Here is a 68,766-nt window from a genome sequence, read left to right as displayed (position 1 = left end):
GCTTCTAGGCTTCTCTAGTGTTAGATTTGTTAGGCTGTTGTGTTTTGTTTGCTTTTTTAAGAGCCTGTTCATACAACGCTCTAGGCAATTTAATCACCTGTTCTACAGTGGAATTGCAGTTGACGTAGGGAAACTCGTCAAATGTATAAATATTGTACAGTTCTATGAAGCCTTATCTTATCAAATGTAAAAAATAAGGGTAGTGTTAGTGCTTGAGAAAAGATCTTGGGAAATAAAGACACATTACTTGTGCAGTAACCTTCCTCTCTCCAATCGGAATACAAAATTGATTGGCTTGTTTGAGAAGTCCAATGTGATGTTGTTTGCCTCCTGTTTTTCTCTAGACTTCACACTGAAGTAGAGCACTGACAAAGACTGAGACTGAATGCTAGACTGGCTTTCCTATAAAGTAGGATTATTAAGAAAATAAAAGCTGTTTTTCCATGAAAATACGTTCTGAAGTGACATTACACTCAAACTGGTATTTTTCTTTGCCTTTTTCTGTTATTCCCCAGTAAAAAGTAAAAATATATTTTTCTAAATTGTTTGTTGAGTTATGGAGGCATTTGATAGTTCACAGAGGGGCTGATGCAGCTGTGACTTTCTTTTTAGCATTAAGATTGCTTGGTTTTGGTACTTTCCTAAATGATGCAGGTTTTTATAAATGAGTGAACGCAGAGTTTTCTCACATCAGTTCAAACTTTCATTTTCCAAGTACAATTATGAAAATGATTGTGTAGAACAGTGATGTTTAACAGCGTATTTTAGCAAATCAGAAGCAGAACAAACTGAGTTGCTTTAAAATCTTGATTTATTTTTTTTTCTGAGCATCATCAGTGGGTTGATGAGGGTTTGAAGTGCCCAACGCAATCCTCTCTGCTTTTGTTCTTTAATGAAAAATGCTTTGATGACCACTAAAATGAGTCTTTCCTGGGAACGCAGGGTTGATTTGGTAATCAGTCTTGCTCATTAGAAGCAACAATTTTTGCTCAATTTCTAATGTTCCCTTGTTTCCATTTGTGTGTACTGTGTTTCTTCCTTCATGGCCTTTTAGGGAGAGGTTCATCTCCAGAAAAGTTGTCTTCTTCCCTCTGTATTGTATGAAAACTGCCTGGCAGCAGACTGACACGCTTTATTGGTAGTCATTGCTGCTTTGAACTAAAGAAAGATTTTTCTGCTAATTCACACAGTGTGACAAATGCAATGTGAAGCCACTTAAAGCTACCAGCAGGGAAAGAATACTAATAAATTGTTACTCCTTTGCAGTTGGGCATAGGTGATCACTTCCTTGACCATGGAACAGCAAATCAATGGCTTAGCTTTGAGGTATGTCGGTAGTTTGCTTTACAATCAAATGCTATTTAATGGCTTGCTGTCAAGGTAACTGTACAGTTATCAGCATTTGTCAGAGATGAGGCGCTCCAAGCAGCGTGGCCAAGGTGGGCGCCTGGGAGCAAGGAGCCCAAGCAGAGCAGGCATGTAAGTTGCAGCAGGTTCTCGAATGTTCACATACAGCTGGAAAGAGTGAGTTTCATTTTGCATCAAAATGTTTATCTGTTTCTCCTGCTGACTTTTTTTTATTACTTCTTTTAATTGAATTTCAGTCCCTGGTACAACTCGCGCTTTGTATAAGGATTGCAATTCACTTAAAATCATTGGTGTGGTAAATGCAGTGCATTTTAGCTAACACGTGTCCTAGACATTGTTACCGTTAATCTGTTCACAACTTCAAATATTCAGCTTAAGAAAACTCAGAAGTATCGGATACTTCTTAGAAACCCAGATTTGCCTTAAACTTCCCAGTAAAAATCAGCATCAATACCCTGAATTCTGTGTCATTTAAGCAAACTTTAATAATAACAACAAAACAACCCACAAAACATACCTACAGGTTTTAATCAGATTCTGAAACTACTTTTGTCTGAATTTGAGAAACCCTACAGCAGTACAATGATGTAAGTTGTGTACTTGTATTGATTTGGCTTGTGTGTTTTTCAGTGCTCATTATACAGGGCTTGCAGTCTTACTGTCACAACACTCTGAACGTTCTGTAAAATACTGATGGAAGTATAAAATCTTTTGCAGCAAATTGTTTTTTTGGGTGTTTTTTTTTTTTTTTTTTTTTTTTTTGCTCCTTCTGTAATTTTGAAGTAAACTGTTAGATTAAACTTTTCGGTAAGCTGACTTGGAATTTTCCTTCGAGGTTGTTTTATTTGACAAGTTCAATTGATGGTTTTCAGTTACCTTTCAGAAAATAAACACTTCAAGACATTATGTTGGAATAACTTCTAGGCCTGTGGCAGCGTCTGGTAATCCCTTGATTTGTCTTCACTTTTGTTTCTTAAAGGGGTTGTGTTTTATACTACCTTTTTAATAAACAAACTCATGAACAAAAAAGTCTTTTCTATGAGTTCTTAGAGAATGTCTTTGTCTCTTTTTTTGTTTTCCCCTCAGTAAAAAAGTCCTGTAGCATTTGCTGGGCAGTGACTGCAGTTAATGCTGCTAGAACTGTTAGTATTTAGCTGGGATCGGTTTTTTGTTCCACCTCTGTGGGCTTTGCTCAGTGCATGTGCAAATCAGGGACATGATTTAGCAGAGGGCTGTTAGGGTTGTATGGGCAGCTTGAGGTTGGACTTGATGACCTTTAAGGTCTTTTCCAACCTGAGCAATTCTATGATTCTGAGTCTTGCATGAAGGCAGAAGGATCAGGAGAACTAACTATGGAAACCATTGGTCATAACTGAGAAGGCGTGGGGGCAGGAGGTACTGCAGGACAACAAGAATTACACTTTTTATTCTCACAGTTGAGAATTATTTTATTAGAAACTTGACATTTTGAATGCTAAAACCAAAAAGCATTGGAAATGTCTTGATCCCAACGCTAGAAAGGAACAGGAATGGCAATTGCATTTCTACCTAATGTTCTTCAGGTTGCTCACTGAGTGGCTTTAAACTGATGCAGTCTGACAGTGGTGTGAGCCCTTTTTGCAGCCCTCATAGGAAATTCATGACTGACATCTTGAAAAGCTTTAGCAGGAGAAATGTGCTGTACTGTAAAATGAAGTCTAGAAAGAGGGATCCAGGAGTGATTGGGGAGCTGGACCTGCTGAGACGTTGGAAGTCCAGTCTGTCTTGCTGTTAAAACTTGTCTGTTGTCAAGGCTGTGTTGGCTACAAAACTAAGCGCAGCCTTGGAAAGTCCTCCAGGCTGATAGCTGTTCTGGGACATAGCACAGAAACAGGTTCATACGTATTGATGCAGAGGGAATCCTAGGGTGCTGTCCTGCCTTCCTCCTGCCTGAGTGAATGACCTCTTAAGGCTCTGAATAAAAGGCAGAAAGTTTTGTTACCTCTTGGATGATTAGTTTGTCAATGCCTTTTTCTAGCAGGAACTAGTATATTTGTCTTTAATACAGCATTTCTGGAGTGACTGCAATTTGGTAATTTTAATAAACTTACTAAAAAAAAAAGAAACAACACACCAACAAACCCACTTGTTTCTCACATGTACAGAATACCAATGTTTTCACTTCAGCAGATCCAGGAGGAAAAAAATAAGGATTGGTCACCCAGTTTATCCAGCATGCTGATGGCTGATCTCTTCCTCCTTGCCGATATTCCCAGTTACACGCTTAATGCCATATGTGTAACAGGAAGTCCTTTCTGACCCTGGCCAAGGCAGCAGGTTGGCTCTTGGCCGTAACTTGTTCATCACTTTATTCTGAACTCCTCTGAAGCCCAGACACTGTCTTCTTGACTGTGTACACATTGTCATTGGGGAAAAAAAAAAAAAAAAAACCTATTTACAATCCTATTTTCCTCATTCCTGAAACCTCCTAACCCGGTTGACTTGTTGGAGTGCATTTCATGCATTCTTAGTAGATAGGCTGAAGGAAACGCCTAGTTCAGTCACTGCTAGAGGCTAGAAAGCGTGCGGGGAGTTCATGAACGCCGCTCTCTCCTGCAGTCACAGTGCTGCGCATGTAGCTGTCGGGGGGAAGGACTGCACACCACTGGGCACAGCATGACCACCCCACCTGCAGGACACCTCACCTGTGTGCCACAGCTCGTCACAGTGAGTTAAGGTACGAGAATTTAATTATTTCAATGTATCTTTGCTGCCTTTCTCAAGTGCTCCTTTATTTGGAAGGCACTTAGTGAAGGATGATGACTGCTTGCTGGGTTGTTGCTCAACGCTTGGGAAGTTGGAAATCTTTTGGGTTTTATTTTTAAGACTGGTTTAAGTGGCATGAAAAAGAGAATAAGGAGTTCCTTATCTAAAGCTACAGTGATGGGAAATCAATAGTACAAGCAAGGACTTGGAAATGTGGAAAACAAAGTTGGCACCTGTGGTGAGCAGTCAACAATTGCATCTCTTAAGCCTGTTTACCTTGTCTACTGAAGGGCAAATAACTTTGACAATTATTTGCACTGTTAGCCATAATCCACCCCTTCTGAGAGCAGCATAGGGTTGGCTGAGTCTGTTTCGTCCCACCTATATTCTGACAGCACTTTGTGGCAGGCAGAAAGGAAGGATTTCTGCTTTTTTTTTTTTTCAGACTTCCTGCTATGGAAGACAAGAATGGGAAGTTCAGGTAACTAGCTCAGCTGAGTTATATCCAGCTTTCTTATGACTACTTGTTGGAAAGCACAAGAGGTTTTAACATTCTAGTTAAATCTAGTTGATTTAGTAGGGAATTACTGGTGGTAGTTGGGCAGTTGGACTAGATAAACTTGGAGATCTTTTCCAACCTTGGTGATTCTATGATTAAGGGCAATGAGAAATAAACTGATGTTCTTGCTTCAACAGACTACTATTTTTCTAGCGTTGTAACTGTACTGCTGTCAGAATTCAGAAAAGTGTAAGCTGCTACACACCAATAAATGGTGCTAAAGGACCTTACAATTAACATCATAAGCTGGTTAACATGTTAATAAAGTGGTACGAAGACAAAATGGCTGTCTTGCCGTGAGCAAGGAACAGGAGAAATGGTCCTCTGGGCCAGAGCTAATGCTTTTTAAATTGTATGTTGAAGGATGCATCATGGAGCAGTGTAGGAGGAACTGGTTTGGTGCTTGCTGTTGAGATCATCTGATCTTTCTTGGTCCTTTCTCAAGCTGTGTGGCAGCTGATGACTTTGCCAAACTTTCACCACTTGGGTTGGAATTTTCCATGGCAAGCGTTGGCCTCCAGATAAACAGCCAGAAAGTTTTGTAACCTAAATTGTGTATTGCTTTCTAGAACCAGGCTGGGACAAAAGTAGTGTCCTTTTGCTTAAAGTTCTTCCAGTTATTTGTCTGGAATGTGCTAGCTCCTTGCTCTCCTCATATGCCTTGGGAAGGTAGCTATAAACCAGGAGGAAGGTTTTGGTTTGAACTTTGCTCCCTTTGGGAAGATTTGGTCAATGGCAAAGTTCTGAAAGACTGATATCCCAATCAGATGGCTGGGGGTGGGTGTTGGGAGTAGGATCTCCATGCATTTCCAAACTGGTACTCAACCTGTGTGTGTTGTGATCAGATGGGGTAGAGGCTGGAGCTGGGAAAAGGATGCAGGAGTAAAAAAATAGTAAAAATCTGAAGAGGCCTGAGGAACTCGGGGGTTTCATCATGAATCAATAGTTGATGAGAGAGAATAAGGACTAGAAGATGATTGGAAGGAGCAGAAACCCGGATAAAGAATCTCATCTCATTGGCAACAATTCCTTTGGCACCACTAATTTCAGGAAGACAGGCTCACCGCTGGCTGTGCCATTAAAGACGAAGAGTTCTTCCTGTACCGATCTGTTTCTTTTGGCAGGGGCTGCTGCTTATTGAAAATGGAGGAAACAAGGAAGCTTTCTCCAAAGCCGTGTAAGAGCAAAGAGCCTGTGAAAACAGAATGGGGAGCTCAGAGCGTCGTCTTTACGTATTTCCAAGGAGATATTAATAGTGTGGTGGATGAACATTTCTCTAGAGCTCTGAGCAATGCCAGGAACCCACAAGACCTGAGCACAAAGCACAAGAGCGAGGTTGTCGTCCCAAAGCATGGTGAGCTGGGTGCTGAGCTTTTGCTAAGAAATAGAAGATGAAACGTGCTGTGTTTTCTCACATATACTTATACAGCCTTGTTTACAAATAGTTTGGAACTATGTGCAAACAAAGCAGCAAAGTCATGCTTGCAGAGCCCTGATTTATATCACTGGGACATCCGCAGTAACTCCCTGTTTGCTGGGCTGCTTCCCAAACTCTGCATGGGTCCATTGGCAGGCCCAGGTCCTCATTTTCCAGCCAAGAGCCTCCATCGCAGTCAGGTGCATTGAGTGCATTATGACTTAATTTGTTATTTCTGCAAAGAGCTATTTGTCTAAGCTTGCAAGTGTTAAAACTCTGCTTATGCCTGCAAGGAGTGGAGGGGAAGTACTGGTGGTGGTGATTTACCTGCTGTTAGTATGAACTGATGTTAAGATAAGCGACACTAAAGTGAATATATGTTTATGTGCAAATGAATATGCAGTACTGTAGTGTTCCCTTAAAAATGCACTGGAATTTGCCTCTGGGGTGGGGGAGGAAGATGAAAATTAATGGCACTTCAGATGTTTTCTTTCTCTCTTTGAGCAGATAGCATGTCTCCTCACCAGTGGAATTTCTCCTCGCATTGCTCCAAACCATATCCATCATCCTCCTCTACCAGCATGTCCAACTCTGCTCTGAATTTCCCTGCTGTTGCTATGGCAGGGCAGTACCAGCCAGCAGCTCTGCGTACTCACCCAGCACCGCCTGCAGACCTCTGGCCCTTCCCTTCCCTTGGCACTCCCAGTCTCACCAGCCCTGTGTATCATCATGCCGTGCCCGACCTGCACGTGGTGGATGAATCCATCTCCGACAGGAAATACGGTTCCCTTCTTGGTCTTCTACAACAGGAACGGTGCCTGATGTCCATGCAGGAATGTGCTGTGAAGCAACACTCGAGTTCTACTTGTATGACTGGACCTGCTAGATTACAAAATATAAGCCAAAGTTCAGTTCCTGGGGGAGGTAAGGAAATACTATCACTTTATTCTTTGATGGCATCTCATGGAAGGAGACAAAAAGGTAGAGTCTGTCCCGAGTGTGCTAGAATCTGAGCCATCTTCAGCCCAGCTCATAGAAATGGTTTTCAGCAGATATCCAAAGCTGGAATACTCAGGACTGATTAAGAACAACCATCATGCATTGCCCACTTGCATCCTTATTTTTTTTTATTTTATTTTAATTTTAAACATTTTGACTTGCTTTAAGGAATCATTTGAAGTGAATTTCAATAACATCCATGTGCTGTCAAGACCTATTGCCTATAGGTATCAGGATGGTGGCACCAGTGCTCCCACTTAGGATTAAAAAAGGGTCACTCATGTAAGAGCCCTGAGCCGCCAGGCTGACTGTTTAGAGCACAGATGATGCTGTGAACCAAAGGTGTGAAGCTGCAGTCCTTATCAGGAAGGCCAAGGGGTTCTCTGCCTGCTCAGCTATGGTCAGTACCATAGGAGGTAGGTGGATGGCAGAGGAGATGGGCAGAGGACTGGTGGCCAGCCTCACCTTGCCCCACAGCTAATTGCTGTCCTTACCCTGTGTGTCAGAGACTGTGACTTCTCTCTGCAGCACATTCCCCAGCCCTAATGCAATTCATGTAAGAGTTGTGAAGACAGTGTTCTCTGCCTTTGGGAAGCTGTCAGTGACCAGACTCCTGCCCATTGCCGGGGTATCCTGTGAGGTCCCGATGCATTTCCCTGCTGGGCTTTCCCATTTGGTAGCTTGATGCTGGGTTCCAAGAAAAAGGGTTGTGAAATTGCTGAGGGGGTCTGCGGGAGGCACACAGCATGTCCTACCTGGAGTTTACTTATTCCTAAGGTCTAGCTGCCCATGCATGGAAAGGGGAGAGTCTCCATCTGGATTGCGTGTTTTCTGTTCGTGGTGCATACCTAGATAGGTTTAGCTGAGGCTGTGTTTGAGGAAGTGAAATGATAGCTGAATTGCTTTAAGGAAGCTGAAATTTAAGGATTCAATTTTAGAACAGAGCAAGGTGCCCTCTTCCCCCCAGGGGGCAATGTAAGCCCAAGGAGGCTTGGCAGCCCAGTGCACCAGCTGCTCTGAAACACAAACATGTTGCATGTAACTGATGTGAGGAGATGGTGCTAACTGTAGTGGACTTCAGTTCAAAAATTCAGGACAGAATTGAGTTAGAATCATAAGGAAAGATAATGAAGCAGCTCAGTGTCCCCCAACCATCTTCAGTGGAAGTATTTTCTTTCACACCTTTCTGAACATCTGAGGAGCCTCACAACAGCACATGTGTAATGCTGTACGTCTGCTTATTGAGCAACCCAAAAAACCTAAGCAGATTAGGGACTGGCCATGCCTTTGGCAAGCCCCTGTGATGTATGCATCCAGTCTGGCTGTCGGAGTCCCTGTTTCTTGGCTCTGTTCAATACACTCCTCATTGTGCTGTGTCATGTTTAAGAACAGCTGATATTTATATTTATGGAAGTGTATGTTGCTGTGCCAGACAGCACAGAGCTCCCCAGCACCTGTGCTATAGGCTGGGCTGCAAAAGCACAAGGTTTCTTTAGGAACTGCTGCCTACTTGTAGCTCTATGCCGAATCTCTGCTCATCTCCAGTATTCTCCTTTTTTAAGAGAGGAAAGCCAGCTCTTACCAAGGCTCAGAGAACCCCAGCGCAAGCCATGCCACTGCAGGTGAGTAATGAAATTAGCAGGTTTGTAACAAATTAGTGCTTGTCTATAGAGGACAGATGCCTTTCTTAGGCACAAGGAATTGAATCCTTTTTTTTTTTTCTGTATTTCAAAAGTTTGTTTTTTTTCTCCGGTAATGCACACTGCCATCCTGTAACTGGAAAGAGGGAAAACACTTTGTTAAAGTGAGATGTGATTTTCTAACTCCATCTACTCCCATTTTTGTTGTTGTAGCATGGGCCTGCTTCCTCCCAATGCACCCATTTGTCATTGCCCCTGATCTCTTGTGCCCCTCTCACCAACAAACCCACTGCGCTGCTGGCAGCGTTGCTTGTGGCAATGGGAGACGTGGCTTAGTGGGCACGGTGATGATGGGTTGATGGTTGGACTTGATGATCGTAGTGGTCTTTTCCAACCTTGATGATTGTACAAAATGACTCCCAAAGCATTCAGGCTTCCGCGTTTTTCTTGGTCTCCTAAGCTGTGCCCTGTGCTTGGGAGGTTACCCCAGTGCTGCTCCTTGGCTGTGCAATGTTTTGGGGAGAGCTCGGATGGCTCATTCTGGTTATTCTCGTAAGAGCCCTCTTGCATCAGAGAAGACCCAAAGGTGCAATTTTGTTTGTGCAACATCCGAGGGGACTGAATGGAGCGCTCTGGTTGACAGTCCTGTTAATGCTGTGTCTTTCAGGTATTCAGATTCATGACAGAAGACAGGATTTGTACTTTTAGCCACGGGACATTTCTACTTTATTCCAACAAAGTTCTTGCCATGAACTGTTCCTATTTGTGACTGTGAATCAAGAAGAAATGAACTGCAGCTGTTCTCTGCTTTGTCTCTCAGATGGAAGAATACTATTTACTGTGTTAGGAATTAAAAATTGCTCTCTGTGTTCAGTAAATATTTCTAATAGTTGTGGCATCGAAACTGATGGACTGTGTTTGTTGTGAAGAATCGCTGTCTGCTGTATGGCTTTCCACACTTAACCCTCTTTGAAAGGACTTTTAGCACTTTTTAATCACTGTTGATAAGAAGCACAATTATATCACAGAGGGCTGCAATTAGCTGCAGCTGCTTATCTTGATTTGATATCTCTGTAGTGTTTAAAATAGTTGTAGACCATGGGCTTCCATTGCAAAAAAACTTCAAGGCAACCATGGGCCAGAAAAGCTCGATATCATCTTTAGTTTTCCTACATACAGCAATTTGTAGCCCATTACAGCACATGGGCTGATAGAACTCATCTTAGTTCAGCAGCTGTAAAAAAGTAGAGTAAGAAAATCCCACCCTGCATAATACAAGTGTACTCTAGTGTATACAAGAGCTAGCATATACATGAAAATGCATGCAAGAGGAACCGTGTTAACTAAGTGAATAAAAGGTAGGCCAGCATCCTACTGATGTCCTAAAATCCCTCCTGGTTTCGATTTTTCTATAAAATTGCTTTTCTTCTCTTGTAGCTCGAGGACCTCTCTGTTTAGTTCTCACTGTTACTGTGCTGACCATTTCCAGAATGTTAAGGCTATGTGGTTAAATAATCTGACTTCCTCTGTGAGCCACAGCAATGATTTCTGTGCTGCATTCCCTCCATCTCCTCACAGATTTGTGCTGTAATTCCAGTGAAATTATTGCTTTCAAATCTTTGTCTCCTTCTGCCATTTCTCCCAAAAGAAAATGCTTAAATGAATTATCCCTAAGGTCTGGAAAGACATGAAAGAGTATACTTAAATGCTCTTAAATTTTTCTTGGAACAGCTTAGTCCTGTGCGTGTCACAGCTGGAACTATTTGAGTTGACTCAAAGTCAGTGTTCCCAGCAAAGCAAGCAAGTTGAGTTGGACAGCACTGGGGCGAGTTATTCAAATTCAAGGATGCAAAGTTCTGCCGTGACGTGGAAATGTTTCCATCACTACAAGGTGTGGTGATGCCTTGTCCTCGTTGTGCCACCGTGCAGCAGGTCTGGCAAACAGGAGAACCGCCTGGACAGCCCACGGAGAGCCTATCATATGTATAATTTCTTCCTCTAGATCTGTTTGTGCAGAGCAGAGTGGTTCTTGCTTTTCCGCTTGCATCCATGGTGCTGCCATTGTGCTTGGTGCCAGCAGCTCCATCCCGTTCTGTACGTGTGCTCTTCTGCTCAGGACTTGGCAAACAGCATCATGCATTCAGCAGTGGCCATCTGCTGCTTCCCACGTTTATTTTCAGTTCCCATTCTGAATGCAGCAGTCACTGTGGTGACGGGAGGAGAAAGGACGTGTGAGCTGTGCTCATCTTCTGCCTCCCTGAGCTCTCAGTGCTGCAGTAACCACTCCAAGGGATGGAGGGGATGTTTTCTGGTAACCACCTGAGCTATCTTCTTTCATTATGTGCAAATTCACAGCATTCTGCTCCAGCTCAGAGTTATTTTCTCTGCACAGATGGCTTTCTTCCAATTTTTTTTTTTTTTTCTGGTGGACAGAAGAAAAGTGAACTGGGTGGAAAGAAATATTGAACCTCTTGCCCACCCCATTTCCAGTTGGCCCGGAGAGTCCTCCTCTGAGTTCTCATGCATTGTTATGCTCAGAGAGCCCCAACAGAAAACTGGTGCACACTGGTGGTGTCAGTGCCTCTGTGGCTGGGTCCTGTTCCTTGTTTCAGTGTCACGCAGTCAGAAGGCTGGGTCACCCCGTGGCACTGCTGCTGTGCAGGCAGCTGGGCTGTGGTTACATTACCCCAGTCATGGTTGTGGTTTCTGTGCTGAAGAGATGCACAGGTGAGGGGGAGGCAGTAGCAAGGTCATGGTGTGGGGCTGCTGCTGGAGTTTTTGGGTGACCACTGTGGAGCAGAGCTGGCTGAGATGGGGTGGTCCCCAAAGCATGGCACATAGGGAGGCCTACATCCCCTCCAAACCACCCATGGTGACCAGCATGGATTAGCAGCAGTGCTCTCCCCGAGTGTTTGGGCTGTCCCCATGTGCTGGTCTGCACCACTCCATGGGTATCCCAGGTCCCACGATGCAGGGGAAGCAGTGCAGACTCAGCTAGGCTGGATCTGCCTGCAGAAGAGCCCCAGCTCATGCTCACATCAACACCAAAAGTGTGAGAGCATCCTGAGCTGCTCCCACATCCCCAGTGTGGGCTGCCTCAGCATGGGCTGTGCAGCTCTGGATTTGAGCCTGAATGAGCTGTGTTTTCTCCATCTCCTTGCTCAGCTGGGAGGTGCTGAGTGATGGACACAGCAAGATCAACAGGGTCGACCTGTATTTCATACATTTCCTACAGACAGACTGCCTTTCTACCTGAGGTAGGGATAACATAACACCTCTCACAGTTAAAACCAAAAGTTTCTATGCTCAGCATTGTTACTAATCACCCACTTTAGCTTATAAGGGCACACATTTACAAAAAAGAGAGAAGTCTCTTAAAATAAATCCCTCTGCCAGCTGGGAAAACAAATTGAACGGATGGAAGGAGACTGAATGTACCGAACGCCCAACGGGGATCTCGTGTGACTGAGCACAGCCTACAACAATCCCAAGCTGCCTGCCTGTTTCACGCTGTCTGTGCTCTACATGAGGAGCAACCACTGCTCAGCCCAGAGCCTGCACCACGCTGTGTTTCTGCAGAGGGGTTTCCTGTCAATAATTTCAGTCGTTTCTTCCCTTTGTTTACCTGTTACTTGTTATTCCATCCTTTTGTCCTGCCTCTCTGAAGCTGACCCAGTCACTGCTATTGGAGATACTGCTGGTGGATGCAATCAAAAGACAGCAGGTACTGCACTCAGATGTCTGCAGAGAAAAGCCAGGGCTAAATAACAATGACAAGCAATTGGAATATTCTTCTGACTGGATTTTTCGATGCAGAAAGGTAGATTATGTCGATTTTAAGGAACTGTTCCTGACTTCAGTCAAGCTACTGCATAACTGAGGCATTTGAGTAGTGTTATGCCATCAGTTCCTCTCACTGTGCATTATTTCAGGATGCATACTAGGGAGGATTTCTTCTCCAAAAGAGTGGTCAGGCACTGGCACAGGCTGCCCAGGGAGGTGGTGGGATCACTGTCCCTGGGGGTGTTTTAAGGGAAGGGTGAATGTGGCACTGAGGGGTGTAGTTCAGTGGGCAATACTGGTGGTAGGAGGATGGTTGGACTATAGATGATCTTAGTGGATTTTTCTGATCTTAATGATTCTGTGATTTGTTGATGCTGGCTCAGCTCAGTGCTCTGAATACACTTTTCCCTGCCCTTGTGTTAACAATAGGTGCTGACCATGCGTGTGCTAAGGGCAGCTGGGCATGACTTGGCTCATGAACCACAAAGGTCTTCACTTGAGCCAAAGCATCAGGGAACATGGGGAGCAATTCGTGCTGAGCTGAAAGGCTAGGGCAGGAGGGGCAGGAGTTGTTCCCACTTTGCTCCACACAGTCTCCAAGTGCCACTCATTGATCTCTTTATTTGCTGATGGAGCCTGAAATGGTTGCCTAATGCATCTCCTGGGTGATCTGTTGCTCAGGCATGGATGCAACTGGCCGTGCCCAGTCCATGGGTGAGCAGTTGCAGTGTGCATGAGGGCAGGATGCTTTGCTGGCTCTGTGGGGCACAGAGAGCATGCCTGAGGTGCAGGCATCTGATTTTGGGGATGCCCTTTCTGCAAGTGGGAATTCAAGGATCTTCCAGCCCCGTTCCAGCTTTCATTCTTATGAAGACAGCTACAAATCTCATTACATCCCGTGGTGCATTGCCAACTTCAGCTGTGCCAGCACTGCCCTTCCCTCTGACTTTGTTTGCGTCAGTAAAGCAGAATTGTTGCACATCTCTGCCGGCACAACCAAAGGGAAAATTGGTGCATCTCGTCAGTCTGGCTCAACTCGAGAGTTTCAGGGATAGTGTTCTGGATCTTTTATAGCAATCTTGAAAAGAGGGAGAGAAATCTGTAATTAAATCAATGCATATGTAAACGAGCATCTGCCACAGAACTGGTTTAACTTCTTTGTGTTAAACATGTATTTCTGTTGATGCATTATTTGTGACATATTCTTTGTATATAAGCGTGTTATTAAATTGGAATTTGGCATGATTTAAGCAATTAAATGAGTCAAACTGTACAGTTTGCCTTGTCTATGCATTTGAACTATTTTTTTAAGCTGTTATTTTGGCTCTTGATGTGCATTACTGAGATTGCTCTCACTTGACAGCTACTTTCATGATTATTTAGCAGTAGGTTTGGGTAAATCGTGCAACTGATAAGCTGTCAGCACTCAGGTTTTCATTGGGGTTGTGAATCTAAGAGCCCTTCTCTCAGGGCTGTGATTGAATTTGGTCCTTTGCTGTGTGTCCCCAGGAACCCTTCCTCGGAGAACTTGGCCAACACAACGGTGTCACTGACTCCTCTCTGTGTCTTTGGTGGCTTTAACACAAGAGGCTCTGTTTCAATCATTTGGCACACAGTAAAACTCTCAGGAGCAGGCAGGCATTATGGCGTGAAAGAAGATGTTGTTCTTTCCCATGTAGGAAATTAGCCTGGGCTTGTATTTCCTGAGTGCTCAACGCTGCCATTTACTTCAGGGATCAACGTGATTCATTATTCCTTGTTTCTCTAAAGGGTCCAATTCAGAGCTCGGATCCACAGTCAGCACAGCAGGGGTCACTGCCAGCTGCCTGAGCATGTGGTATTGCTGCATGGTGGTGGGTCAGCAGTGCTCTGCACACCTGAGGATGAGCAACGTGCTGGCACAGGTGTGTTCTGCACGGCCACTGGGATGTGGGTGGTGCTCCGTGCTGCTGATGGCCAAGATGGATGTGGAAAACCCATGAACAAGAAGTGACTTGAGGCAAGGAATGCAAATCCTGTCCTTTTGCCTGATAACAAAACAAGATATTTGGAAAAGCATACTGCAAAGCCCAGTGGAAGAGAGAGAATGCAGAGCTTGTGCACGCTGCAAGTGCTTACAGGTGCTGCAGTTCTTAAAAGAAGGCAACAACAGCAGAGCTTGGTGTTCACCGAGGCAGCATGCTGGGCTGATGTATGCAACACTCATTAATTTTGTATGTTAATATCCCCAGAACAGCTATGTAACTTTAAGAGCATTTCATTTCTTGTGCAGAACTCTGACCTCTTTCCTACCTGAGGCACCATTTCATGAATGAACCGCTGGTGCGTTTTCGCCCAGCAGGAGCCACAACATCACAAAGCATTGTAGTAGTGCCTTAGAGAAGGCTGCAAGGAGAGGTGGGCATGGCCTTGCCTGGGCCAAGGGCTTGCAAGCTGTGCATCTTGCTGAGTCCTTATACACAACCAGAGAGAGCTTTCTCAGGATTTTTTTGAAACCTGCCCAGAGGAAGGAAGAAGTGGCTTCAAACCTTGGTGTTCTTATCTGTCTTCTGGCTTGGAAGGTGTCATGGCACCATGACCAGTCCCAGCATAGCTCCGTGTTATGTGTGCCCAGAAGGGCAAAGCCCTTGCAAGTAGAGGTCTCCAGCTCCCATAGCCAGGGCTGCTCACACACCACTGCATCCAGGTGGGTTTGCATACCGTTTCTCAGGGAATCCTGGAGCTTGCTCCTTACTTCATCTTCATTTCTGTGAGGTTTTTAATAGAAGTTTTCAATAGAAGTTGCATTAGCAGGATTGTAGAGGAGAGAATATTACGTATGCATCGTGTGGTCTCTATGGCTACCCACACTCACGTCTGCTAGAGCCATATGTGGTACTGCAAATGGTACTGTACCAGTTCCTCACCTGGAATTGGGTGGGAGTGCTTGGCAGCTCCCAGCATAGGGGAGAAGAGCTTCCCATTGCCTAATGTTAATACAGACATGGCCTTTTCCTTTGCTCTTTGCAGGCACCCAGGACCTTCCTCCCAGAGATGCCCATCTGTCCATGCCATGCGGCGAGGGAACCTTCTTGCCTCATGTCTTCTCCCTTTGAGCTGAGCTCCATGAGGGAGGAGATGTACTAGTTGGTGGGTTTGCACCAAAAGCAATCTGAGTATTTGCAGGATTAGTTGAAGACCAAGACTCTTTCTTAGAACCCTGAACAATACATTCCTGCCCTCTAGAATATGCTCAGTGGTTTTTCTGGCAAGAACAGGCCAAGGAGTCGCCTCCACCACCAAATCCTTCTGAAGCTGTTTGCAGAAGCAGAAGCGAATGCTCAGAAAGCAAGCCTGGTAAATATTAGAAGAAGGTTGCGTAATTGCCTGGTGTTGTGGTTCGTTTCAGCTTTGCATGGGTGGGCACTGCGGTGTGAACCTACTTTCAATTCCATTGATGTGCTTGCCTTGCAAAACTAACAAAAAACCCCAAGCAGCCCCTTTCTGAAAATCCTGACGACCACCCCAGAGGCTGTGTGCATTGCTGTTATTTCATGCACTGGCAGAGGGAATGAGTGATGAGCATCAGTGAGAGCACAAAGCTCTGCTCATGGGCAGGGACATGGCTCTACCCATTGGACACCCAAAGCAGAAGGGATGCTCCAGGCTGTGCTGTGGGCTGGCCATCTGCTGAGCTCAGTACTCATTTTCAAGTGTGAAACAGCCTTTGTGGAAAGGATGCGTAGCTCAGCAGGGTGCTCAGTGTCCTGCCTCTCTCCAGCAGGTGATGAAATTATCCAAAATATCTTCCTGGTGACAAATGTGCCGGGCTCTAATGGAGATGTTGTGCCAGTAGGCAGAAGAGCTGGAGCTGCCAAGAAGCCTGTGGTCATTGGTGCCTACATTGGAAAGGAAATATGTCCCTTAGGAAAATACTCCATTTGTGGAACAGCCTTTCTGTGCAGCTACCATGACATCAGCTTTGTCAGTGCATCTCCTGCTCACCGAGCACATACACAGAGGGCATCAGGGACCCCCACCATGCAGCAATAGCAGCATCCCAATGCTGCATCGCCATGGCAATATCTCCATCTGGTACCTCCCCAACAGACTGTGGGGAGAGCCTGTGCTTGGCCACCAAGGTGCATATTTGGCATTTGTTGCTGTGCCAACACCATTTTCTTCCACAGAAACACCCTGAGGTGACATCCTTGTCCTTGTGTCTCCCTCTGATCCTTTCTGCAGCAGCAGCCAAAGGTGGATGGATGGGGCAGGGAAGAGTCAGCAGATGGCAGAGTTGTTTTAGCATCTACTCTCTGCCATGCCGTGCAGCTCACAGGGATTTTATTTTGGATTTCTTAGCAAGATCATGTCCCAGGGCTCAGAGCACTGCAGCATGGTCTGGGAGCGAGCTGTGCCCTGGCTGAGCATGGCAGCTCTCAGTGGGAACGCACTGCCCACAGCTTGAAGCCTCATTGCTGCCCCCGTGGGTTACCATCGCAGAGTTTATCGCATGCCATTCACAGCGATGCTGCTCTGCCTTTGTGTTCCTCTGAGAAAGATTCTGGATTGGTTTTGTAGGTAAAGCCATGCGTGTGCCTTGTCCAGGTGTTCAGCCTTAGCGTTTATTAGAGCACATAGAAGTGTGTGGGTTTACACTCAGGTGCTGCCTTCTCTGTGGTTTGGTCCCTATCCAGGGCTTTTCTCTTTGCCTGTCCCTTTCAAACAGGCTCACCCTCACACACCCTCACAGCCCCTCGCCTGTCATTACCATGAGTGTGAGCCTCTTGGGCGCTGTGGGGATCCCACGGACCAAGAGGATCATGCTGGGACTGACACGATGCTTTTCTTTGCAAGCATGGCCACATCTCATTGGGCAGAGATGCTGTGCATCCTTTGCTCCTCCAGCAAATACTGCTCCTTCCACTGCCCAGCAATTTTAGGGGGGCTTTGGCCATGTGTTTGACCTCCCCATGGTATTTAATTCTAATTTAAAGCAAACAGAAACATTAATAACAAGACTTAACAAGCTCTTTGGTCCCTGCTACCACTGCATGTAGCGTGGCTGATCTCACCCCAAGTGATGAGACAGAAAGAAGCACAGCGCAGTGCACCTTTGATTTCCAGCTTCTGAACTGGTACAAACCATGCAGCCACATCCCTCCTCTGCCCTGAGTCTTTTGTTTTGCTCGCCAGCCCCACGCGGATGCAGGTTTTGTTTCAGTCCCATCCCTGGAGGGGAATGAGGGGTGCTGTGCAGGTGATGTCGGGCCCCCCCCCACCCACACCACAGCACTTTGCCGTGGGAGGTGGCCGCTGGGTGCAAAACCTCCCGTGGGCTTTGCTCATCCCCATCACGTTTCGTTTTGGCTTTGATGGTCCCTGATCTGTGCACCCTGAGCTGGGCAGAGCAGCACCCTGGGGCGTGCTGGGTGCTCCTGCCCTCCTTCTGCAGTGACTCACAGCTGTTTGGCATCACAGGGCTGCAGCTCGCCCTGTGCCAGCCTCTATTTTTAGGAAGCTGGGAGAGAGAGGTGCAGCCGTCGCAGCGAGAAGTTTCTAGTGCCTTTTGTGGTTTCACGGCTGCACTGAGGCTTCGCATCAGCACTTTGGAGGCACGTTCTCTGCGTGGCTCTGTGTGGCACACACCACCTAGACGTAGTGTGTGCTGCCCAGATGTGCTGCCCAGATATGGTGAGAGTCACGTGCCTTTCGGGGCCCTCCATCCTGCAATGAGGCTGGTTCTTCTGCTTTTCCTGGCCCTCCACCCACCCCAATCCCTTGGGATCACTAGCTTGGGGTGCACCCATGGCTGCAGCAGGGATGGATGGTAGGAAGGGGCTTAGGAGATGGCATTCCCCGGAGCTGGTTAGCTCAGAGAGACAGCAGCACCCAGTGCTGTCCCCTGCAGCTTTTTCCCTTGGCTCTTGGCTGGTTAGCACGGTGGCAGAGAAGGGAGAGGTGTTCCCTCGCATGTCTGGGCATTCTCCCCTGGCCTTGCAGTGACCTGTGGCAGCTCACTTCATGCCTGCTGGAGCCTGGAGTGTTTGCTGAGCCCCACAGGTATCTTTCTGTGGTCATGGGACACCATGAGCAACCAGGCTGAAGCCTGCAATTGCCACAATGACGGCTACAATGGCCACCTCCTGCCTTCTCTTCCATAGACCATCCCAAGCCATTCCTTTCCTACTAACTCTGAGGTTGCTCTGCGCTCCAGAGCTTTCTCTAAGTCATACAAAGTTTAAAAAAAAATGAACGGAAACTGTAATGTAACCTTTCCTTCTCCGGATGCTGGTGATATTTTCTGTGATGTTCTGGCTCTGTCTGTCTCCTCTCTCTCCTGTGACGGGTGTAATCCTGAAGTCATGAGATCTCGGGAGACACGAGAAAAGAAAATCTAAAGAACTGATAAAATAAATGATGGAAAAGCTCAAATTTCTGCTCATGGTCAGAAGGACTAAATCAGGTTTTTCTCATAGGTTTCCTTCCGCATCCCTCCTACAGCATTGCAAGCAAACTCCTTTTGTGACTCAGAATAAAATCCTCTTTCTGAGTGTATTGCTCTTAGCCGTGCATAGCACCTGGCTTTTGTCAAGTGTAACGAGCTGGTGAGGTGAGCAGCATGTTTTAAAGAGCTAGTTACAAGAAACCGCAGCAAGCACCCAAAAAATTCACTCTCTTGTCATCATCTTTCACCTTGCTGTGTTCAGAACTGCTCCCGGCCTTTGGCAGATCACCAGGGCTTGCAACCGGATATTTTCTCAGTAAACAAAACCGAGTGCAGTGGAGACGATTTGCTGATCAGCGGAAATACTGCAAGTAGGTCAATAGGAATGCAAGCGATGGATCACATTTTCCCATCGTCTCACCCGGGTTGGAAGAACTTCACTCGTTTGGGTGCCTGAGCAGATGGGCATGGTTATGTTCATGGGGGTTGGGGGTGAAAGAAAACCCTATTGGTTTCCCAGTGGTGGGATTGTCTCCAGGTGCAAGTGAACTTCATCTTTTCTGGGGGAATCCCACATAGGTAGGCACTGGGTCCTCCATAATCCCTCTGTGCCTCTCTGCTTGCTCCCCCAAGTTTCTACAGCAGGAAGTGGCCAACAACTTGCAGCCATGAGACAACCTGGCTCTGGCAGGAGCTAACGTGGATTTTGAGGGTTTTGAGCCCCTCATCCCACAGGTGTGGTGCAGAACAACCACAGGACCTGGTAATGGTGCCAGAGGAGATGGTTGGGGCTGGATTGCCAACACAACAAAATGTTTTCCTGAAGAAGAGCGACCAGCCTGCCCTCTTAACAAAGCACGCTGATAAATCTCTGCTGGGATCCCCACTGTCGTATTTTCCACACCGTCTTTTTCGTCAGGGCGCTAGTGATTATTGAGGCTGTGTTTCCTGGTTTTCAGAGCAAACCAGAGAGCCTCCATCAACATTTTGTGTTGGGGACCCCAAAGCGAAGCCTTTCCCTATTCTCACAGAGCTGCAGGTTTGTGCTATGAGGCTGGGATTTCTGGCATTCCCTGCACGTTTCTCTCATTTTTGTGAGATGGTGACAGGTGGCTATCCAGAAACATCTCTGAGAAGATTTCATCTGCTGAGGATGGCCAGGGCTCAGGGATTGCTGTGCAAAACCTTATTTGCTGCTCTCTGCATCACTCACTGCTGTGGTTTCACACTTTATTGACTGCCTCTGGGTCCCGACACTGGGGATTCGGGGAAAGTATTAAGTAACGACTTCTCGTGTCATTTTGTTTCTCATATGAAGACTTCCTCCAAGCATGAGTATTAAATTTGGAGGAAAGTCTGAAGTGCTTTGGAAAATGTCGCTGGTTGCCCTCTGGCTGAGGCATGGGGTGAGGACTTAAGAGCGTGCTGAAGGGCTGCTGTGGCCCCAGTGCCATGGGGTTTCCCTGGGGGCAGCTTCTTGCTGATGCAGGTGGCAGACCCTCCATGGCAGGGACAGTTCTGTCAGCTCAGAGCCCTGCCAGGGACCAGGGCTGGTATTTCCAAAGGTAATACCGACTACAGCATGAGAGGGAAGGAAAGCACTGGTCAGTAGTGCCCACAAACTGCATGGGGGCTGCAGTCCCATCCCAAACAGGCTATCCAGGAAAGTGATGGAGTCACTGTCCCTGAACATGTTCTAGAAACACAGAGATGTGGCACTGAGCGACATGGTTAAGTCAGCCTGGTGGGGGTGGGTTGATGATTGCATTTGATGACCTTAGAGGTCTTTTCTACCCTCAGTGATTCCACGATTCTATGATTCTATAATTCGGTGCTCCCCTCTGTGCAAGAAGGTGGCAGAGTCAGCATGGCAAGGGGGCACAGGACCCTGGAGATCCATCAGCCACTGAATTGCTGCCAGCAAAGACCCTCGCACTGTCACGCATTTGTGATTTGGGTTATATTTGGGTTATTTGGTTATATTTAGGAACACAGTGACCTGCCAAGGTCAAATACTGACTGGGTTGCAAAGATGTTTGTGCTTTGCTACCAGCACTTGCATTTGTAGCTAAGAACACTCTAACCACACAGGACAGGATGCGAGAGAGTGGGTAGATAGCAAAAGCGAGTGCTGGAGCCTATCCTGCTGTGCTGTGCAGCCCCATGGCGCTGGGAGCCCTCCTCTGCTGTCACTGTGGGTGAGAAGCACTGCTTAGCACCACCCGGATTCTGGCAGGATCCAGCCCTTTATTTGCTGTGTGCACATCTGATAAGAGCATTGCCTTCAGCCTGTTACTTTCAAAACAACTTTGCATGATAGTTTGATCGACCCAGCCCCCCATGCAGGCAGCCCAGCTTCATCCTCTTTGTTCTAGCATGGAGCAAAGCCAGTCTGTGGCAGAGGTCTGTGACTGGTAGCAGCGCCCAGAGTCCCCAGCAGCCCTTTCCATGCCCAGATTTGTGTTAGTGGGAGACACAGTCTGAGGATGCTTGTGCCTGTGGTTGCAGGGTGAGCAGTTCACCACGACAGTAGAAAAGCTGCTCAAAATGTGTCTTTCCAAACTGATGGCCAAGCACAAAGACCCAAAGTCTTGTTGTCCAGGAGATGAAGCCATGCCCACACTGCGGTCCCAGTGCCCACAAAGATGTCCATTTCTCCAGGAGCACCCATCCTCGTTCTACCTGGGGAGACTTCACCTCTGGAGGGCACAAAGGAAGGACAGGAACCAGCACAACTCATCTGCCTCCCCCAAGTATCACAAAATTGTCCCTCTCACAAAGGAAACAGAGTAGAAAGCCTTTCTTCCCATTTTGAGAAATGAATGAGTTCCAAAAAGCTTCCCAATGCCTGGCAGCCCCCACCACAATTCGGCAATACTGCCCACTGACTCATGGTCTACCTTGCTCTGAAGATGACTAGTCATGAGGCATTCATCCACGATAGGAAAAAACAACACTGGGGAAAACCAGGAGTGTTTCAGAGGCAGATATGAAAATTCAGAATAAGAATTGCTACCTGCTTCTGGTAGGACGGTAGGAAAAAGTATGGAAGTACACCAGAGAAGAACGTCTAAGCAACCTCTTTTTTGTTGTGGGAGATGGTGGTGAACAAACCTACCCACTACGAAGGTTTTTTTCCAGGAAGTGTAGGTTGCTGCAACCTGTATCCCTTGAGCAGCGGCTGCTCACACAACAGTTCTCATGCTACTTGCAAGCAGCTCATTTGCAGGAGCACCAGCACCGTGCCCGGAGGATGAATGAAGCCTACAGCTCTGCAGCACCCCGACCCATAAGCAGCACCTCTCCCAGCACCATGAAAATGTTTATGTGCTTCCTTGCTGTATTCATGGTGGTACAGACCATTGGGACCGTACTTTTCTGCTTATATCTTCACATGAAGATGGATAAGGTAAGTGTTGGATAAGATAAAAGTTGTCTCTGCTGGACTGCTGAAACCATTTGCCTTCAGCATGGAGAGGGCTGGTCACCCAAAGGAGGAACTTTGGGCAAGATGTTGCTGACCACTGGACTGATGCAGGAATGGGGTTTATACACCATTTTATAGGTTCTCATTTCTGCTCTAACTTGCCACTAAGAGAAGATGTACACAGATGAAGAGAGCTGTTCCTTTCGTTAACGAAGTGAGAATGGATTGACAAAGAGGAACTGCTAAGAGCAAACCTGGCAGAAGTAGGCAGTCAGGGTGAACCAGGGTGCTGTGTTAGCCTTCGGGTTCCTGGTGGTCGTGCTGGTGCTACAGCAGCACTGGGACCCTCATCAGGGGGTAAGAGAGTCCAGAAATGAAGCTTTTTGAGGTCAGGCTGGACGGGGCTCTGAGCACCTGATGGAGCTGTAGATATCCCTGTTTATTACAGGGGATATGCACTAGATGACCTTTAAAGATTCTTACTAATTCAGAAAGTTCTATGATTCTGGGATCCTTTCTGCTTTGGGAAAATAGGCAGTGGATCTTAATACTTCACCCTTTTTGGTGGAAGGTGTGTAGTATCCATAACCCTGTCCCACACGTGGGACTTCACTTAGCAAAAACAGAAAAGCTGAAAAGCTGTATTTGAAGTTGCTGTGACTGCAGCAGCGCCGCACAATGCTTAAAATCACCGATCTAAAACTGTTTCCCCCAAAGCAGAAAACATATAAACTACAGAAATGGAATAGATCTTAAACCCAGAATACAGATGCAAAGATAAGACCGGTATTAGCACCTTTTAAATGTGTTGTCTTGATCTAAATTAAGATGTAAGTGGGTGACAGCCTGGGGCGTAAGCTTCCTGGCCGAGCAAAGTGGGGCAGCTCTGGGTTGGGGCACCCAGCAGTGGATTTTGCTGGTGGATGGTGGGAGCATTTGGTGTCCCTCTCCTCCCCATGCTGAGCGAAGACCACTGACCTTCCCAAGCTGTGATTTGGAGAGGATGCCTCTTATCTGCATTCCCCAGCAGCAACTCACTGACCCTCTCTCTTCTCTCCCCCACTGGCAGATGGAAGAAGTGTTGAGTTTAAATGAAGATTACATCTTCCTGAGGAAAGTGCAGAAATGTCAGACGGAAGAAGGTCAGAAATCGACATTATTGGACTGTGGAAAAGTTCTGAAAGGCTTCCAGGACCTTCAGTGCAAGGTAGATTGCTGCTGGGTGGATACAACCCCTGCTGAAGGTGGAGGGAGACTCCTAGGCACACACAAACCGTCACCCAAAGCCTTCTTGAAATCTTGGGGCTACAGAACAAGTGCTCTTTTTTATACCTTTTTTTACATGATAATTTTACACTATTGACATCAATGAAAAATCTCATCCACTTTTCCCCCAAAGCTTGGCCAGAGCAGGTCCAACTTCAGCATGCCCAAGGCAGGAGGGGATGGAGCTTCCATCCTGGCCTGAAAAACACTGATGTTCTGCTGTCTTCCATCTCTCTCAGTTGCTGTGCAGTGGGAAGGAGGATGTTAGGAGCACTTTCAAGCTCAGCCATTAATGACAGTGCATGGCTTGGATCAGCTGGAGTGAGTCCAGCGAGGAGCAGGAGGAGGATGCCATTCAAATGCCTCCCCATGGCTTAGGAACATCACCTCCACCTACTGCAGAAGTTTCTCATGTTTGGGAGCAGAAGAACCACCTTGCAGAGCATTTTAATTACACAGCATTATTAAAATTAAAGACCTAAGAACAAAAGCTCTGCAACCCTCATGCTGCAAAGAGCAGGGCAGCCCACAGCCGTACCCAATTCTGGAAAGGTGCTGGGAGATGTGATGGCTTCTGGTACCTTCTGCTGGTAACAAACAGAACCAATTGAATTTTGTCCAGAGCATCCTTTACACACAGACTTTAATGGTGTTTGATTCATACATCTTAAAACAGTATATTATTTTTTAAAAATGTAAGGATACATATCTTCAAGTATATATTTTTGCTGTTGTTGCAGGATAGGACAGCCAGCGAGGAGTTGCCAAAATTTGAAATGCACAGAGGTGAGTGTCATGGTGCTGCTGAAGGGAGGAGAGATGAGCGGCTGCAAGGGGCAGGAGAGAGGGTCGGGTCCTTTGGTCCCCTTGGTGGAGTCTGTTGGGAGCAGCAGAGCATCTCCATGGGGTTCTGTGCATGGCAGGGGGGTTGGCACAGATGTGGACACAGTTGTCTTGCCAAGATCCTGCATTGACCAAAGTTGATGAAAACGAACTCAAAATTAAATCCTTCCCTTTTTCTCCTTGCAGGTCATGAGCACCCCCACTTGAAGAGTAGGAATGAGACATCCGTGGCAGGTAAGCAGCGGGCACATCCAGGTCGTGTCATTGCTGAGGCCAGATACTGCCTCATTCAAAGGGGAGGGGGCTTTGCAGACTGCCTCTGGGCTGGACGTGCACCATGGAGAAGCCTCAAGCTGGGAGTTCCAGGTTGTGGGGGTAGAGCAGTGCTGGGCCCCAGTAACACCAGTGTTTCCAAATTGCAGAGGAGAAGAGGCAGCCGATTGCAACGCACCTGGCAGGGGTGAAGAGCAACAGAGCAGTGCGAGGTAAGGTAGCACTTGTGGCTTTGTCCCCAGCACGGCCTTCAGCTACGTGCCATCCCATGTGGCTTACCGAGGCAAATAAGCATTTGCAGGGTCAGCCTCCCAATCTTGCAAGGACTTCTCAATCAGAGCACCTTTGATTTAATTCTGGAGTAACTGCCAGTAATCAGCAACTGCTCTTTCCATCTCTGACGCAGCAATTCACCCAGAGCTCAGTCTACCTGTGGAAAGCTCTGAATTAGATAAGATCAAAGAATCAAGATGCTCGTTGCATTTTGAAACTCCCTGTTTGAGCACCTGTTGCAACTACAAAGCAGTCCCAATCTCAATGGGCTGCCAGGAGCTCTGCGATTCGGCAGTGGGGGGCAGAGGAGATGTCTGCATGAGAGTTCATGTTCACAAGCTGCTCCAAGGACACTACTCGTGCCCCAGAAGCAATGGCAGCAGCAGGTCTGCGCTGTGGGCAGAGCTCCTGGAGCAGCACCAGATGCTCATCTTTGCACCTCCTTGGAGAAGTCTTACCTCTGCCCCAAGCACTGATCTTTATGGCCATTTCCAACCCAAGCCAGTCTATGATTCTGCGATTTCCATGTGGTTAGATGAAGGAAGCAAAGCGCTTCTCCATTCACATCAATGCAAGGCCTTGTGTCTCGCCAACAACTGCATCCCAGCTTCAGGGATGGGAATCTGTGTCCCATGGTTTGGGGATGGTGTCGTGGGATGGACAGGAACCCCCTTTTGCCCCTCTGGGGCTGGAGGCTGTGATGACAAATGTCCAAGGGGCTGCCCTGCAAAATCAGCCTCCCGAGCAAGATCTATCCCAGCTCAATAGCCATATTTTCTCCCCAGTGCTGGAGTGGAAGACGACGAGCTATGCCCCAACAAGCAGCTTGATATCCTACCATGAGGGGAAGCTGAAAGTGGAAAAAGCAGGGCTCTACTACATCTACGCACAAGTCAGCTTCTGCACCAAGGCGGCGGCTTCGGCGCCGTTCACCCTCTATATTTATTTGTACCTCCCCATGGAACAGGACCGTCTCCTGATGAAGGGACTTGACACGCACAGCACCTCCACGGCTCTCTGTGAGCTGCAGTCCATCCGGGAGGGCGGTGTCTTTGAGCTGCGGCAGGGCGACATGGTCTTCGTCAACGTGACGGACTCAACGCTAGTGAACACCAACCCCGGCAACACCTACTTTGGCATGTTCAAGCTGTAGAGAGGAGGGGCCCAGCCCGACTCCGTTGAGCCAAGGGGCTTTCCCTGTTTCCCGTATTTATGTTCCTCTGCCTCTTTGTTGTTCTTGTTTCTTATATTGTATATTTTGTTATTTATTGATGAGGGCCAACGGGCCCTGAGAACAGGAAAGGAAAAAAGTTTGAAGCTGTTGTTGTCTGCACTTTTCTTTTTTCTTTCATTGGTAGCATTGCATGTCTGGTCCACCATGCCCTGCTCTGCTGGCCCAATTATGCCCCATAATTTAGCAAACTCTACCAATGCTCTTTCCTTCCTAACACCGTAGGACGGCTCAGGGTGCTCCATCCATGCTAAGTTCGTGCATATCTCCTGTACCCATCTGCTTACAGAACATCAACGGAAAAAAAAACGTTAAAAGGCTGAAGAACTTCTCCTCTAAAGGAATCGATCAGCCAGGCCCTGTCCCTGCGTGTTGGCTGTTGGTGATACATTATTGCCACCCTGATTGTATTATGCTGAGAACTCCTTTTTTCCACTCATAACTGCCTACAGGACTCAGCCTTCTTGCTCAACATGGCCAAGTTTGCGCTGGTTGAAATTCAACCATCATCAAAAACACTGTTGATGGCTGTGGGTGGCTGCTGCTTTCAACCCAGAGCTCCGGTAAGGCACTGGTGTTGCTCTGCTTTTGGTGAATCAAATTTGCCCAAGAGAATGCTGTCATACCAGATAGAGAGACCCTGTGGAAGGGGCTTTTGCCACTGTTGTCAGGTTTGGACATGCTGCCTCTCTCTAGCTGTCCTCAATGGGAGCAGGACCAGGAAAGCACTGAGGTGGCAGGAGCACAAGGTGATGCACAGAGATTGGGAACGCTCCTGGAGGCAACAAGTCTGCAAGTGGAGGAGATTTCAGATCTGGGTGCTTCCTAGGGTTTGCATGGCATCATGAGGCTGTGGGCCTGGTCCTGCTGTGGCGCTCGAGTGCAGGTGCTGCCAGGTTGGACATATCAGTGGTGGGTGCCCATTGCTGCCTCCACGGAGTCAGAGAGCAGGATTGTTCTGCCTGCTTGGTTTTTTCATAATTTAATTTGCAGTTTTGTGGCTGTTCTCCAAAGCCGCATAACTTTGTCTGAGAACGGAGCGTTCTTGTACCATGCCATGTATAAAAACTATTTATTTAACTTGAGCTAAAACTGCCTCATATTTATGGACAGAGGGACTAGCCCAAAGTGCATGGGAAACTGCACAGTGTGAAGGAGCTGCATGTGGCTGTGGTTGTGTTTTGCAATGCATTTTGACATTTGGGGTCCCCGTTCCTGAGTGTATCTGAAGCATCGTGCAGGCTGCAGAGCATCGCCGAGCCATGCACCCCACAGCACCTGCTGCAATGGGGCTTTGCACAACATTGTGCCCCGTGGATGGGGGTTTTGTCTGCTTTGAATGCTGCAAACCCTTCCTAGTGTGACCTCTTGTTGTCCTACACAGAGTTTGGGGATCAACAGGGCATCAGGACAGTGCAACGGACACAGTGGGGACAGCTGGCCCCAAACACATTGGGACACAGTGAAGATGCAGGGCAGGGCTGGCTGCGTTTCCAAGCAAGGGCAGGAGAGCAGGAGGGCAGCATGAGGTGCAGCTGGAGGGGCTCATTTAGGGGATTTATAGCACCTGGCTGGAAGAGGTCTTTTGTTTTTGCCTGGGTGATGCAAGGTTCTCCTTCCTGCTTTGCAGCAGGTGGATGGGATGGTGTGGTGCACAAGGTCAGAGCCTGTAAGGATCTGGGTGGGGAGGGTAGCGCCCTCAGGAATAGAGGTGCTGCTGGGCTGGAAAGCTGTTAAATGCTCCCTCTTCCTTCCAGCGAGTCTCCTAGCCTCGCACCGCTGCCTTTCCTGGGGCTCTTGTTTCTTGCCTCTGTTTCTTCACTTGCCAAAAATAGCCTGTGGGATGCTGATGAGAGGCTGCACGTGGGAGGAGAGGCGATGCGTGTGTCACCATCCAGCTGTCTGGCTCAGCCCATGGCCTTTTCCTGGGCTGCTTTGTTCTCCTCCCCTCCGTGGTGCTGCAGCTTTCCTCTCCCCGTGGAAAGTTTGAAGGTTATCAATACTCTGATTTTTCCCTCACTGCAGGGCCCCGCTGTCACTTATTGGGCTGTGGAATTTACGGTTTCTAAGCTGATTTTTCTCCTTCCTGAGCGAAGAAGTGAAAAGGGGCCAAGGGGAAGATGAATACATTTTGGTGGCAGCTGCCCTGGCACGTGGCACCAAATGGGCACCTCTCAGGCTGCCCCAGCCTCTCTGGGGGTCTAACTGCACACATTAAGCTGCTTTTTGGGTCTGTTCTCACACTGGTGGTTTTTGATGTCCAGCTCTGTTGCCTGGAGGATGCTAGTGCTGCCTGTGTTATTTTGCTTGTGCAAAGGGACCTGGTGTAAGAGAAGGGGATAAATGGGGTCCATGTTCAGTAGAGAGTGGGGGGCTCTGGTTAAGACCTGGATTTGGCCCCATGGGGACGTGGGAAGGCAGGTGCTCCCTCCAAAATGAGCTGAGGGTTGCTTTGTGTTTGCTCTCTGGACCATTTGATGCTCAAGGACTCTCAGGTCTGGATGTAGCACTGCTCTGGCTCTGCAGTTTCCTGAAGTACCACTGAGTGTCCCACCAAAGAGTTAAAGATACCAGGGTGCAAGAGAGGACTTGTCCAAGCAGTAGACCAAAGGAAATCCTGTCACCACACCTAATCCCCAGAAAAAAAAAAAGATAAAGCAGTAACAAAAAAAAAAAAAAAGAAGAAAAAAAAAGAAAAAAAAATTAAAACAGGCAGGAAGTGGCTTATCTACAGCAACCAAGTGGCACGATGGAGAAGAGCTTCTCTCCATAAAGCATTCCTGACAACAGGACACAACTGGGGCTCAGGGGATGGAAACACATCTCCCTGCCCCAGCACCAATGGGAACAACCCCTAAATGCCATGGTGACCATCCACATCAGCATTTCCCTAGCGTCTAGTGTGTCAGAGTGCAGAACGCAGCATTTCAGTCCCTTTTCTCCGAAATAAGAGATGCCCATAGCAAGTGCTGCTGTACTTGCTGAGTGCTCAGCAGGTTCTCGTGCTGCACCAACTTGCTTCCCTGGGTGCAGCCCCAGAGAGAGGGGAGATGGACACAAAGGGCTAAGAAGCAATTTTTATCCTTTATTTGTTGAAAATGTCAATTAAAAAACTGTCCAAAATAAAAACATGTTAGAAAAGTTGAACTTGCACAAGTAGTTACAGTAAATAAACCTACGTGACAAAGATAAAGTGGAAGGCAGCTGACACAACATCCATCTAAAGACAGACTCACTGGAACCTATTTACAAAGCACTGTAAACAAAGTAAATATGGAAACATTGCTGTCCATCCGGCATGGCTTCTTTTCCTTTTTATTTTATTTTTTTGGCTTCTAGCTCTTAACAAACGCCTGATCCAACCCATCCCAGTGCACCCTCCGTCACCTTACATCTTACAAACATGCATATATACACAGCACGGGTTTCAACTAAACTGTGGGCAGTGGGGAAACATTCCTACCCTCTCCTAGGTGTACAAATGGCCCTTGGTTTTCCTCCTTGTGCTGACTGCATGGTGTGAGCCCCAGCCCAGCCCAGCCCACCTTTGGCCATGATGATGCTGGGGCAGACAGCGGTGCAGCCAAGCCCCAGCATATGCAGGAAGGTGGTTATGCTGGGAAATGGCTTACCAGCACAGCAGGGTCCAGCTCTCCCTTAAGACTCTTTGCTATGTTCTGTCTGAATAGTAATTGCAAGGAGAGAACTGTAATTATTGCCTCTGTTATATCCTTCATGACCGACGTAGGACTGTAAGGAGCTGCAGTGTGTCTGCATGCACAGGGACCGTGCTGCCATGTGATACACTGAAGGCTTATAATTAACAGGAGGTTAATTGTAAATGTTGCTAAGGAAGGAAGGAAAACATCAGTGATAAACTAGGGTGTAACACCAAATAAAGTGAAGATAACTGGATACATATGCATGTTGTCCGTGTGCTGTGTTCAAGGAGCTATGCAGGGATCTGGGAGGTGCTGCATGTCCTTGCCCCAGGAGCATTCCAGCTCTTGTCAAAGACTAAATATAAATACCTTTCCTATCCCAAAAGTTCCTTTTTTCCTATAAGAAAAGCCCCTTTGGGGCAATGGGGGAGAAGCGGCCATCCTGGCCTTCAGGCAGGAGCCTAATGTGGGCAGAAGGGAGCAGGGGACGAGCATATCTGGGGGGTGTTTTTGCTGTCAAGCAGTGTTTGCATTTCATATGGAGAAAAGCATATCCTGCGAGGGGAAGCACAGCAAAACTATAAACTCATATAATATGTGGACACTCCAAGTGAAAAGAAAGCAGGGGGTAAGAGTTCCTGGTCATGCTTAAGAAAAGGGGCCGGGGGCATTACCTGTTGTGCTAACAGCGAGCTCTTAGGAGGCAGTACTGTGCAACACACCTTCCCGTGTGCTCTGACAGGTGCTCCAGGTTTGACTTCCCCAAGGAATTAAAACGCCTTTGTGTTAATTGCATGTTTTAATCAGTATTGAGGCCACGCAGGAACTGCAGTATTGCTGGGCTGTAGTTCACTACAGTCAATAAATGGGGAAGAAGAAGGTGGATGGGAATATCTTCCCCAGTCGTGATTATCTGAAAAAAGGAGCACGGTGCTTTTTGGTTTCTGCTCATTGCCATCTCAATAATGTTTTCATTCAATAAATAGGTACTGGTGCTTTTGAAGAGAATGAAAGCATCAAGAAGTGATGGGAAACTGCTGCCAGACCCTCTGTGAGCGGCAGTCACTGGCACAGGCTGGGTTTGCTCCAATGAGGTATCAGCTGCTGCAGATGGATTGTGAATCACGGACCGCTCACTGATGCTTGAGTTGTGATAGACTGCTTGTTTGTTTGATTTCCTTATTGGATGGAAGAAAAACTATTTTTTTTTCTTTTTTTTTGGTAACAAAATTCCCCGGACCAACAAAATGAGGAGGAAGAAGAGGCAAAGGATCCAGTTCTGCTTCCCAAAATATACCTGAGGTCACACTGCCAGCAGCTTCTCCTCGAGCTCAGGCAATCAGCGATGATTTGCGTCCCGTCTCCTCCCTGCTGCACTCATCTGTCTGCTTCAGCAGCCGCCGCACCAGCTTCTCCAGATCCTTCCGGGACTTCAGCTCTTCCTCCAAACATTGCTTCATCCTTTTGTTCTCCTACGAAGCGGAAAAATAAAGGAAGAATGGGGTGGTTAACACCCATGTGCTCCACAAACCAAGGTGCCAAGGTGCCAGGAGCATGTGGCACGTGTGACAAAGTGCCAGGGTCACTGCCCGTCTGGGAGTTGAACCACATGGGCTATTGGGGGTCTGATTTGTTCAAGCAGACCCTCAACACTGGCAGAAGGGCATGGAAGCAGCAGTGTGTCTGCAGCTACAGGGTGGGACCGGGTGAGATTTCTCCCAGACATCGCCCGGCCAACTCAGAGCACAAACAGAACCCCTGCAATTACCTGTTTCAGTTCCTTCACTTCGTCTTTCAGTGCATAAACTGTGTCAACAAGGCTCCTGCAAAAAGAAAAAATGCAAGAAAACAGAAATCAAACGAAAACATGAGCGGAAGTGCAGTAAAACAGCAACAGCATTGGGAGCTTGGCGACTGAGGCAATGGTGCTTCCATCTCCTGTTTCCCTCTTTTCTTTGTATTTTCTTTTTCTCCATTACAAGCATTGCATGGCCAAAGGCACTGCTGCCACTAAGGTCACTCAGGAGCAAAAATTCACATCTCTTTTCTCAAAACTTAAAAAAAAAAACAACCAACAAACCAAACCAACCCTGCTTTGCTGTCTTGAAGTTATCAACAAGGTCTGCGGTTTGGCTTCCTTGTTTATGCTACTGCAAAAAATAATAACAATGATTTTTAAACTGAAGTGTATCTTGCAGAGCAGCCTCAAATCCTTCAGGCTGTGATGCAAAAAGTAAACCTAGGAAGAATGCACTGCCTGGGTGAGAGGAGGGGGCCAACACCACCACCCCAATACTGAAGCTATGGAGCAGCCTGGGAGCACTCGGGCAGCACTTCAAGGGGCAGCAGCAGACCACAGTGTCTGCAGTTGGAAAAGAAAAACAAACAACAAAGCCACTTGTTTGGCTCTGTCCTCCCTGACCCAGTTCACTACACCCAGAGGAGCCCTGGGACTCCATATGTTGGCTCTCAGGACCTGTGCGTGGGCTCCCAGAGGGACGCAGCCATCTCTGAGCTGCTGAGAATGCAGCTCTGTACTTAAAAAGGGAGAAAATAGCCACTGGAACAGCCTGGTGCTCTGGGGACAAGGCAGCAGCTTGGCCAGGGGTCTGCAGCCTCACTTACTTTTCCTCCGTGACAGTCTGACCATTGCTCCTCGTTTCCTCAATGATGATTTTCTCCTCCTCGGGAAGAAGGACTTGGGGGATGGAGTCCTTACGGGAGCCTGCATGCAAGAAGTGCTCATCAGGAAGAAAAAGGAAGACTTTTCCTGGAGCTCACAGCAGAGGCTGGGAGGGCAAAGCAGGGGCTGGGTGTGCTGCTGAGCCAGAGCAGTGAGGGGCAGCTTCCAGGAGCACTCGGAGCACTCAAAGCTCCATCATTACTTATAAATGAAATGCCTCGGTGAGGGTCAGGAGCTCTCTGAAGAACACAGTCTCCCTTTCACAAACATGCCATTATTTGATAGTTCAGTGATTTAATTTGACATCTTACCAGCAGTGATAAATAGTTTTATTTCCAGAGTTGAAGATGGTAGATAGGTTCTTATGAAGCAGCTCGTTCTTAAATACGCAGCTGATGGAGAGATAATATTCATGCTTCCTTTCTAAAGCTACATGCAACCTGAGATTAGCATCAGGTTTTCAGTGCTGACAGCCACAGGCACTGACTAGGTTGTTTAATTCCTAACAAGTGCTGGTGAAGTAGCTGTGTCTCATCTGCCCTCCTATCTGCTCATTCTCTGTGTTTAGAAGAAAAACAATGGCAACTAAACCACTGAGTAGATGAAGCTCCCTTATCTCAAAGATTGAACACCACACAGTTTCCTAACATGAGCCTCACTGCTCACTGATGTAACAAGCTGTTTTTTCCCAGAGGGTTATCAGTGTCACAGGCAGAAGGAGCATTCAAGAACCTGCTGTGTGCCCACCTGAGCTGAGTGCCTGCTGGAAGCCCGCCCCGGTGCAGTACGCCTCGATCACCTTCAGGATCTGAGCATCTTCCTCCAGTGCAGCAGTACCTGGAACACAGCACAGACATCAGCTGCTGCAAAAGCCAAGCTCTCTGCGTTCATCTCTCCCAGCCTTTGGGCAAGAGAGTGTTGTTTTCCTTGACTGACAGCCTTGGGACTTTCCCTAATTCCTTCCTGAGCTCCTTCACATTTTCTGGTCTTTGCAACATCCTGTGACATTGAGCACCATGACTAAGTGGTGTGAAGGCACACTTCTCGCTGCCTGGCAGAACTCGGGGCCAGCACAGTGTCTCACTACTTTCAAGCAGCTCCTTGGCTTTGTGGCCACAACAAACCACAGCCATATGGTCTCGTGGTGGGAATCACACACTGAGGGCCATGGTGCTGCCTGGAGCCCCAGCTCAGGGTCTGCACACACCTGGAGTCCCAGCAGCACATGAGCTCACTGCTGTGCCGCATCCTGCAGGAAAAGCCCTTCTCAAGGCCCCGTGAAGACCGCTGAGCTCAAACTTCAGAAAAGAAGAGAGAAAGAATCAGCACTTACTTTTCCTAATAACAAACTCTTCATCTGATGCTTTTCTCTCAGTTTTCCTTTTTGGAAGAAACTTCTTCATGGTTTTTGGACTTTTGCTGGAGTCCTACAGGGAAACAGAGCATTGTGTTTAACCAGCACCAAAGGCAGCTCCAGCAGCAGAGCAGCTCGGGCTGAATGCAGCTATTGGCGTTCTGCACAAAGCATTACAGAACTACAAAGCAGACAATGACAGCACTGGGGGAAATGGTGTTTTTTGCTTTTCCCATGTACAGTTCTGTGTCCACCGCTCCCTCTCACAGAGGTGGGAATTCATAGAATCATTCAGGTTGGAAAAGACCACTAAGATCCCCAAGGCCAGCGCCAACCCTCCCCACCATGCCCATCACCACGTCCCTCAGTGCCACATCCCCATGGTTCAGGAGCACCTCCAGGGGCAGCAACCCCATCACCTCGCTGAGTAGAAATGTTTCCTAATTGCACCTGCAGGTCTGGGACAGGACACGCTCCTTTAGCAGATATCCCTCAGCTAACAGCCTTTGGCCAAAGAACTCAGCCACATTCACAGCACTTTGGGTTTGCTTATCAGTAATGTGGCCTCTGTCAGAAAACTTTACACAGTTAGATTTCTAACTTGACACAGTTAGATTTCTAATTAAAAAAATAGCAAATGACATTGCTTCTCAATGCACAGCATTTGCTTGAGAGTACAAATACCCCCCCAACATACACAGAGAACAAACAAACACACACACAGTTAGTGTTTGCTATGGCTTCACAAGGAAGGAACACAAGCTCTTTGTCTCCTTCACTGAGTTACATGTCTTCCTGATTAGGAATTAGTATATTAATAGGTTACATGCAATTCCAATTTTAAGGAATGATGAGGCATGCCAGGAATTTTTAGTACCAGGGTCCTAAATCCTTCTTGAGAGATCTCTCAGCATTTGCCAATTGCCACTGACTCTCGTGTTATGTTATGGATACAGCCAGGCAAAACGAGGGTTGCAAGCACAAGAAGCATGAACAGCACCAAGCAGTCTTTGCCACAACAAGCCAAAGAGATGTATCTACCCTTACCTTCAAAATATAAGACATCCTCTACAATGAATATGCAAAGAAAGAGAAGATGAGTGTGAGAGACTGATGATTTTACTGACCGAGTCCTTTAAATCCACAATTCTAAAACACATTTAAATGTTAGTGTTGTGATTAATTCGTCACACCCTCCACACTGCTTCTGCTATCAGCATGCAAAGGAGAATGGCGTCATGCAAAACTGAAAAAGTTACATGGGAAACGCATGGGAAGCGGGCATTAATCCACTCTGAACACATCCAAATAGAGAGCATGCTTCCTGGGTTAATGGGAGGTTTCAGTAGATGTTGCTTGTTTAAGAGAACGGTGCTTAAAACGGGCTGACATCCATAGGACTGGTGTGTGGGGATGAAGGGATGCAGTGCTCTGCCCGACCTATGGCAAAGCCCAGGGCTGTGGCTTCTCAGAGGGCACTGCATGGCTCTCCTGCTGCTCCGACCAGCAGAAGTTACAAATCCCAGTGCTAAAAAAACCCTTCACCTAATGCTACTGACAAAAAAAGAAATGGAAATCACCTGTAAACCTTTCTCAGTTTGCTAACTAACCTGAATCCGGGCACACCGCTTTACCCACAGCACCTGCTCTGTCATTGCAAATGATTACTGGAAACAGAACAGGAAAAATGACCCAATTTCAATGGAAATAACAGCAGTGCTGTGCGGTACGCAAGCAGGTTCTGGGGTTTCCTGAACACAGCTAGGTATGAGGAAATGCACAAGACTGTGCCATCCCATCCTACACCATCAGAAGCCAATTAAAGTAACAATGGATGTCTGAAAATCTCTCATCTTTTAATCAAACTCCCCCACGCTCTTCCCTGCAAGAGACACTTGAAATGGTTCTATTTGTTCATTATAGAAGCAAGGAGACTTGTGCTGAGCTGTTAGCATCGCTCATTTTGTGCTGCAGCATAATCTGGGGTCAACAACTGCAATTGCCACTGCAGGGCCATGGGCTGCATGCCCAGGGCTATCACATGGAAGTGGTAGAGAAGCTCTCAGCTATCAGAGGGCTCTGCATCACTGCCTGCCAATGAAGGCTCATGAAGGCTGGGGGTGCTGTGATACCGCTGCTCCCACCCACATTACAGTTTTGGGCCTTCCAAGTGCTGTGTGCAGCCCCTCGGGGCTCCCTGCCTCCCGCACCACCCCTCACCTCCTTTACACCGATGGTGTAACAGAATCCACGGCAGGGAATGAGTGAGAAATTGCAAAGGAGACTGCGGTACCAACGAAATCACTCAATCTGTGGTTTTGGCCTCTATTATAAATAAATCTCACTCTTGTACTTTCACACAGAAAAAAATTCTTCTCTAACTAAAGCCTCTCCCTAGATTTTAGTGCACAGTGAAAGCACAAGGCTGTTTAGTCTACATTAAGGATTTGCAACATGCAAAGCTTAAGGGTGGTTTCCCACCTGTTCATTTGGTTTCGGATTAATTTAATTCCCAAAGTGAAACGCATTGTTTTGTGAATTTTAAGAAATGTATCAAAACACATTGAAGCTACCTAAAAATCTCTGCCTGGTACAACAGCCCCACAGCCCTCTGGCTGTTGCCCCTGAGAACTGGGGGGGCTGAGCTGGCCATGAGCCCTGTACCCACCCCATCTCTATCCCCCTGGGAGCCCAGGCAATGATGCTCCCATGCTGCTGCTGTACCCAGAAAGGCCGGTGAGTCAGAACCGGAGTGCTCAGTCAGTAAGAGGAACGTTGCTGTGTTACTGGTGAGTAATCCCAAAAGTTTAACGCAAGGTAGGGAAGGACGGTGCTGCAGTTGCAGTGGGGGGTGAGAATGGGAGCGGGGGTTTATTTTGGGTTTCCCCACGCCGCCTCCTACCCCAGGCTGGGGGTTGTTGTGGGGGATGCTACATATCCCAGTGGGTGACGGGTGCGTGAATACGGAATCAAACATCATGGCTGCTGCACTGCCCTGCTCTAGCCACCAAAACAAAGATATAAATCATACGAAACACCAGGCCTGTCTCTCCATCCCTCAGTGCAGCTGTGGGCTTGATACCAGGGATGGGGCTGATCCTGCAAACGCACACGCTCATGCTTCACTTGCAGCTCAAAGCCAGCTGCAGCAACCAGCATGCATCACTCATTTGCACAGCATTTTCTCTCAGTATCCCTGTTGTCTAAAGGAGCAGCAAAGCTTCTCTGGGGTAAGATGCCTGAACACAAGTGCTATGGAATCACGGTGCTCACCATGCACACAGCATTACCTCTTTGTAACTCAGCGCTGCCGACGGTCGGAGGGGAGGAGCGGGACGGAGGCAGCTCAAGCTCCAGGGTTTGAGGATTTTGGGGGGCTCCAGGGGACCACGGATCTGTCCAGTGGAGCCAAATGTCTGAGAAAATGAATGAGAAAAAGCTCAGCCAGCATTGAGGAACAGTGGGCAGCAGGCAGGCTGGGAGAAGGCTCGCTTACCGAATGGGCGCTCCAGGACTGCGTTTTGGACACGGTGTTGCACGTCCCTTTGGTCAGCCTCTGCAAGTGCTCAAGCCACTCGTGCAAGTCCTGGCTGGTGCTGCAGGACACGGTGATGCGTTCCATCATGTTCCCTGCAGCAGTGGGTCAAACAACTGGCTTTAGCTGGGTTAGCATAGGGAGATGCCCAGAACTTGGACAGCACGCAGTACAAGAGCAAAGAGGAGAAGAAGGACTGGCACTGATGGCAGCTGCAGAGGCAGCCAGACAGAGGCCACACACTGACCTGCAATTTCAAACACGTGCTCATTCCCTTCAGCATCTTCCAGCTTTGTCAGTGTCATTCCTGTTAAAGGCAGCCTTCCCTAAGAGAAATGAGCAGGAATCAGTGTCTGCGACTGCCTCCTGTGTAGGCATTGTTCTGCTCCTTTCTGCTGATTCCTTTCCTTGGGAATTGCCATTAGAAACTAATATGTGAAGGCCTCAGACTGCAGGAAGAGGTGCCTCTGATGTATGGATCTAGATTTCCCTGCACAAGTAGGTTAAACCACTGAGCAGAGGCTCCCATGACAGCTGAGTCATCCCCAGCTCACCTGCCACTCTTTCTACTCACCCTTTTTACACAGAAGCCAGGACTACCAACTTCCCCTGGTCCTTCTGAACACCCTCCGTGAGCTTCTGCTTTGTGTGATGCGCTGCCCGTTCACCTCCCTCCCACTGCTGGGTGACATCTCAAAACTCAGCCAAATCCTTCCCAAACCTTCAACGTCTGCCTCATCACCTTCACATATGACTGTGAGATATCGTCCACTGACAGACAGTTTGTATAGGGAAAAACCCCACAGCGAGCTCAGGACACCCAACACACACTAAATGCTTGAGAACAGCACGCAGGACAGGCACGGTGTGGTTTTGTGTTCTCATTTTGCAGCACTCACACTTCCCAAATGCTGCCTAACCTGCTGGCAGCACAGAGGTGCTCACAGTGTGTTCTGGCACACGTGGCCCTGCTTCCCAGCCCATTTACATCACAACAGAGATTTGAATTTGATAAAGAGATATCTGATATCCTTTCCACACCTGATGCCTTGCAGCTTCAAATCAAGCGTGCCTACCTGATAGATGAACCCGCTCATCCGCGGGCTTGCAGATAGCATGAGCAAAACATTGGAAAACAACAAGAAATATCGCTCTTCTTTCTCCTGCCAGGACAAGAATGGAGGTTAGGCCAGTCTGAAGCACTTCCCTGCAGCAAACCAAACCTGCTTGCAGTCTGAGAAGGACCAACCCCAAACCACTCATTTTAGCTTTTTTTTTTTTTTTACAGCATCTTATTTCTGCATTGGCTTTTCTGAGCAAACAGTTCCATCCACATCCTGCTGATTTTGAAGATATTACCAATTTCCCCTCTCCATCAGAACACCAAGACCTCATGTCCACAGCACTTCACATCCCAAACAGAACTCAGGGACTGGACTCTGCAGGGCTTTGTATAACAGGTCATAGGGAAGCAACCAAGTTGATGCTAACAGGCAGCATCCCACCGAGAAGACAACAAACACACAGTATTAACGGGTCTAACACTACTGGTGGGTGCCTGCTGAAAGCACAGGTGTGACACTTGGGCACTTTGCCTGTTGCAAAATGCATGCAGGACGTGGCAACAGGTGACATTAATACGTGCCATAAAGGCACCCTCATCTCTCACTGCTCAGAGTAAGTCATGGGGGAAAAAGAGGGAAAGTCATGCACCGTGTTAATAGAGCATCAGGGCATGATGTGTTCATGCAGGAGATGCACTCACCTCGCTGCTCCCGCTCTGCACCATGACCTGGGACATGTAAATGATGTTTCCCATTGTTTTTATGTCCTCTCCTTCCCAGCGCTGGATGGATTCGGAAAGGATCTGCAGCTCAAGTTGTTTCCTCTTCCTCAGCTCCTGGCACTGTGACTGCAAATCACCATGGAGCACTCTGTTAGCAAGGGCCAGCACAACCCCAAACCATCCCAACAAAGATGGCTTCACCCATCAGCCATGCTGGGCTCAGCACTCAGGGGATCGCACTGCACCGAAGGGCCACCAGTTCTACTGCTTTACCACAAAAGGAACCCAGAATGATGACAAAAACCCAGCAAAGGTCAATACTATCACTCATGAAAAATAGTTGCCATCTTGTAGAAGCATCGCTGCTTCAGCTGTACTTCACAAATCTTGTCAAAAATTACACCACGCTGATTTATGGTGTAACTAATACGTTAAAATGTCAAACAAATTGCAAATTGCACTGAGCAAATTTTCTTTCCAAACCAGCCCTACCTCTGAGAGTACAGGGTCACATTTTCCAAACCAAGCGAGCCACACAGCTAAATGTTTCTCATTTTGCTGGTGCTCAGAGAGGTTCGTTCCATTTTGCTGAAGCTGCAAAAAGAGTTATCCCTGCAGTGGTGCACAGCCCCCAGAAATCGGATGTGCAGATATTCTCTTATCAGAATCTGCATCAAGAATTTGGCAAAGCATTTCAGCAGCGCAGTGGAGCAGCACAGAAGGAAACTTTAGGAGCTGCACAAGGCTGCTGCGATGCTTATAGATGCTCACAAATTCTTACAAGTGCACAGCAGTCCCTCACAGACTAAGCAGAGGCAGCACACAGCAGGGCTCTGCAGTCCCTGCTTTCACCTCTCTGACCCCAGACACTGTGGGACCATGAGAAGCATCCCTGCCCATCAAACCTCAAACCCACACCGAACCCCTCTAGTCCTGCCATCATTACATTGCGTTGCTCAGTGCACAATTCAAGTAAAACCGTCTATCACTTATGGGCATTTGTCACGTATGGGCATTCCTAAAGATTTATGACACATTATGATTTCACAGAATCATTCCCCTTCTAGAATAAATGGAACGGGAGTTGAGTTTCTAAGTAAATGTAACATGATCACCCTTTCCTGTTTTCTATGAACTTTCTCCTCCCCATCTTTTATCTGCACTGCTAAGCAATGAAACCTGCATCTGCCATGCTAAGGAAGGAAGTTGGACCACATCTGGAGTGGTTATAGTGAAAGGTATTTAGTGACTACAAAGAGAGACGATAGCTTTTATAATAACTGAAAAAAGCTTTGCTAGATGAAACCTTTGTGCATGTGGATGGCTTTCACTCCTCTTTTTCGTTTCATTGTACCAAGACTTTGAGGGGAGTAGGTAGCACAGAACACAGAAACAGCACTGGTACGTGCCTGTGACTCATCATTTTGCTGCCATTTGTCCGTTCCTCACTGATGGCCACAACACCAGGAGCCACATACACATGCGTCTCCGCCAGGGATGCCCATGGGGCACATCTCAACCAACAGCATCAGGTGGCACATGATGAAGGTGCAAAGCAAAAGGAGATGAAAGGGCCCCAGCACTGCCCACACACAGCTCTGCAGCAGCACTCAGAGCTGGAGATCTCTGATGCTGTGAGCCAGCACACAACTGCTGAAAGACGCGACCAAAGGGGCACACGATGCTTGCAACCTGAAATTAAGAATCTTTATCAACCATCTTTTCCATCCCAAAAGACCTTTTTTTGTTGTTTTCTTTTCTCTCTCTCTCTTTTTTTTTTTAAATGAGGAGACAAATGTCAGGCTTGACTCATTCTTCATGAAATGCACCCGTGAAATGGAGTGCTCTATTTTAAGAATCGCCACCTACCACAAGAGACTTGAAGGATGTGATGGCTTTCAGGACGTCTTCATGATCTGCATGCGCCTCCTAGTGAAGGGAGAGAAAAATCCCTGAGCCACGAGCAGCCACAGCCCTGCACCATATGTGCCCCATGGCCCCAGCAAACCCAGAGGCAGCCCAAATCCCCCAAGTACCCCCACAGACTAACTTAATGAACATAAGGCAGACAGAGTAAGAGGAGAAAAAATCGATTCAAACACGTAGGGTGGATTTCTGGTCTCAGATTTATAAAGGAAACTTCTATTTGCATTCCACTGCACCATCAAGCGTGTGATTTCTCCCATGCAAGGGAATTGCCATCATCAAGCCCTGGTTTAAGACACATCTTGGGCCAGAGAGGGGGAAGCAGGATGCTGCCTCTTATCTCTGGCTGCTGCTGCATGCTGGTATGCTCCCAGCACCCTGGGCATTCAGGGCCCTACATAGTAAGGTCTTCATCATCTAGAACTCAAGCCAAGCAAATCATAAGTTAACCAGGGTGTGATGGAGCCCCTCTGAGCCCAGGACAAGAGCTGCCCTGAACAGACCTGTCCCACCTCCAGCTGTGCAGAAGAGTACAGGGAACACTGTGGTACACATCCACGCTGCATACATCCACACTTCTCCCAGGGCATCACAACTTAAATCCTACTGACTCATGCAATAAAACCTCCACTCCCACAGTTTAGAAGCTAGGAGAAATAAATGACGTCTGTGTCCCCGAATCCACTGTCGACCCCCCACAGCACCCTGCCAAGAGCACGCAGCTCCCTGCCAGGCTCAGCTCTTCCCTGCCAGCTACGTGGGGGACCTCTCCCATCATAGCGCAGGGTCTCCCAGGCACAGATGCGGATTTGAACAATCATGGCTAGAAGTCTGCTGAGTAATTATCTGCTAATTAACACTGGAAGAGGAAAAAGCCAAACCATTTTAAAGCAGCCTATTGGGTCTGCTTTCCTCTTGCCCTGGCACCCAGGGGCACAGCCTGCCTGGTGGTCCTGCATCCCACCTACCTCCATGTGCCTCTCCAGCTCCTGCAGAAGCGTCACGTATTTGTCCAGCCTCAGGAAAGGTTTGCTGAGACTCGTGGTTAAGATGAGAATGCCTGGGTTGGCCGCACCCTGGCTCTCCATGAACTTCTCCAGCTCATCACTATAAATAGAAGCAACAACAAGAAGCAGGGCTGTGTTTTGCTGCCTCGCACGCTCTCCCGATGGCTCCCAGAGCCAGTGCTCTGCTCTCAGCTCTGCTTTCTTAAAGGCAGTCCACCCTCCCCTGCAAGGATACCCTGCAATGAAGTGGGGATGCTGCATGGGGGTGTGGGTGCTTGTGCACAGGGCTTTGCCAGGCTGAACTACATTGGATTTTTACATTACATTACAGGTAACTAACTATGTTGTGAGCTTCCATTATAGAAAGGGAGGAACTACACAGTATGACCAGGGTCTTGGTTGTGACACTGCTGCAGGGAGGACAGCTGAGCCACATCAGAGATGACACAGCTGCAGCCTTTCAGCTCAGCATGCTCTTTAGCAGAGCCTTACACACACTCAGGTGTCTGCTCAAGAGAAGGAAGGTGTTGTTACTGCAGAGCAGCCAGCCAGCTAAACAGCAGCTCAGTCATTAAAGAGGGCAACTTGGGGTGATTTAATGAATATCCTCCCTTTGCAACAATGTGCCTAAAGTATTGTGGCACAGAGGAACATCTTCCCATCTAGGTGAGCACTGCAGCCATGGGTCTGAAGTAGCACCCAGATCCTTTAGACTATAATAAGCACAAGAGATGCTATGCAAGGGCTGAGAGAGGCAAATGGAAAGCCCAGACCCCTAGCAGTTTTCCCAGCAGTAGGATCCCCTGCTGTCTCCTCACCCTGTTGGCAACACCTGGGGCAAAAGCCATGTCCTCCATCACCCACCTGTGCTGCGTGAGGACATTGACAGCAGAAGGGTGGTTCGCACAGTACGTCAGGTACAGGGAGCGGAACTGGGCCATCAGGTTCATAAAGCAGCCTCCCACACGCTGCTGGTTCTCAGGGAGCCTAAGAACATCAACACGCCGTTATTGAGCTTCTTCATCTGCACCCTGCAGCTACGACACGCTCACCTATCTGCCCAGGAGCCACCTGTATGTGGGGAGGCTGTGGGTCACTGCACAGCCGGAGCACCCACACCTCTCACTTCGAGGAGGAGGAGGAGGAAGGTACTCAGGTGGGACTGAGGTTCTGTGGTACCACTGAGCACCAGAACTCAGGACACAGGGTGACCCAGCAGATGAGATGCTGCAGCCCACTGCAGCTGGCTCCCAGAGGAAAGCACCACCTCTGAGCATTTGCTCTTTGCTCACTGGCAGCCCCCATCTTCATCCCTTCCAGATCTCATACGCTGCATGTGTCTGCACATTTGGGCTGGTGATGCTTTCACATCAAGTATTCAGCAGACACCTTAACAGTAGAAACGTCAACTTTTTTTCTCCTTCCTACCAAAGCACTACCTGCTGCCTTTCTTCAATCCTGCTATTTTCTATATTTAACAAGTGAGGAGGAGTGTCCATGAACGGGTCTTTCTATTATTTTTAGCTGCAATTTAATAGCTTAACAACCCCAGTGCAGTGGCATAAGCTTACTTTGCAACATCTTCCAAGGCTTGGTTCAGGGTTTGCTGAAATGCACTGATTTCCTCCACGTTTCCCAGCAATGATGCGATGTCCACAGCACTGAGCCTAGAAGAGTCAAATCACCAATCAGCACCAAAGCAGAGCTCTCTGCATAGCCCCATGGTGTCTGCAAGCAGCCCTTCCAAAAAGGACCAAGGATTTGTTTCCCAAGACACATCACAGGGAAACACAAAATCCATGATCCGTGAGCTACAGACCACAGACTCCTAGAGAAGATGTCTGCTGCCAAGGATTACCTTAATTGGATTTTAATCACCTAATCAAGCTAATCTTCTCACGTGCTTAGCTGTCTAATAGACACAGACAGATGGGATTTCTTCCAGGGGTGGGGAGGAAGGTGTGTGCGCAGACACAAAGACAGCTTTGTCTTCATGGACTCATACTGTGGGTCCCCTACATGGGGAGGGTCCAACAGAGCAGCCCTACAAGCAGGGATTGCTTTGTTCCTTAAGGTGGGAATTTTCCTCGCCATAAGCAGCACGTCTGCCTCTGTCACCCTGCTTCTGTCTCTCTCACTTCAGCCACTCGCTGCCTGCAGTTTGGGTAGGCTGAGAGCACAGGGAATTTCCACAGCTGGAGACAACCCAACATGAAGATTTGGGAAAGGAAGGCAAGATGTGTAAGGAGTTTAAGCAGAATGCTTCTTGCTCAGCAGCAGCTCAGGCTCAGCGAGAGGGAACCCCAATCAGAGGAACGCAATGAGGAGATGACTGGGGCTGAGAAGTCACAAGACAAATGACAAGGGAAGAAGCCATGCAAGGCACACCGCCAGGAAGCATGCACACAGCAGCTTGCAGATGGATGGGAGCAGCCAGCCCTCGACCAGACAGAAATGCCCATCTCTAACAGCTGAGCACCTGCATGACCGCTGGGGAATGGGAAAGAGCAGAAATTTGTACCAATGTTTTTGTTTTTTCTAGTTCAAAGAGGTGTGGGGCTTTACTAGAAGGGCAGTAACAATCCCTAAACATTCAAAAGCAGGAAAGTAATGAATTGTGGTTGATTTTACAGAGTTCTATCCGTCTCAGATGCCCTTATATCTTACTTATCATAAGACTGGAGGGGTCTTAAGTAAGTTCCCAGAAGTGATTGTAGTTCCTTCGCATAATCTCGTTCTGTTTCCAGAATATTTTGCAACACCTAGGGTGAGAGACAGAGCACTGAGTAGATCTTGGTACTCGGGACCAGTCAAAGGAACACAGGACATCAGCTTCAAAGTGTGGAAAACCACAGAAGTGTATTTTATGCCCATAAATACATCTAAATTTGTTAACGCAGAACTCAGAATGCTCAGAAAAGCCCTGGGAACCCAACTAATGGATTGTGCATTGCAAACTGGGGGAGGCCTGGACAGCAGGTGTTAAGGGTGGCTCCTTCTTCTCTGGCAAGGCATGAAGACAATGTGAATTCAGATCTGAGTTTAAGATTTGTCCCTCAAGAGGCTCATGTCTAACCCTGCATGCATGCAGAACTGGCTGCCAAGGTATGCAAACCAACGGTGTGTGTGTGCACCCTGGGACCACCGCTTGCAAGGACACAACAGTGGCCAAAATACGGACAGTCCAGACCAGGGCACAGCTCAATGGCCACTGCAAGGACGAGATCAGCCTTATCCTGATGCTCCATCTCAGCAGCCGCATGCAGCACACCTTGTTCATACAACCAACTGAGTTGGAAGGGACACTTCAAGGCCATTTGCTCCAACTCCCTGCACTGAACAGGGACGCCCACAGCTCCATCAGATGCTCAGAGCCCTGTCCAGCCTGACCTTGAGTGTCTGCAGGGATGGGACACCACCACCTCTCTGGGCAATGAGGTCTGACACTGCTCTAAAAGCTGCCACCTCCACTCTGATATCTCAGCTGCCCGCTTGAAGTCTCACTTTGTGACATTTTGCAACTTCCATTTGTGGTTTATCGTCTCGACAGCCCCGAATGAAGGAAATGGCAACAACTGCATTTAAATACAGAGTCTCTTCCTCAATTGTTACAAATTGCTTCAGTGATTTCTAAGGGAAGGAGCCAGTTCAGAAGATTAATAATATGCTAGTTATTAAAATGTATGATCAGCACTTTAAAACTCACCACAGGGTAATAATTCTTTGTCAGCTGAGTGCTTTCAAGTCCTTTTAATGCTTTAGGAGAGAGTGGTTTATCTGTACAGAGAAAAAAAAATATCAATAAATGATAGAGCACAGCTCACTCCAGCAGGAAAAGTCACTGCTGCATCATGTCCAGCAAATATGACATCACCCATGTAACACACAGTGATCTGTTTGCTTCATAAAAACAGGGAGCAAAGGGACGGACCCTGCAACTCACAGGGCATTTGAAGCCACCAGCAATCAGTGAGCTGAACCCTGCAATACAAGAGCTGTGAATGAAGGGAGATTTGAAGAAACAAAGCTCACACAAACCTGGCAGTCAGTTCTTGTATTGTATTTCTTGTGCATCTGCCAAATGGCTGTGGATGCCACGCATGCATGCACACACACTCACCTCCACACAGATCCCTGCTCTGGTGCTCCTCCCCCAGAAAAGCATATTCCCTGCAGCAGATCCACTACTGCAGGCTGCATTTGGTCCCCAGAGGTGCTCTCCCTGTGCTGAGTCCCTCAGAGGGCTTTTCTCCCCATACACACTCGGGAAAGCAATTACATTCACACCAATAGCAGGAGAGAAGCTGGAACTGATAAATTTAGCTGCTGGGAAACGGCAGCATGACATACTGTCTAATTATTGCCCTTGTAGAATTTCCTGTCACTTCCAGCCAGGAGCTCTGTCCCTGCTTATCTCCACCCAAAGGGCATGCTCAGGACACAGCAGAGTGCAGTGCAGACACTGCTGAAAAAACAGCGACTCTATTTCGAGTGACGCGTCTCGCACTTTGGAGGCGAGGACAGCAGCTCCCCAGCTCACAGCAAGGGCTGTCCCTGGCACCAGGAGTTAGCTGGTGCTCCCTGCACAACTGCAGTGTGACCCTGGAGAGAGCATCCTCAGCTTTGTGCCTGCACCCTGGGAGGATCCCACTGCCACCTGAGATGGGAGGGCAGGGAGGGAAAGGCTTTGTCCACCTTCGTGGAGAGTTTGTCCTTTGCCTCCATGAGGTGCTGCTATTTCTCCCTCCCAACCTTCCCCATAGGACTGAGTACTGCTCTCCTTTTATAAAACGCTGCTCTTCTCCACTCACGGACTTAATTAGTGATTCCTGGCTTGTGCCAGATGAGCCCTCAGTCTGCTGCAACGTCCTGCTCCAGCTCAGACATCATCTCCCAGAGGGAAATAGCGGGAGATGAGATATCCTAACAAAGATTGTTTCATTTAGAATGAAATAAAAACTGACCTATTTCAGAACACTCACTCATTAGTTTTGTTCTTCCTTCCTTTGCTTTTTTTGTTTTTTTTTTTCGCTTGCAAGAGTGGGAGCAACAATACCTAATGGGGGCTGTGCATTTTACAGCCACTCTTCATACCACTCCTGACGCCTCACAACAGGTCTGCATCTCTGGGAAGCCCTCGAGACACAACAAGAAATTAAAGTTGAATTTTGTCAAAAAAACAAATCTGCTGTCACACAGCAGCCTGAGAAGCACAACAGGGTGAAGCTGCCTGGCTCGCCGGGGGCATGCTGCGTGCCATCCTCACCCCACATCTGGTTAAAATCACATTGCAGAAGATGTTAAGGACACTTGAGACACAGCTCAATAAAGGCAAATGTCATCAGGCGGATCGTTCCCTCACTGTCCCTTTCTCAATATCGCCCGTAGCTTCGCAGCAGAAGATGCATCTGGGGGGAAATGTGCTCTGTGAAATCAGCCATGGCTATGCACAAAAAGAGGGGACCGTTCCTTATGGCCATATAGTTATTGTTGCTTTCTTTGCAGAGACTGTGAGCATCAATTCCGCTCCGGCCAAAAATGGCAAGCTCGAAGGCAAATGCACTGCCTGATGGAGGTTTCTAACAAAAAGCCAATTCTGTGCTTTGACACTGGAGTGACCTGAGAGCTTCCGTAACAACAAGAGGCAAGCAGACCCACACAGCACCTCCAGCCTTGTCCTGCAGCTGTGTGCTGCCAGCAGAGCAACAGAAGGACGCAGGAAAGAGGGCGAAGCAGCTCTCAAGTGATGTGAGAGACAGGGCTTTCCCCTCCTCACGCTATTCATACTTCCATTAGCACTGCTGCCTTAAGCACACTGACATCCTTAATAAATAGCAGCAATTTCCCAAAGGCATAAGGATCTACGCTGCATTATACTGCTGTCATTCAATCAGCCCTTGAAAGCAATGTGCTTACCGGTGGATTTGATTTCTCTGACGTAGTTGCTTGGGAACCAGCCTGTTTTTCCATTCAAGGTCCCTTCCCACCAGCCCCCTTCTTCAACCCGGGTGACATAAATAATGTCTCCTTTGTTAACAGAGAGTTCATCCTCATTGGTCTGCTTAAAATTGAACCTGGCCTTTACCACCAGCTGATGGCTGCCATTCTCGGTCATCTCCTAAGGAAAGAAACATGGAAAAACATCAGTGGATAGTCCAAAAAAGCAGAATCCACCAGGACGAGCCATTGTTCTTTGTTGTTACAGCTGTTTTTTTCAGTATTGCACTCCACACCAGCAGAAACATCTTGCTCTTGTGTAAGCACTCCGCCAGAGGATCACAAGGTCCCTCCCAAGAATTAATTCAGTCTCACAGTGCGATAGGAAATAGATAAGCATCAGCCTCCTCATTTCCCAAAGAGAAGCCTGCTCTGGGTGCAGAAGACTCTCGGCACCCGGAGCAGCAAAGCCATGATGGAGATCAGGACACACCGTGCTCGAGCTCAGAGGTACCACCCCCATCCCTCTGCCCCCGCAGCCATCACACCCTCAGTAGGATATTAAATGAAAGATACCACAGCCTTGGACTGCCTCCTTAGGACCTTTGCTGACTGTGATGCTGTGCTGTTGGAGTCGGTGTGGGCACCTCCAGCTGCAGAGCTAAGAGCCGATGGATGCGAACATGGCCCTTCGGACGGCTGGTCTGGCAAAGCAAAAACAATGGCTGAGTTTCATCCAACTGACCCCAAATCCTCCACATGGCTGCAAAGCAAAGAGTGAAGCCTACAGAGGAAACAAGGGCAGGGACAGCAGCTGGAGGAGCATCAGTACCTAAAGGGGATGGTTTTTCTGGGCTGGGTTAACTCTTCCGTGATGGAAGAAGATGAGCTGCAGTCCAAAGGCACTCCCAATAGGATGAGAAGAAATGGCCTTAGGTTGCTTTAGAGGAGGCTCAGGTTGGGTATTTCTTCTCAGACAGAGTGGTGAGGCACTGGCACAGCTGCCCTGGGAGTGGTGGGGTCACCATGCCTGGAGGTGTTCCACAGCCGTGGGGATGTGGCACTGAAGGATGTGGTGATGGGCATGGTGGGGTGGGCTGGGGTTGGACTGGATGATCTTAAAAGTCTTCTCCAACCTTAACAATTCTATGATTCTACATATTGCCAAGGCCACTCATCCAAATGCAATCTTCCTTTTGAAATTCCTCTTAAATCAGCTGAAAATAGACTAATGCTTAGCCCAGTGCTTCTGGGATCCAAGTAAGCACTGCTGAAGGTGTTTCAAAGGTTGGCTCACAAGTGAGCGCCCTCAGGTCACCTCTGCAGCTGCAGCGTGGGCTTCCCCGCAGAGTGGGGAGGAATGTGAGCAGCTGTTCAGCACAATTGGTCTCTATTCAGACAAGTCCTTCTGGGTTCATTATACAGCTGAGAGATTGCTGCTGGTGGAGCACTGCCAGGAGCCACGTGAGAAAGGGATTCGGACTCCTCCGAGGAAGGACAGGAGCATCACCCCCAGCACAAGGAAAGGACCAACCCATCCTACAGTTCTCAGAGCTGCTTCCTTCAGAGCTCAGTGCTCTGCAAACTGGTCTCTGGGCTTGACCCTGGCAACGCATGCCAGATATTGGAAATCATGATGCTGCTCTGACACAGATCTATGTTTCACAATCAGCAATTTGCTTTTATATTGATACCAAGGGTGACCACGAGACTTTTTACCCTCTGGCAAGTTTCTTGGCATCCTGATCAGTGGCCTCAATGCAAAGAGCAGCATCAGCCCTAATCCTGCTCAGATGCTGCACAGGGGTGAAAACAGGGCTCTCCAGGCACTATAATTTCCAGCAGTCCTCTATCACTGCACCTCATACCACAGTGTAGGAAAACAATCAGATCCCCTCTTCTCTATGTGCCACCCTGCAGAAATGAAGCAACAGGAGATGCTGTCATTGCAGGGAACAGCATGGAGCACTTTGAGGTATCCCTTGTTGCTTTTGTTCAGATTTAAGAATGTATTCCAGAGAAGGTATTCTCCATCTAGCAGCATAGAGCTAGAGTGCCCATGGGCCATGAAAGAGCAGAGAAGAACAGAATGCTGCCTGCAGGCATCGCTGTGCTGGGGATGTGGGTCCGCTGGATCACGTTTGAAGCTCCTCCTTGAAATGGTTGCAGCAGGAGAAGGTGATCGAGCCACTGAGAGTGCCGGAATCACAACACACAAACTTAAGGCTGTTGTGCCCCTGTTATCCTCCAATCTGAATGTCAACATGGAAAAATCATTCCAAAGGGGAAGTTTGGTGGGAGTTACAGGAACTCAGCCGGGCTTTCATTCTCCCAAGAGGATTTTTGTTTGAATAGAAAAGATACCTCCTTAGATGGACCTGGAGCAACACAACCTGCAAGCTCTTTGCAGAGGGAACTGCTTTCAGCTTTGTCTTTCTACAGTGCCTTGCACAATAGCTCCAGGTCCACGATTATGACTTCCAGGCGCTGACAGACAACATGCACTGGTCTGTCCAGTCCCTGCTCCAGCAATGGACAAAATTCACGTCAAATCAAGCATGCCATCAGTGAGTCAGTGTGTTCTCTCTTGCCCTATTCATTACACAACGCCTGATGACCATGCTGTGAATTCCCAGCTCTCCAGACTGCTGCAGCAACACCAGAACCTCTTGGTATGAAAAACCCGCTTAGCAAACACAGGATTTGTCACTGCTGAAGCACCCCAATATTTGAGCAAGAGTGGTTCCAGCTGCTTCCAGACCAGGAGGAGTGGCTTGGCCACCACTTTGAGATGTTCTTCCCTTCATTCCTTCCAAAAAGAGAGGGCGTAGACCATGAGTCCAGGCTTCTCTGCTTATTCAAGCCATCAGCCACAGTCTCACAGAAATGACTCGGTTACTGTAGATTCTATGCTTCTTTCTCCCTGCCCCTCCCTATCTTCCAAAGCTTTTATAAATATCTGCAGCAACCTAGAAACAAATGTAAAACTGACTCTGACAGTTTGGCAGGGAAGTGTATCATTTATATTGCATCATGACAGCGTCCTATTTTATGCCTGGTCCAGCATGGAACACTGCTGCCATATGTTGCTTCAACTATGGTTAAAATAGCTGGGTTTTCTGCTCACATTCCTACACTATTTTAGGCAGGAGAGCCTTGCCTGCTCCATCACAGCTGCTTTTCCTCCCCTACCCTCTCTTTCAGATACAAGCATCAAGCTCTGTGTGGCTGTTACTTGACAGACAGCTTCTGAACCCTGAGTTCACACACCACACATGATGCCTGCAGTTACTTGCTCCGTGAGGTCATAAGGATTTGGGCTTCAAGGGGATGGATGCTCAGAAGCACGTTCTTGTGCTGCTTCCCCAGCTGTCTCTCGCACGGTGCAGATGCCTTGCAGAAGAGACTGTAGGTGCAGACCTGCTGAGGATGTACCAGTCTGGTCCTGCTGCCCCGGAGCCCCAGCAGTCAGACAAACCCATCCACAGCGGTGGTTTGTAGGACACAGGCTCCTGTTTCTCAGGAATGTGGCCAAGCCACCAAAAAGCAAACTTTTCAGACATGTATTTATTTTACCCTGTACTTTTCCCAAGGGTGCTCTCTGCCTGAGCAGCTAATTATATCACAGGCATTGCGCTTTTTAACATTTAAATAGAGAAAGCATATGCTCCAACAGATGTTTGCTATGAAACCAAGAGGATCCCAGCTCCCCCAGAGCCCCTTGGGGAACACGTGATAGAAACTATTCCATGGCAAAGCCGTGTCCTGAGCTTCACCCAGTGATTGCAAAACCCCATTCGGGGCTGCTAATTAGGGGACTGCTGCGACAACAGGAGTCAGAAAGGAGCAAAGCTGTGCTCCCTCCGCTCCAGCCAAAAAGTTGGTAAAGAAAGCAATGGAGAAACCTTCCTGTGAAAGGAAAATGCTGCTCTGGGTTTTGAATTTTTCTACTCTTAATCACCTAATATGTGCCATCCAGCAGGGAAATTGAGCTCTCACGCTGCTGCTGTTGGTTTTGGTGGTGTGCAGGACTCCTTGTGCTTGTATGTGTGTGTTTGTAGGTAGACTGCTCCAAAAGTAATGCCTCTTATTTAGTTCCATGGAAATGACAACAGATACGAAGCGCACAATAACACCGATAGATGAAATTTTCAGCTACAAAACATCCCACCAACATCCACCTCTGAGGTCATGGGCCAACATAAGAGACGAAACACTACTTTCGGAGCAGCCCTCATACGATGAGGGCAAGAGGCAGATGCTATTCCCAGCTTAGTGCAGTCCCTCAGCCCCTGACCATTGGGACAGTACAGCTCAGCTCAACACTGGGGATGGAAAAAGGAGGAGGCGACTCGCTTCGCTTTGCTCCAGCAGCAGCTCTGTACTGAGAGAGACAGGAGAAGTCGTCAGCAGCAACTGTCAGCGCTTGGTTCCCCATTGTGGGATCCACAAAGCACGGAGAGGAGCATCGATACAATCGAGCGAGCATCTGGCAGTGATGTTTGTTTTGACATTCAGTAAAGATATTCTGCAGACGGATCTGTTTTTCTGTTCGGCTCTCAAGCACGCTGTCTGAAACCTGACATTTGCATTCGGGAGGTATGCGCTCATTTACATTGAGGCTCCTTTACACTGACCTACTTTGAGGTCCCTTAATGCTATCAGAACTGAGTAGAGGTTCCTGGCTGTGAAGCGATAATCTCGCACTGCAAAGTGCACCCAGCAGCTCTGAATGCACCACCCTTAGAGCCCGAGCTGGTGGCAAAGTGAAGCACTGACCCACCAGCATCAGGCACAGTTCTCCAAGCCTCCAGAATCAGCACTAACTGTGAGCTATCAAAAAAATAACCCCTCCTCCCCCCTCCCAGCAGACATATAGACAGCACTTGAAAAGACAATAGAAAACATGATTTTTCCTTACCTTCAGTAGCTTTATTTACAGCTGTCAACGTACTCAGGACCTTGGAGAACTGTTCTCCGCTGTACAAATCATGCGGCTCAAACAGCTGCGAGAGGAGAACGTGGTCAGTTCAGCACAAAACATCTCCCTCTCGCCTCCGAGCCTCCCACGTCGTTGTGATGAGCAATCAGCTGTGTGCCTGCAGGGGTAGGGCTCTATGTTTCCCACGGGGCGGTGCATTGCTGGGGTTGGGGGCATGCATTGGCACCCGGGGACCGACCTGGGCTGCTGCAGAGAGCGGATCCTCTGGGATAGATGCAAAGGTTTCTGCTGCCTTGAAGGCAGGAGAGATTATGCTGCTATTTTTGTTGTCTAAAGCTAAAGAGATTGAGGCTGTACATATACACACATATATACACACATTTTTCCCAGCAGAAGAAACAAGCAGAGAATTTTCTGCTCTTGCAACATGGTAGATATAATGCTATGGCAATACAGCGTAGGTAAGGTGTTTACAGTTTTTTAATGGGAAGCCAGAAAAGATCATGTGCAAAACTCTGAAGGATTTTGTGCTGCTCAGACACAATGGCAATACAGAAACAACAAATTAGCAACTGCTGTTAGTGAGAAACTGAACCTCAGAAATCACTGCACCACAAAGAATTGCAGCTCCCAAAGCACTACCGTCCCCTCCAGCACGTGAGAACTGCCCTCCATTCAGACAAACCACACCAACCTTCTTCATAACAAAGCAGAGCTCAGTGACACAGAGGACCACCATGTGCCAACCCCAAGCCCACACTGTCCCACAGATAGAGACCTCAGATCTGCAAATCCTACAGATACAAAAGGTGATTCTCAAGCTCTCTTGCCAAACACAATGTACAAATACTTCCAAAGCACTGCAGAGTATACTGTTTAACAAGTACAAGAGCATTAACTGTCTTTAGGGCAGCACTGCCTTTAGAAGGGCCCTTCTCTGCACTCCTGGCCCATCAATGCATTCTGAGGGGACAGGATTGGCCTTTCTGAGCCCAGAATGGGGATGCTCACCGTGTGGCTTTCTCCTTCCATCCACGCAGCAGCGCAGTCCAATCCAAGCAGCACAAAGGCTGCTCTTTATGGAGAGTATTTTTAAAAACTGACTCAGTCACTTGATACCGAGAGGCTTTGACCGAGAGCAATTCAATCCACGCTCTGGGAAATGCACAGTCTCTCCAATCTCAACAGAAGCAGCGCAGCTCCCATTGCACCCCAGCACCCAGGAACGTGTCCACGATGGGGCTGCTCCGAGCTCACCCCACCTTCACACCCTGTACCAGCACCATCTGAGCATCACCCACAGCCCCCAGCAGCAACACCAGAGCCCCTGTGGCACAGGAGATGGTAACACTGACCCCGCTGGCAGCTGCTGGAGGATGCAGAATCCCAGCAGTGCCGTCACCTCCTGCCAAGTGGGAGCGCAAAGCTGGCGGTGAGGCTGCGGCGTCTGCGTGCATCTCTCTGGTGTGTCATTTGCTCAGTCGTGCCTTTTTGCTTCCACTTCGGTAAATCCAGAAAAACGAGTCCTGCCCTGAATGAACAGCTGCTTTTTTTTTTTTTTTTTTTTTAAAGGACCAAAGTGGGAAAATGCATCCTCGACCTTTTTATGCATAAAATAATGCTGCGAGCTCGGAGCCATCACACTGATAAAGTCCCAAGGATGGTGGCAAAAGACATGTAAAGACATGTAAAACAAAATCCTGGCATGAAAGCAAGCCAACAACTTTTGGGACTTTTCTTCATGGAGAATTTGTCTGGAACGGCCTGTGTGGAAAACTCCTCTGGATGAGCTGCTGCAATGTGAAAGTGCTCTGCAGTGTGTTCCAGAACAAACTCATCATACAGAAAAGTCCTCGCTTAGAGCTAAAAATCACTTTTTCCAGCGCAATCCATCCCTAATTCCATTCTTAACGATAAGACAAGCTGGGACAGCGAGGAAAAGCCCTTCTGCTCCGAGCTCGCGGTACGAGCAACCCTCGTACATCCGCGGTTGCCATTTGCCGCTCTCGGTTACAAAGAGCTTTTCCTGCTCCACGATCCCGGACCGCGGCTCCCCGCGGTGAAACGCAGCGCAGAACGCGCACCGCGCCGCCGCGAGGAGTGAAGGGAGCGCAGCGTCCGGCGGAGCCCAGCGGTGGGCATTCCGCTGCCGGAGGAGCCTCTCTGCTTCTCCAAACCAAACCAAATCCAGAAGCCGACAGCAGCCCGCATCCCATCCCGGCAGGCGCGGAGAAGTTCAGGGGAGCCGGGCTGCGCGTCAGCCCTTATCCGCACGAACTGATCCCACGTTCGCACGCAACCGACGCTGGGCTGGAGCCGATCCGCTACGGCCGAGACCCCCGGGACCCGGCAGCCCCGCAACCTGGGTGATGCAAAGCGCGGCGGTACCCGTGGGAACGGGCCAGGCGACGGGACAGCAATGCTTGAGAGCGGCTGGGGACAAAAGTGGGAGAGGTGATGCCGATAACCCGAGCCGGTGACAGACCGGGGTGGGGGGTGAAGTGAGCAGGGGGTCACGCGTGGGGAGCCCCGAAATCACGCGTAGGGCAACGCGGTACTCACGGCGGCGGACGGGCGGGCGAGCAGCCCCGGGGCATGGCGGCAGCGGTGCTGCTGCGGGGCCGGGCCGGGCGCTGCGGCTCTGACCCGGAGCCGGATCGCGGAGCGGGGAATGGGGAGGAAGGGGAAGGGGAAGTGACAGGCGGCGCCGCCGCCCCGCTCCGCCCCGCTGCCGGCTGCGGGAAGGAGACGGAGGGGAGAGGGGAGCGGGAGGTGGGGAAGGGAAGGGAGGAAAGGACGGGAATGAGGAGGGAGGGGAAGGGGAAAGAGGAAAAAAAATCGAGAAGGAAAAGGAAATTGGGAAAGTGGGCCAGGACAGAAGAAAGGGGAAAGGAGAAAGGAAAGGGGAAAGGAGAAAGGAAAGAAAATTGGGAAAGGAAAGGCACTAGAAAGATGACAGGAAAAACGAAGGCAAAAGGATAGAGAAAAAAAAGGAAAATCCAAGTTGCATAAATGGTATTTACAGCATTTTTGTAAGAGCAATGCTACAGCAGAGCGCAGGGATCCGAGCAGCTTGAGGTGCTGACATGCTCAGAGCGCCGTGTGCTCGGCGCACCGAACGCAGCCTCTGAGCTGAGCTGTGTGTGCCTGACACCTCGCAGTGCAGGGAGGGAATGCCGCCCTGTGGGCAGGGAGGGGTAAGAAGGCAGTGAAGCCGGAGCAACGTGTGGCTTGGGGTGGGTGGGGATGGGGAGCAAGAGGGTGATGGGTTTTCATCCTCACTCCCAAACTCTTGGTCCAAGTGGAATTTGGTGAAGGTTGCAAGCGCTCTGGCTGCAGAAACAGCCGCCCCCAATGGCAATGACAAGCTGTGTGCTCTGTGATCCCCCTGGACAGCCTGGTTAAAGCCAGATATTGATTTATGTTGCAGAAACCGTTCTTAGTTCACAACATCCAGCCCCTTGCCAGCAGTTCTGTGGTTGTATGCAATAGAACACTGCTGCTGAATGAAGATTACTATCCTATACTTCTCCAACAGCAAGAAATGCTCAGCTATTCAGCTGCTATCACTGTATGCACAGTGGTATCAACAGCAAAAGCAAAGATGAATCATTCCCATTTACGCCCTCAAGATGAAGCTGGGCCAGAAGCTTTCACCCCTATTTATCTTTCCCTTTCCCCCAGGCTCCATCTGGCCCTGGGACAGATTCTCCTGACCTCAGCCCACTGGTACTTGGCCTTGCCTTGGCAGGACTCTCTCTTGTCCTTTCCCTTCCCTTCCACTGAGTCCCCAGTGTGTGTCTCATCATTCATGTAAAACTGGAGACAGTGCTGCCCACCTTCCTGCGCCTTCCTTCCGTTCCCTAAGATTGAGTTACCAGGACAACAGGACTGGTGGGAGGACAGCACGTGTATGGAGCTCTGCAGGAGTAACCCCTCTGCACATCCCCACTGCAAAAGGTCCAAACAGCAGCTGGACAGAGGTCTGTGACACAAGGGAGAACCAGCTCGGATCCAATACCAGACCATTTCTTCACACCCCAGGTACAGGAGCTCTCTGGCGCTCTAATACAGCTATTGTTTGGAAAGTTTTGGGTGCAAAATTCAAACTCAACAGGTCTGAGCTTTATCCAGCCCTTGAGGTCTTGCAGCGACCAGGATGGGCAGCCATGTCAGCTCTATCAAAACTGCTCAGAATATTTCAAAGACTGAGTGGGTAATCAATCAAAAAAAGAAAAAAAGAAAAAAAAAAGAAAAAGAAAAAAAAAAACAACTTAGAAATCTTTTCCTAAATTAAACCAATGAATAAATAAAAGCGAGGAGCAGAGCAACCCCCAGAGCTGGATGCACAGTGCTGCAGATCCCTTATATCTGAAAACTGCAAAGTGACTCAATATCAACCGGCTTAAATGATGAGATGCTGATACACAGCAGCTGAGAACTGTTTCTATCTCATCTTTTAGATGTTTAAGACTTCTGTTCTCTACATATACTTTCTGATTAGTTTTTAAATAGAAAAATAATCTCTCTGAGGAGCTGAGATCACATGGTGCAGCACCAGCAGACCGGCAGGCTGATCTCTGAGCGATAGGCCCTGCGTGCCTCCATATGTATCTGCTCTCACGCCTGGCTGTTGCAAAAGGCTTTTAGAAGTGAATTATTGGGAAACAACAGGCCAGTGAAACAGCTCTGCAATGAGCAAATTGTCATGCTGGTTAGCTAAAGAGATCTAAGAAGAAAGGCTCTTTTCTTGCTTGAAGCTTCAAAGGAGGACAGAACAGTTACCATGGGCTGGACTTTGCATCGCTGTGCTGTATGAACGTTTTGCAGAGCACTCACTGCTCCTGGCAGAAGTTCTCTTCAGGATATAGATTCATTTCCCAAGGTTATCACGTTAAATGGGACACTGACAGCTCTTAATTACAGATTTCTTGCTTACTGTTGGAATTCTGCTGTGATACAAAAAATCTAGAACACATTTAAAACCCACATGCACTTAGTAAAAAATACGTAATGGCAAAATGAGCTGAACTCATTTTGATCTGATGCATTGACCTGATCCACTCTGATCTTGCAAATACAACCCATGCTTGGCATAGAACCTGCAGGTGCAGGTTCAGGAATAGCGTCGTGAACAGCCTTTGTCTTCAGATTATTTGCATGTATGAGAATTGATTTCACATTACATTTTCAGCAGAATCATATGCAACAAGGGGGTGAAAAAAAGCTGCTGTACTATTTCCCCTTTATAGTAAAGCAAAGCTAAGAACTGCAAGCCCTTGTCTGCAATAATGGAGAAAAAGAGGTGAACAGGTCTTCACCACCCAATGGTTCAGACAGAATCTGTTACTGCTGCACACATTTCCACCTGGGCATTTGGATTCCTCCGAGATGTGGAGGAACCTGTCAGCTCACAGCCCATGCGCTCCATTCCCATTACATTACCCATCCTCCTATTATGCTATTAATACAGAAGATCAGGAACGACTGCTGCTTTTGTCCCTCTGGTACCTGGCTTTCATACGCTTATTAAACAAGCACGATACACCAACATGATGTAAATAATACTAATAAAAGGTGACTTACCTCCACTTTAAGAACTGCACAGCCCCTCAAGAACTCTTGAATATTACCGATGCAATCAGCTTCGTTTTTAGGCTCCAGACAATACTACAGAACAAAACGCACGGAGATGGTTGCGTTACCTCCCATACAGCCTTGTCAGAAGGCCTGCAAGAATATTGACATGTGTGCTTTGTGCCGAATTAGGGAAGCTTCTGGAGGGGGCGGTGGGGGTGGCAGGCAAGCTGTCGAACCAGGAAGAAAGAGCCACTGGAGGAAGTGATGCATGAGTCGAAATGGTCGGCATCTTGTTTTGAATGTCAACATATGACAATGCCCCGAACAGCAGTGGGAGCTGATGACTTTTAAGAACACAGTGTCCCAAACCATCATCTACAAGCAAAAAGAGCTAGCAAGAGTGATTTCTCACAAACTAAATAAAAGGCTGCTATCTTACAGAGGACATTTCATTTTAATTCGACAGCTTTTCTGTGCTGCCATTTCCCATCTCTCAGACTCGTTCCCTTTTTTTCACCTGCAGTTACCTCGCACACTGCGGGACCATATGAACACACCTCAGGAAACTGATAGCTACTGACACGGCTTTGCTACCAATGAATTTGCTGGATGTGTAACAGCTCAAGCTGTTGGGCATAAGGTTTATGTACTCCCAACCCGACCTTGTTCTCCGCTGCGCTTCCCAATTGGCAAAATATTTTACAGTCAGGTCTGAAAGCATACATTTACACTGCTGTAATTCGTGGTATTTACGTAAATACAAACTGCATAACTTATTCAAAACCAGGACATTTCCACCTCTGGTAGGCCCAGTATTTCCTGCCACCGCATGAACATGTGTTACCTCAGCCAACTGCAGCCCTCTGCGGTCGTTTTTCTGGATGGCAAGAGAAAAAAAAATCAAGAAACTAAACCCAAGCTGCATTTTGCCCTCAGCCAGAACTAGTAACGTTTGCATTAGTCATCAGTGCATCACTAGTGCTTATACAGCTTACCAGAGAGGCATATCCCAGGCTGACCCGCAGTTTTACTGAGCAGCGCGCTGGTTTCAGGCCAGCAAAACACATCTTACAGCAGTTACCTTTTCTGCAGACCCCGGAAGGAGCCGATGGATGAGTTTGCAGAGCACGGTTCCATCCTTCAGAGAAGTTTTCAGGAACTCCTCTGGATCATCAACTATTTTCTTAGGGGAGTTCAGAACTCCTAACGAAATGAGCCACGTTACCACTTGCTCTTCTGGATTCATTGCTGCCCCTCTGCCCCCCGCGCGGTTCCGTGCTGCAGCTCGCCCTAACCCACATCCGTGATGTCACCTTCCTGCCTCTTTTGCTGATTGCACGGCTCAAATGTGAAGCTTTTTTTTTTTTTTTTTTTTTTTTTTTGCTCAGCACCAAAGCTTAGAAATTAAAACTTCAGTTATTGTAAGGTAAGAAACGTCTTTTTTACAAAATGGATTCTAGTGTGCTGAGTGTGAAGGCAGATCTTCCACTCCACAACTGCAAGTTATTGGAAGTAGAAGTACTTCATGTGGATACTTACAGTCCACCAAGACCTCACCTACTCACTTTCTCCTTCAGACAGATGCCACGCTACCATCTGGTTCCATCTTAACCTGTGGCTACTGACCGAAGTGGAAAATGTAAATTCACCTGAGCTATTTAAGTATTACAACCGAACTTCACACTGAAGATGACTAGGGAAGAATGCCACACTAAATAGTATCAACTTTCTGTGGTAAGCCTTGCTAGTAAAACTGCCTTTGTATTGTAGTTACAGGATCTAATCTTTGAAAAAATCTAATCTGAGGGGTCAGGAGAAACAGAACAGGAAGAGGAGAAACTACATGCAGCAAATCTAAATGGGTTTGTGTCTTTGCTTTCCAGGTCTTATGGCTGGTATTTCTGACCTCCAGCAGAATAGGAGGATGTTGTGTGAAAAAACTGGTAACACAAAGCAGCAGCCAGTGTGAATGGCACAGCAGCCTGAAGCTGCATCACAGACCTCACTGCCATCTGGTAACATGCATGTACAGCAATCCGTATGTGTGCAAAATGTTTCAAATTTATGACTAATTACAAGACTCTTCAAGGTTGGTTTTTTCCCAGTTCTTGCGAGCACTGCTGTTAGTAGAAATGAGTACTGGCAGTTCCACGTTCATAGCTTAGCTTTTCTTCTCCCATATGCTCATTCTTCTACTGGGGTCAACATACATGCCTGTGAACAATGTACGTAAATAAGACACTACAGTCATCTAGAACGGAACAGCTTCCAACCTGCACAGAAGTGTTGCAGTAGAGGGAAGATTACACACTTGCTTCACCAGGCAGTGTTACACATCTGAACACGGAATGCTTCACAAACTGCCTCCTCCAAAACAAACCTTTTTTTCCCCTGGTAGATGGGCAGTTCTAGAGATCGATGCCTATTGTGCATGCAGCTATTGCAGCCAAGCACGTATCGGGCTTATGGTTTCAACTACTACTACATGAAAATATTTCCCACATCTTGAACACTTACCAACAGTTCAAAAGAGTCACCTCTTGCATATTCAGAAAACCTCCGAATTTCTACTTCAGATAAGCCACTTCAAATCCAGCTTATACACATTTCAGAAAAGCATCAGGACCCAACCAGAAATCTTCCAGTTTATTCACCCACACTCACAGCAGAATTAATTCTGTGGCAAAACCCAGGATCTGAAGGTACAACCCACCAAGCAAGAAACAACTTCTTGCCTGGCCTTTGGAAAAGATTACTTAAATGCAACAAATGCAACCATCAACCACCTCTTGTACAGTCAATCTCTACCCCCAAAAGAGCAATAAGCTTTCATTTGTAGCCTGATTTTCATCAGTAATGACTACATTACAGTCTGTTTAAAAAATAAGTAAATGGGGAGGGGATACACATCCAGCTAACAAATGTCATATACAGTCAGTTACAGGAAGAAAGACTGCTGTTCAGACATCCAGGAAACATTCTAGAGCATCTGTACACAAGTCACTTTTATGCACTGATTTTTTATTTTTTTTTTCAGTAAACACCCAATGCACATGGGGACTGGATTCTTACTCCTGCAATATGTACTAATGCTTTAAACTGCTGACTTTCAATGACGTCTGAGGCAGAAAGCATGACAATGCACCACTGATGTAAATTCCATGTCATTTTGGGCACACATCTACCTTTTTTCATATAGCAGCTCATATGCTGGCATTGCAGTTCAGCTAAAATGCTAGGCTAAATGTTTCAGCCTAGACGTACTCCGACTACAAGCTCTCATTATTACAGTATGACTCCTTGAATAAGCACAATACACTCTGAGACCACACCTAACAATAAACCACCACTACGTAATACTGGTCAGCAATCATTTCTACCAAGAAATAAGAATTTATTTCAAACAAACAATCATTTTATTTAACAACTTATTTATTAACGCTGGAAAACAATGCAGTTTTATCCATTTGAAGGCAGTTTACTCATAGTACCTGCAATTTTTAGCTGAACTTTAAAGTGAGACTCTTAATGCAAAAAAACAGACATAATTTTAATGCCCTTGAAAGGGTACACATGCTTTTTCTTCATTAGTTACTCACTGACAAACCAAGAGCTGTTTAAGTTTTGTCTGTTGTAGAAATAGTATAACATTTATAAGCCTTAACTAAGTACCTCTGCCAATCTGGTCAGTTTTCTGCAACAAATACTCATGCCTGAGCATTACTCTCGCGTGGACTGGCACAGCAGCACACAGGTAGGGTAAAAACACATCAAAAGCAGTATTTTGAAGAAAACATCTTGTTTCCATAGAATTATGCACTTGTTAGGATGTACACTGCTGGCACCTGCTGGAGCTTTCTAAGCACCAAGTACATGTAAGAAAGAATGCTGATCATTCTGGTAACTTATCACTTATACTGCCTCAGTACATCAACACTTTATTCCTCTCATCCAGAGACAATTAGGAAATTTTCAAGTAACAATACTGTAAAACTCCTGCTGATTTCTTGGTGGGGAAGTTTGGAGCTATTTAGTCCTCTACGTTTCAGAGGACTTTAACTCACTTTCCTATAACTGGCTCCTCTTTCAGGAAAGAGGAAAAGCAGTGCGTGTAAAAAGGAACCCTGTGTATTCTTCTGCTGCAGAATTTACTGATGCACGTTTACTGCATAAAAATAGAACTCCTGGCTCTTGGAAGATGTAAGCTACAGGAGACAACTGATTTTCATCTAAGAAACACTTAGATACAAGAGACTAGATGGGCTACTTTCAAAGAGAATTCCTTAAACTGTAACGTTAAGTTCGTTAAACTGTTAACGTCTCTGAAGCAAATACTGGGTGACACCACACTCAAAAGTCAATTGTCAGTTGGATTTTGTTGTTCTTCAATTTTCCAGTGCATGTCCACTGCTGCACTGCCTTCCTGTAGTCTGAAAGAAAGGAAATTCAACTTAGTATGCTCTCAAAAAGCAAGAGACAGACAAAGTGACATCACTGAGTTGTTGCTGCATACACAGTGAATATATTTTGGTTATTTCCAAATTGTCCCAAGAATAAAAAACATCAACAGCTTTATCTTCATTAATTCCAACACAGTCTAATAAGCACCTGTAAGTGACAAAACAAATCTAGTAAACTGATAAGGAAGGTCTTCATTTTAAAAGAGAGAAATTTTCACTTGCCAGGAGTAACTAATTTCCCACTTCCCAGAGAAGAGGTGCAGAGAATTAACAATAACATGGCATGTAAGTACAAAAACAAATTGACAACATTTTGACACCACCTGCATGATTTGGTGAGACCTTTTAAAGTCACCCAGGATGCTGCATATTAAGGATAGTAAGCCATCTTTTTGTTAGCAAGACTTATGGTCTGGATGCACCAGTCTCAAACTTTAAAAATTGATCCCTACTAATTTTTTGGCAGGTGGAGGAAGAGCTTACTTTCAAGACTTAGATTTCCTGACTCCACCCCAGTGCCCAACAACTGACACCAGTGATTTTTCCATGAAAAAAGGCGCCCAATAACCCAGTGTCACTTCCAGAAGGATTTGTGATTTGAATACTTGAATGCAGCCACATACAAGAGCACCACAAAGATGAGAAATTAACACTCGTTTGTTAATTGCTTGAAAATTTTTGAACAGTAACAGCAAAATAGAAGGCTGGTGAGTTAGCAGCTTTTACTTAACTATGTACTTTATCCAACTCAAAGCAAGAACTACAGGCGGTGCTTCTGTATTTCACACAATCACAGAACCATCTAGGCTGGAGAAGGCCTTCAAGATCATTCAGTCCAGCCACCAACCTGATTTACTGGGTCCTGTCACTGTATCACACCCCTTATTGATCTGAAATAAAATCCAGCACCCTGAGATTGAGGAGGAATTTGTCAGGAGTAAATACAATAATTAATGGCATATTCTGACAAAAGTACTGCGCAGAGAAAAAACTGTAAGCAATCTGACGTTACAATATCACACAGTACACAGTAATCTCTTTTATACAAGATAGATCTTACCTAAAATCAAACATGATTAGTCAGATGAACCACAGTATCAACTGCAGCATTTTCTTTTCACTTTTTTAAAAGCTGGACCTCAAAAGTACTTTAAAGTAGCAGCAAAATATTTTTTAATATTTATTAAGTACTGGAAAATGAATTTAAAAGTTACAGTAAAAAAATTCTGGCAAATCTTCTCAAAAAAAAAAAAAAAAAAACAACCCAATTTGTACATACCCTTCAGTCTAAGCTTTTTTTTTTTTTTTTTAAACTGGCAATGAAGACAGTAAGGGTGGTGTGGGGTTTTTTTTTGGATGATGATTCTTCAGAGAAAAAGTTTTCCTGAACTCCGTTAGCAGGACAGCAATTACTGCTTTCCTCTTTTGCTGGTAAACAGCAGAGAAACACAACGGTTGCTATTACACACAAGATCTGAACAGTATCTACTTGTTCTGCCACTCGCAGAAGATTAATTCTAACAGGGTACAATTCAAGGCATCAAACACAACTCCATGTAGCTTCATCAAACATGAAACTACGAAGTTTTAAGCTTCTTTTGACACAAATGGAAAGTACGCAATTTAATCCAAGGACCCTTGCTGTTATTCCAATCCAGATGTTTTCATTTTTTGAAGACTCCTAGACTAAGTATGGTGCATCTATAACCATATTTTATGATCAGTGGTTCCCAAGTGGACCATTTTCTTTAGGGGGAAGTCACTCACTGAAATTTCTAACTTGGCAATTAAAAACCCTGCTCAGATCTGCTCCTCCAAAATTTGCTTTCAGAAACGAAAGGATTACTTAGCCACCAAGGATGTCCACCCCAACACAGATCCATCAAAAATCTTCCATACAGCTACTACAGAAACACAGCAATTACCTGATCTACCAGTACAGGCATCATTCATCTCTGCCACCAAACCAGATGAACCTGCTTTACTTCAGAAGCATCTTCCAGAAGTTATCATCCTGTAATCAAAATAAAACAAGCTGAGAAAAATACATTTTACAGCACGAGTCAATTTCCCCATTTCCCCGTGCTTCCCCCCATTTCAAGAGTCACAAGCTTGGGTTTGCAGATTAGTCTGTTTCAAGTTTTACTACTTCTCTTCTAAGTGGTGGAGGATTCACTGGTTTGGAATGGACTGGAATGACTTAGTGATTGGTTGCATGGCTTATGGATTCTCATTCCTTTTCAATGGTGCACTGCCATGTAAAATCCATAAGTTGAACGACAAAACATACTGAGGACTAAACAGAAGTAAAAAACTTTGGTTTTGCTTTTAGTTGGAGGTCTTCACGTATACTATATTCAAGAGCATCATTTGAACTTCATGGCTTTACCTGAGTCATAACTTGTCACAGGTTCTGCCACATGTACCAGGTATCCCTGTAACGCTGCATCAAAACTGAACAGTCAGGCATCCAACTAAATGTCAAGTTTGCAATGGCTTGCTTCAAACTCCCAATAGCTGAGATGGTATCTGTCAATCTAAACCAATTCCTGACTTCACAAGTCTTTTAATTTTCTTAAAATAACAGCACACGCAGTCTGAGCGTCTTCACTGAAAGAAACCGGGCACAGAATACCCCCTCCCAACCCTACTTCACAGCATTCTCTCTAAAGCGAGCTGCATTCTTATCTTTAGTTTCAAAACTGGTGCCATAAATGCTTTTATCCAAGAAGAAATGTTGAATTTTGAGAACTTCTAATGTATTGAAGTATTTCATTTCCTTACTTTTTTAAATCTAGACAGCACTTCCATTGCCATGACGTGCAGCTTGTTTTACCGTACTAGAGGAAGAAACTTGGTTCAATTTTGACTTAGACTGAAAAACTAGTTTGCTTTGCTTACCATCTTTGCTGTTTCACAGGCATTTGCTGCTTTAAATCAGCTGTGGAATGCTGAAAGTTTCACTTGTTTTTAGGAAGCCATAAGCCTTTGAGAAGTTGGAGAGAAAGACTTCTTTGCTTATCTTATTTTCTCCTTTGGAATCAAAGATGTTCCTTTAAAAGTGAAACACTACAGAGTTGCAAAAATTTGAAACAGTATGAGTAAGCATGGCTTTGTAGCTTCTTTGATGAATTGGTCAAACTTTTTTATTTTTTTTTTTAATTTTTTTAACAGTATACTGTAGCTGACTTACATGTACATGGTTCATTTGATGGGGAGAACTTTTTAAACTCCCCAAGAAACAGGAGGAAGGCAAAAAAAAAATAGTATTATCCACATGTTTTTTCAGGTGGATTGACTTTTTTTTTTTTTTTTTTTTAAACACAAGGATCTGAAGGCATTTTCTACTAGGAACACTGACTCCAGGGAACACTGACTTGGAATTCTAGACAAAAATGAACTTTCCTGTGGAACATCCCCACCACCCTCCACATCACAAACAATACTTTAAGAGCAAGATGCTGAATGCGTGGAACAATCCAGCTCCTTTTAGATAGTTGGATGTCGTGTGGAAGATCTTAAGAACTGCTTATTCTGTTCACGAGGAAAGTCAGATGGGAAGTGTGGCATTTCAGGGAAACTTTACTTTGGAAATTACAACACTAGTACACAGCTCAAATTTTATACATTTAACATCTGCCTTTCGAAAGAAATGTTAACAATTTTGAAATGAAATTAAACACTGGTTTAACTTTTCTTCACAAAAGCATAAAAGTCATGGAGGGGAAAACTTAACAGGCAACAATAAAAAAAGGTAAAAACAACTTTTCCTTTTAGTAGTCCTCTGGTAGTAAAGATAGAACTTCCACTTTTTTTTTTAATTTGTTTGAGAAGTAATGTCTTGGTCCAAAAAAAGTTAAGAGTGTTTTTAGTATCTGCTTCTGCCTCCACCTCTGTCAGATCTGCTTCCGCCACGGCCACCACCTCTGGGTGCTCCGCGGCTTGAACTACTGTATGAATCACGAGGAGGTGGATAGCCCCTTTCCATGGATGGGGGAAGACCCCTGTCTTGTCTTCCAACACGATCACGGCCACTTGAGTAGACATCACTTCTGCTGCTTGAGTAACTTTCTCGGCTTCCATATCCATCACGTGTGCTGCCGTAATCATCATATCGACTGCTTCCACCATAAGATGGCGGGGGCCCTCGTGCAGGTGGAGCACTACGTGAGTTACCTGCAGGGTCAATGGTCAGGTAATATGGCAACACCATAAGTTATATAAACAATTTCAATCTGAATTTACAGAATTGCTGTATTAAATGTTTACTTTTACTCTTTTGTATGCATTGAGATGTTCTTTATATAATCTGCCACGTTAATGGTATTTTAAGTGGGAATTGCGTATCAGGCAGTGAGTGGATTTAACAGACTTTGAAGGAATGAAGACGGTGTTTATGCAGGCAGGCTCTTTACTGGGCATTCCAGAACAGCTTGTTATTTTAGAGAAGAAACTCAGCCACATTTTCCAGAGATAGCTGCAATTCTGAACTGTAGACTTTGCTTCTTTAACTTACAGCTTAACAATGGGATCAAATGATAACCAACAACTGCACTTTCACTGTAGGGGGAAAAAAAAAATGCGCCACTTCCCCCTAAAACAGGATCAACCTAGTAAAAGTCAGACTTCACGACACCCGTACAAATTACTGCATGATCCTCAAAATGGATTCTTACCATAACTCTCATACGAATCTCTGTAGGAACCTCCACTTGGATGATCTGAGTAGTCTCTGTCACGTCCACCACCGTATCCGTCACGATCGCTGTAAGAGGAAAGGCTACTGAGACTCAGTATAAACCAGTCCGATCACAGCAGAAGCAAACAGACACAGACAGAAATCCAGTAGTAGATACCTATAGCCCCTGGAGGGGTATTCATCACGTGAACTGGAATGACCATAATCGCGGTACGCATAGTCGCGGGGAGGTGGCGCATAGTCCCGTGTGTCCCTGGAACTGGGGTAATCTCTGCTCGAGTAACTACAACAAACAAAATTGGGTTACGTCAGAGTAATCAGGGATCAAAATCCTCTGACGAATGAAAACATTGAGCGAATCTAAATCATTAAGAAAATTTACCCATCTTTAGTGCTATAGCCATCATCTCTTGGAGACATGTAGACATCTCTTCGTGACGGCATCGGTTCTCTGCGTGGAGGACCACCATAACTGTCTCTTCCACGTGACACAGGAGCTTAAACAGAAGTTGTAAAATATAGCTGCACTTAACCACACAGAAGACTCGAGGCAATTACTACTGAACGATTCACACAGACTTAGAAGCATCACCCGCAGCCTACATCCACAATACTTTTCCACTTATGAAGTCTTAAAGCAGCATTACAAGGAACACAACAGATCACACCAGAGAACGATGAGAACTGATAGATAATAAAAATGATCAACTAGCCCACAGAAGATTTAACTTCAAAAGAAAACAATGCTTTCCATAAGTTCCTGATGAGTAAGGCATTACAAGACACTGACTAGGCAACAAAGCAATTTATCAAGTTCTTACCTCTTCCTCCCATGCTGCTGCTACGCACTGGTCCCGAAGGTGCAGATCTTTTAGGTGGAGGGCCTCCACTTCGTGGAGGTGGACCTCTCTTCATGGGAAGCGGCCCTCGAGAAGACCCTAGAA

At 47.0% G+C, this 68,766-nt stretch overlaps 4 protein-coding genes across 8 annotated transcripts in view; 2 read left to right on the top strand and 2 right to left on the bottom strand.

Annotated features, from left to right (window-relative positions):
- Nucleotides 1-5,815: 5,815 nt before the first annotated feature.
- Nucleotides 5,816-9,436, top strand: VGLL1 (vestigial like family member 1; the record flags this gene model as incomplete). The annotated part of the gene is made up of 4 exons (XM_079542079.1): nt 5,816-6,026; nt 6,597-7,013; nt 8,651-8,710; nt 9,396-9,436. The coding sequence occupies 4 exons, from the start codon at nt 5,816-5,818 to the stop codon at nt 9,434-9,436; spliced, it is 729 nt and encodes a 242-aa protein (XP_079398205.1).
- Nucleotides 9,437-22,191: 12,755 nt separating this feature from the next.
- CD40LG (CD40 ligand) lies at nt 22,192-26,173 on the top strand (the record flags this gene model as incomplete). The annotated part of the gene is made up of 6 exons (XM_079541905.1): nt 22,192-22,347; nt 23,435-23,572; nt 24,372-24,417; nt 24,661-24,708; nt 24,897-24,959; nt 25,806-26,173. 6 exons carry the CDS (start codon nt 22,192-22,194, stop codon nt 26,171-26,173), a joined length of 819 nt encoding a protein of 272 aa, XP_079398031.1.
- A 5,029-nt stretch (nt 26,174-31,202) lies between these two features.
- On the bottom strand, nt 31,203-59,909 carry ARHGEF6 (Rac/Cdc42 guanine nucleotide exchange factor 6; the record flags this gene model as incomplete). Of its 3 annotated transcripts, none has more annotated exons than XM_079541801.1 (22): nt 31,203-31,385; nt 31,682-31,736; nt 32,539-32,638; nt 33,344-33,433; nt 33,930-34,023; nt 34,998-35,018; nt 37,241-37,366; nt 37,447-37,580; nt 37,733-37,811; nt 38,562-38,648; nt 39,251-39,397; nt 41,141-41,200; nt 42,166-42,304; nt 43,069-43,191; nt 43,776-43,871; nt 44,872-44,966; nt 45,911-45,981; nt 48,121-48,322; nt 48,718-48,866; nt 53,063-53,147; nt 58,670-58,753; nt 59,745-59,909. In XM_079541801.1, the coding sequence occupies 22 exons, from the start codon at nt 59,907-59,909 to the stop codon at nt 31,245-31,247; spliced, it is 2,343 nt and encodes a 780-aa protein (XP_079397927.1). In that variant the 3' UTR covers nt 31,203-31,244. The 3 variants fall into 3 exon arrangements, with proteins under 3 accessions (XP_079397927.1, XP_079397928.1, XP_079397929.1); XM_079541802.1 differs by having other exon boundaries at nt 48,718-48,845; XM_079541803.1 differs by having other exon boundaries at nt 48,745-48,845.
- A 7,082-nt stretch (nt 59,910-66,991) lies between these two features.
- RBMX (RNA binding motif protein X-linked) overlaps nt 66,992-68,766 on the bottom strand; it is a gene marked incomplete at both ends in the record, with an annotated part of 8,637 nt that continues 6,862 nt past the window's right edge. The window contains 5 exons of one of the 3 annotated variants that reach the window (XM_079542091.1): nt 66,992-67,299; nt 67,800-67,906; nt 67,980-68,105; nt 68,205-68,319; nt 68,644-68,760. In XM_079542091.1, the coding sequence (XP_079398217.1) occupies nt 66,992-67,299; nt 67,800-67,906; nt 67,980-68,105; nt 68,205-68,319; nt 68,644-68,760 (773 nt within the window). The remainder of the gene's footprint in view (nt 67,300-67,799; nt 67,907-67,979; nt 68,106-68,204; nt 68,320-68,643; nt 68,761-68,766) is intronic. The other 2 variants (XM_079542092.1, XM_079542093.1) reach the window with 2 other exon arrangements.

Source organism: Tetrao urogallus, assembly GCF_951394365.1.
Source record: "Tetrao urogallus genome assembly, chromosome: 13".
Lineage (NCBI taxonomy): Eukaryota > Metazoa > Chordata > Aves > Galliformes > Phasianidae > Tetrao > Tetrao urogallus.
The sequence above is the reverse complement of the archived record's forward strand: the minus strand, read 5'-3'. Positions and strand labels throughout refer to the sequence as shown.